The sequence below is a fragment of the Mobula birostris genome, chromosome 11 (assembly GCF_030028105.1).
Source record: "Mobula birostris isolate sMobBir1 chromosome 11, sMobBir1.hap1, whole genome shotgun sequence".
Classification (NCBI taxonomy): domain Eukaryota; kingdom Metazoa; phylum Chordata; class Chondrichthyes; order Myliobatiformes; family Myliobatidae; genus Mobula; species Mobula birostris.
Window position 1 is genome coordinate 35,105,703 of NC_092380.1, and position 72,089 is coordinate 35,177,791.

The 72,089-nt window shown below is 45.2% G+C and overlaps 1 protein-coding gene across 1 annotated transcript; it reads left to right on the forward strand.

The window, feature by feature from the left end:
• The first annotated feature begins 6,853 nt into the window (after positions 1–6,853).
• tmem150b (transmembrane protein 150B) lies at positions 6,854–49,224 on the forward strand. The gene is made up of 7 exons (XM_072273084.1): positions 6,854–6,876; positions 18,038–18,112; positions 37,127–37,186; positions 41,464–41,531; positions 43,645–43,772; positions 46,335–46,512; positions 49,040–49,224. Exons 2-7 carry the CDS (start codon positions 18,048–18,050, stop codon positions 49,222–49,224), a joined length of 684 nt encoding a protein of 227 aa, XP_072129185.1. The 5' UTR covers positions 6,854–6,876; positions 18,038–18,047.
• The last annotated feature ends 22,865 nt before the right edge of the window (positions 49,225–72,089 follow it).

Genomic DNA, 72,089 nt, shown 5'->3' on the forward strand with positions numbered 1-72,089 from the left:
GTCGTGTGAGTGCAGTGCACTCCTCCCTCAGCTTGGCCCAGACTGACCATGGCACACTCCGCCTGCAAAGGCAACAGACTGCAGACAGAGGCCAGGCACGGCTGTGGCTGTGGGAACAGCGAGTTCCCATTTTGGGACAAAACCAGTAAATGTTGGATTTATATAGCTGGCAAGGTAATGATTTGTGATTTGGGTCCTTTAAATAGAAGCAAGGGGAGAAGGTGCCATTCATTGTCAGAGTGCTCACAGCTAATGGGGAGACACAAGAGCGTATCAGTTAGGAGGGGAGGGAGGGAACGTCGATTCAGACCATGAGAGACCAGCATCGGGCATTTTCACGCCTTACAAGGTTAGGGTATCGGTTAGAGTATCGCTTTACGGCACCAGCAATACAGGTTCAACTCCCGCCACTGTCTACAAGGAGTTGGATTTTCTCTGGATGCTCCAGTTTCTTCCTGTATTCCAGACACATTCGGGTTAGTAAGTTGTGGGCATGTTATGTTGGCACCAGAAACTTGGCGAAGCATGTGGTCTCCCCACAGCGCATCTTTGAACTGTGTTGATTGTTGATATATATGGTGCATTTCACAGTATATTTTAACACACATGTGACAAATGAAGCCGATTTTTATCTTTATCTGTAGTAATACAGGAAAGTAGGCAACCTATTTCAACACAGTAAGTGACACAGAGTGTAACGTTGTGACGATTCAGTGTTTGGTGACGGGGAAAAAAAACCTGCAGATACTGCAAATCTGAAAGAAAAACAGAAAATACTGGAAACGCTCAGCATGTCAGGCAGCATTTGTGGAGAGAGGAAATGTGTTGATAGATTCATGCAGCCCAGCTGGTCCATGCCAACCTTGATCCTCCTCTAAGCTAGATCCCATTTGCTTGATAAACTTCAGGGTGGAAAGGTGGAGATATGTCTCTACCAAGGGAGGTGTCAAGCCTGCAGGTCACCCTTCAGGAAGGTGTAAAATCTGCTTGGTGCCCCACTGCCTGCCCTGCCACCCACCCCTCCGATCAAGGACATGTGAAGGCATGGGAGCAGCTGGTGTATATCACAAGTCCTGGTCATGTGACCACTGACACCAGGCAGACAACCCTTGAAGAGTATTGATAATGGCTGGGGTCACCCCTCTTGTAAAGACACTGTCCAGAAGCAGGCAATGGCAAACCACTTCTGCAGAAAAATTTGCCAGGAACCATCATGGTCTAAGACCATGTTCACCCACGTCATATGACATGGCCCTTAATGAATGAATTATGATCCATGTACACATCCAGGCGTCTTTTAAGTGTTATTACTGTACCTGCCTCAACCACTTGATTGATGTCTGCAAAAGAAGTTGCTCACAGCTCCCTTCTAAATCTTTCCCCTCTAACCTTAAACCTAAATCCTCTAATTGTTCATTCTCTTTCCCTGGGAAAAAGGTCTGTGTGTATTCATCTTATCTCTGCCCCTTGTGATTTTATACACCTCCATGAGGTCACCTCTCAGTCTCCTACGCTCCAAAGAATAACGTCCTAGCCTGTCTAACACCGCTCTATAGTTCTGGCCCCTCGAGTCCTAGCCACATTCTTGTAAATCTTCTTCACACGCTTTGCAGCTTAATGACATTGTAGCCAATATTGTGTACAGCACTCAGTATCTGGCCTCACCGGGGTCTGAGGGTTTGTCAGAATGCTGTATCGTTAGGATAATTAGTGACATTGGAATGAAGGATAAAGAGTGTAACAGAGTGAATTTCCAGATTCATCCTTGACGAAGATCCATGGGATCTGGTACATCTTCCTGACCAAGTAGTCAGGATCTGGTCCACCAACAGTACAGAGATCAAGCAGTGGAGTATCAGCAAAGTTGGCTGGCTGGTTTTTTATGTGTTGTGTTGTATGACTTAGGCGATCATGGTCTTTCCATATCCATGGTTGCTTTTGGCAAATTTTTTACAGAAGTGGTTTGCCATTGCCTTCTTCTGGGCAGTGTCTTAACAAGATGGGGGACCCCAGCCATTATCAGTACTCCTTAGAGTTTGGCTGCCTGACGCCAGTGGTCACATCACCAGGACTTGTGATATGCACCAGCTGCCCATACAACCATCCACCAGCCGCTCCAATGACTTCATGTGGCCCTAATTGGGTGGCTAAGCAGGTGCTACCCCTTGCCCAAGGGTGACCTGCAGGCTAGCAGAGGGAAGGAACACCTTACACCTCCTTTGGTAGAGACATATCTCCAACTTGCCACCCAATCAGCGTTGGTGACTTCTAATAAGTTTTATTAACACTTCATGCTGGCTGGAATTTTAGAGTCATACAATGGCCATTCAGCCCATTGAACAAACACTGACCAACCAGCACCCATGAACACAAATCCTTTCATTTTACCACCCCTGGGGGCAGCTTAGTGTCCTGTTTTCCTCCTAACATGAATGTTTTCAGGATGCCAGAGGAAACCAGAGCTCTTGGGGAGGTGGGGTCCCATGCCGTTACAGGGAGAACGTGCAAACTCCACACAGACAGTGCTAGAGATCAGGTTTCAACCTGTGAGGCAGTGATTCTATTAGCTGCTCCTATTTTGTCCCTCTCACCTCAGGCCTACAGGTTATTTACAGTTCCATAGGAACTAACAGGATGAGAAGCCAGAAAAGGCCTTTTGGCTCCTTGTGCCTCTTGTACCTTTCAATAAGGTTAAGGGTGATCTTTTACCCCAGTGCCACTGACTTCTTCAAACCCATACCTTGGGAGGAGGATATTTCCACCAAGAACAGAATTTGGTGGTGGGGTGGAGATACATCTCTACCAAACGAGGTGTAAAGCACTCCTTCCCTCAACTAGCCTGTAGGGCACCTGCTTAACACCTGTTCTTGGATTTTCATAAGGCCTTTGACAAGGTGCCACACATGAGGCTGCTTAACAAGCTCCAGGCCCATGGTATTACAGGAAAGATTCTAGCATGGATAAAGCAGTGCCTGACTGGCAGGAGGCAAAGAGTGGGAATAAAGGGAGCCTTTTCTGGTTGGCTGCTGGTAACTAGTGGTGTTCCACAGAGGCCTATGTTGGGACTGATTCTTTTTACATTATGTGTCAATGATTTGGATGATGGAATTGATGGCTTTGTTGCAAAGTTTGTAGATGATACAAAGGTAGGTGGAGGGGCAGGTAGTTTTGAGGAAGCAGAGAAGCTGCAGAAGGATTTAAATTAGGAGAATGGGCAAAGAAATGGCAAATGGAATACAGTGTCCGGAAGTGTATGGTCAAGCAATTTGATGGAAGAAATAAAAGTGTTGACTATTTTGTAACTGGAGAGAAAATACACACATCTGAGACGCAAAGGGACTTATCCTTGTGCAGGATTCCCTAACTGTTAATTTACAAGTTGAGCCTGTGGTAAGGAAGGCATATGTGATGTTAGCGTTCATTACAAGAGGACTAGAATATAAAAGCAAGGATGTAATGTTGAGACTTTATAAAGCACTGGTGAGACCTCACTTAGAGTATTGTGAGGGGTTTCGAGCCCCTTATCTTAGAAGGGATATGTCGAAACTGGAGATTCAAAGGAGGTCCATGAAAATGATTCCAGGATAAACAGCTTGTCATTTGAAGAGCGTTTTATGGCTTTGGGCCTGTATTCACTGGAATTCAGAAGAATGAGGGGTGAACTAATTGAAACCAATTGAATGGTGAAAGGCTTTGATAGAGTGGATGTGGAGAGGGTGTTTCCTATGGTGGGAATGTCTAAGACCAGAGGAACCAGCCTTTGAATAGAGGGGCATCCTTTCAGAACAGGGGCGAAGAGAAATTTCTTTAGCTAGAGTGTAGTGAATCTGTGGGATTCATTATCCTAGGCAGCTGTGGAGGGCAAATCTTTATGTATATTTAGATTCTTTAATTTTTAAGTTCTTAGATTCTTAAATCCTTATGTCATTTTAGATTCTTGATTAGTCAGGGCATGAGGGAATTTGGGGGAAAGGCAGGAGGTTGGAACTGAGAGGAAAAATGGATCAGCCACGATGTCATGGTGGAGTAGGCTTGATGGGCCAAATGGCCTAATTCTGCTCCATTATCTTATGGCCTTATGCATGTGTCTGTATAAACGTCTCTTAAAGATGTTTATTGCATCTGGTTTCACCACCATCTGTGGAAAACCATTCCAGATTTCAATCAGTCTCTGAGTAAAAAAAAAATGAACCCCTCAGCCACCCTCTAAAACCCTTTCTCTAGCCATAAACCTCATCCCTAGTCTTGATATGCCTACTATGGAAAAAAGAATCTGATTATCGGTGACCAGTAATATTCGACATGGATCCATTCCTGTGCTCCTGCTCTTTGTGATCTTTATAAATGACGAGAATGAGGAAGGGGACGGGTGGGTTAGGAAATCTTCAGCTTGCACGAAGGTTGGTGATGTTGTGGATAGTGTAAAAAGGTTGTCATAGGTTATAACGGGACAGTGACAAGATGCAAAGCTGGGCTGAAAAGTGGCAGATGAGGTTCAGGCTGGAAAAGTGTGAAATGATTCCCTTTGGAAGGTTAAACTTGAAAGCAAAGTGCAGGATTAATGGTGGGAATCTTAGCCGGGTGGAGGAACAGAGAGATCTTGAGTTCCATGTCCATAGATCTCTCAAAGTTTCCACGCAAGTTGCTAGAGTAGATAATAAGATGCATAGTGTGTTGGTATTCATTTGTCGGGAGATTGTGTTGATGGTAATGTTGTTGCTTTACAAACGCTCGGTCAGATCACAGTGGTCGTTAAGTTTTGGCCACCTCATTATAGGAAGGATGTGGAAATTTTCGAGAGGGTGCAGGGGGAAAGTTACCAGGATGTTGTTTGCATTAGAGAGCATGTCTGATGAGAGTAGGCCGAGTGAACTAGGGCTTTTCTCTTTGGAGTGAAGGAGGATGAGAGGTGACTTGATAGAGGTTGTCAAGATGATAGCAGGTATAGATTATGTAGGCAGCCAATAACTTTTTCCCAGGGCAAAAATATGAGGGGTCATAATTTTAAGGAGGAAACTATAGGGGTGGAAGTGTCAGCAATGGGACGGAAAGTGTAAGGGATTTGTCAGAGGTATGGTTCATACACAGAGGGTGGTGGTTACGGATTGTTCTGCCAGTGGTGCTGTGAGAGGCAGGTACATTACCGAAATGCTTAGGTTGGTAAATGGATGATAGGAAAATGGAGGCTGTGTGGGAGGGAAGGGTGAAATTAACCTTGGAGTAGGTTGAAAAGCCAGCATAACTTTATGAGCTGAAGGTCCTGTACTGTGCTGTAATGTTCAATGTTCTATGTTCTATCTATCCTTTAAATTATTCTGATAATTTCATATAGCTTCTTCAGGTCATACCTCAGCTTCCTACACTGCAGGGAAAACAAGGCCAGTTTACCAAAGTCCTCCAACCCAGTGAATCTCCTCTGCACTCACTCCAGTACAACCGTTTCCTTCCTATCATGTTGTTACACTACACACACACCACACACTATACGAAGGGAGTGATTCCTAAAAATCACAAAGAGCAGGGGAGCTGGAACAGATCCCTGTGAACACCACTGGTCACCGATTGTCAGAATCGTTTTCCCATATAGGGGATTAAGACCAAGTGGGCACCATTTTAAGGTGATTGGAGAAAAGTATGGGGGGATTGTCATAAGCTGGTGTTTACGTAGGGTGGTGGGAGCGTGGAGCCCACTGCCAGGGTGGTGGTAGAGGCAGACACCTTGGGAAGAGTTAACACTCTTAAATCGACAAATGATGAAAGAAAAAGATGGAGAATTTTGAGTGGTGGAGAGGAGCTGTGACTCTACCAGAGGTGTATGCTGCTCTTTCCTTCTGCTAACCAGCAGATCACCCTTGGGCAAGGTGTAGCTCCTGCTTAGCTCCCCAACCCCTTCCCCCCCAAACTCCCCATCAGGGTCACGTGAACCCATGGGAGCAGGTGGTGGGTGGTGAGCAGCTAGTGCATATCACAAGTCCTGGTTATGTGACCACTGACGCCAGGCTGACAATCTCTGAAGAGTATTGGTAATGGCAGTGGTCACCTGTCTCATAAAGATGCTGCCCAGAAGAAGGCAATGGCAAACCATTTCTGTAGAAAAATTTGCCAAGAACAATCATGGCCATGGAAAGACCATGATCGCCCACATCATAAGGCACAGCACATAATGAATAAACAAATGGGAGAAAGAAGGATTAAGGCTTTATGGTTGGAGGAAGAAATTTTAAAGAGCTCCTAACCAACCAAAAATAGTCTATAATCTACTTAGGACGATCTTTTTATTTAATGATAATTAATTAATACATCTTAATTCCCAGTGAGATAGGTTTAATCTTTCTCTTTGGCTGGGCTTATATATAGAGTAGGTTTATATATGAGTAAATATGGTAATTTACCTGTCCAATGTCCAAGGCTTTCCAACGGAAACTCACTCTGCACACGTGTAGAGTTAAAGTATACTCAAGGGGCTGACCTCATTCATACCATTAAATCCTCTGGAAGGAGGTGGGTGAGCTTGACTTTACAAAATATATACCATGTAAATTAAACAGGAAATGTGATTTAAAAGAAATGACAACGAGTCCTATTCAGGGAAAAAGTTAGCTGGTTACAGAGGTGGTGGAGAAAGAGAAGTAGATGGGAGACTGTCTTGATAAAATAGCCACAGGTTCTATGATAGTGCTACTTCTGGGACGAAAAAAAAGGATTGGATTAAAAACTCTGAATCCTAGTTCTGATCTCCATGTTCGGCTCACATGATTAAATATGACAATTTTTTGTGTGCATCTTTAATTCCCTCTTTAATTCTAATTGATAAGTGATTTGTGGAATTTGACCTGGTAAGAAATCAAGACATTCTAGGAAGAGAACAGAATATCGGTGAGTAAAACCAAAATCTTTATAAATTGCAGACATATATTTCAAGGAAATGGCATATTAGAAAGGGTTTTTAAATGATTATGTCGAGCTGTCTGGTTCTTTGGGATTTATTATTCTGATGAAATGACTTTTGTTTTCTGAGTTTACTCTTTGTGAACTGAATACATCATAAATTAGCATTGAAAAATGTTAATTTATAAAGACTTTGGTTCTACTCACTGATGTGTGTGTGTGTGTGTGTGTGAGAGAGAGAGAGAATGTGTGTGTGTGTGTGTGTGTCTTCAGACAGTCTCTTCGTAGTTGCAGGAGACTTCAATCATGTTATTTATTATATTTTTTTGTTCTTTTAAAAATTTAGTTACAATCATTGTGTTCTCCTTTACACTCGGGTACTGAAGAAATGACAAGAGACAACAACCTTAATTTTGTTTTAAGAATAAAAACCTTGTGCTCTGCTCTGCAAGTTTGCTTTTTGTCACATCTAGGTACTGCTTGATGTTTCTTCTTGGTTCTGTATATTTCTGTACCCATGAGTACTTTGGGCAAGTTTAAAAGCACTAATCTGGTGGTGAAATAGTGTCTGATGTTAGAGTCGGGCTGGGGTTTGAAATGTATTCTGGTGGACATCTCAGATATTTCCCAGGATCATGCAGCAAAAAAAAATTTACATCTGAACAGGTTTAATTGATACAAAGTTTAGTTCATAATGAAACGCATTGCAAACTTTATTTCATAATAACTGAAGGAACACAGGAGAATCTGTTGTAAAAAACTGCTGTGTCTCTATGGAGTGAGACGCCAATATTAATAAGCTTTGCCAAGGGATAAATAGACAAATATTTAGTCCATTATTAATGGCTTTAATCCTGAACATAAACTTTAAAGCATCACGGAATGGCTAGAATTAACTCTGAAGCTGGGCCAGAGTGGGATTTAGTGAGGAAAGGCTGGGCGAGAGAACCGATACACTTATAGTTTAGTTAGGTGAGTATTATTGCCTGAAAGCCATAATTCACATTGTGAAGGTCGAACATTTATCGACCTCCCCTCACCTTAAAAAGCCTATGGTGATCTAGCCATCTAGAAGATGGAGTAGAAAAGGCCCTTTGGGCCCACCATGGTGTGCAGACCTATTGTATCAGGAAATGTAGAGGAGGTTTGACACAAAAGCAGGGCAACAGAGACGATTTAGTGGTGAGTGATAACTCTGATAACCAGCTGCAAAATAATAAACCAGGAGGTGCCACAGAACAGATACTAATCTCACAGGTACCAAGGTAACTGAAGGCTAGGAAAAACTGGTTCACTGAGTGAACAGGGATTGTGGATGAGAGTTGGGTTTAAATAGGCTGCAGGTGACAAGTTGGAAACGATTGGCAGGTGACTCCTGTTAGCTGCGTAGAAACTGGGAGGGTGCCTGACAGGACTCCACCCTGCCCCAACCAAGGCCGGCACCCGAAGGACCGGGATGATCTGTTGGGGTCCAGTGAAACTTCTCAATGAGCAATGGATCCAAGATAAAACAAGATCTCTCCTCCAGACCGTACCCTTCCCTGTTGACCAGGCTCTGCGCTTTCTATCCACGATGAAGTTAATCTATCAATGAGCAAACTGTGTACACTGGGCCACCTTCCATCACCCTAGGTTCCGGAGTTGAATGTTGAGTGGCCCATCAACAACGGGCTTGAGACAAGACATGCGGTCCTAAGGGATGGTGGCAGCTGGAAGCGATGGGTGACAGGACTGATGAAATGAGTGATCTGGAAGGGACTGAAGAATTGTGGGGAGAGCTTGTGGGAGTGGCTGCACAGGGGCAGATCTCAGGTGGGCAGTCAGACACGGTCCCCAGGCTGGCTGCCAGTGGCAGCGGGTGCAGTTGGCAGCTAGGATGACCCTCTGTGCTCTCTTCCAAGCATCCTGGCATTGGCAAAGCGGGGCCCTGGTGGATGGGACCGACACCTTTGGCTCCTCTGTGGGAAACAATGGGTCAGTAGCTATGAAGCAAAGGGTAACATACCTTTAGGAGAGGAGGTGTAGGACAGTTCGGCCTGCAGCAGATATTTCTTCCATGTGGAAGAGTTAAAGGCAGCACAAAGTTTTAAGGGGGAATGAGGAGGAGGGAGCAGGAGGCTCACCGGAATTAAGAGACAAATTGTACTACACATGTTGGAGAACCAGGTCCACTGTCTCAGCAGCTGATGGACATCTGGGGAGGGCAATGAAGTGGGCCACCTTGGAGAACCGGTCACGACCCCATTGGAAGGTGGAAAACCCGTGATGAAATCCATGGCAATGTGGGGCCAAGGGTGTCAGGGGACCAGTAAGGGCTGCAGGAGCTCAGAGGGCTGCCGGTCGGAGGAATTGGACTGGACGCATTGAGGGCAGGCTGTGACAAACTGAGGTTCATCCGCAATCATGGAGAACCACCAGAGCTGGCGTTGCAGAAAATCCAGAGTCTGACTGGCTGAGAGGGGTAAGGAGTGAGCTCACCGGAGTGCCTCAGCGTGCATGGCTGCTGGCACGTACGTACCATCGTCAAGTGTGTCAGCCAGAGCAGGCTCGTGCTGTAAAGCTAGCGGACCTGGTTCTCAAGATCCCAGACGATCAGGGCAAGGATCTGCGTGGATGGAAGGATGGGCTGAGGGTCAATCTCTGTTTCAGCTGGGTTGAACCTTTGTGACAGGGTGTACACCTTAGCGTTCTTGAGCCAGGTTGGTAGGAGATGCTGAAGTTGAATTGCTCAAAGAAGAGGTCCCTGATGTGGTTTGAGTTGGTGGGTCTGTTTCATGGATATGAGGTTCTGCTGGTCAGTCCAGATCAGGAAGGGCTCAATGACTCTGCATCAGTGAGTGTCTCCATTCCTCCAAGACCCATTTACTGGCGAGTAGTTCACAAGTTCACAAGACAAAGGAGCAGAAATAGGCCATTCGGCCCATCGAGTCTGCTCCGCAGCTCCCCCATGAGCTAAACTATTCTCCCATCTAGTTCCAATTTCCGGCTTTTTCCCCATATCCCTTGATACCCTGACTAATTAGATACCTGTCAATCTCCTCCTTAAACACCCTCAATGATCGGGCCTCCACAGCTGTATGTGGCAACGAATTCCACAAATCCACGACCCTCTGGCTAAAACAATTTCTCCTCATCTCTGTTTTAACTGGGTACCCTCTAATTCTAAGACTATGGCCTCTTGTCCTGGACTCACCCACCAAGGGAAACAGCCTTTCCACATCTACTCTGTCCAACCCTTTCAACATTCGAAACATTTCTGTGAGGTCCCCTCTCATTCTTCTATACTCTAATGAATACAATCCAAGAGCCGACAGACGCTCCTCATATGTTAGCCCCTGCATTCCAGGAATCATCCTCATAAACCTCTGAACTCTCTCCAACATCAGTATATCCTTTCTAAGATAGGGGGCCCAAAACTGCACACAGTATTCCAAATGAGGTCTCACTAATGCCCCATAGAGTCTCATCATCACCTCCTTACTCTTATACACTATTCCTCTTGAAATGAATGTCAACATAGCATTCACTTTCCTTACCGCCAATCCAACTTGATGGTTAACCTTTAGGGTATCCTGCACGAGGACCCCCAAGTCCCTTTGCACTTCCAATTTTTGAATTTTCTCCCCATCTAAATAATAATCTGCCTGATTATTTCTTCTTCTGAAATGTACAACCGTACATTTGTCAACGTTGTATCTCATCTGCCATTTCTTTGCCCACTCTCCTAAACTGACTAAGTCTCTCTGCAACCTTTCCGTTTCTTCAACATTTCCTGCTCCTCCACCTATCTTGGTGTCATCCGCAAACTTGGCCACAAAACCACTTAATCCATAATCCAAATCATCGATATACATTGTAAAAAGAAGCGGCCCCAACACCGACCCCTGCGGAACACCACTAGTAACCGGCAACCAATTAGAATAGCATCCCTTTATTCCCACCCTTTGCTTCCTGCCTATCAGCCAATGCTCCACCCATTTCAATATCTTTCCTATAATTCCATGGGCTCTCATCTTATTAAGCAGTCTCATGTGCGGCACCTTATCGAAGGCCTTTTGAAAATCCGAATTCACAACATCCACAGCCTCTCCCTTGTCAATCTTATTCGAGATTACCTCAAAAAATTCCAATAGGTTGGTAAGGCAGGATCTTCCCTTCATGAAACCATGCTGGCTTCGGCCTATCTTGTCATGCACCTCGAGGTATTTCATAACCTCGTCCTCGAGGATTGACTCCAATATCTTTCCAACCACCGATGTCAGATTAATAGGTCTGTAATTTTCTTTTTGCTTCCTCCTTCCTTTCTTAAATAGCGGAACTACATTTGCGACCTTCCAGTCCTCCAGAACCATGCCAGAGTCTATTGATTCCTGGAAGATCATTTCCAATGCTTCCACAATCTCCAAAGCCACTTCCTTCAGAACCCTTGGGTGCACCTCATCCGGGCTGGGAGAGTTATCTATTCTTAGTCCGCTTGCCTTCCCAAGCACTTTCTCTCTAGTTATCTTGACTGTACCTAATTCTATTCCCTGATACCTCTGGCTATCAGGTATATTGCTCATGTCTTCCACTGTGAAGACTGATGCAAAACATCCATTCAGTTCCTCCGCCATCTCTTTGTTATCCATTATAATTTCTCCAGCATCATTTTCAATCGGTCCCATATCTACCCTTGTCACTCTTTTACTCTTCATATATTTAAAAAAAACTCTTAGTATCCCTTTTTATGTTAATCGCCAACTTCCTTTCATAATTCATCTTTTCTTTCCCAATGACTTTCTTAGTTTCTTTCTGTAAGTTTTTAAAGGTCTTCCAGTCCTCATTTTTCCCCATTAATTTTTGCTTCCTTGTACGCTGTTTCTTTTGCTTTTATTTTTGCCTTAACCTCTCTCGTTAGCCACATTTGTGCCATTTTTCCATTCATGATTTTCTTTTCTCTTGGAATATATTTTTCCTGCATTTTCCTTATTTCTTGTAGGAATTTCACCCAATTCTGCTCTGCCGTCCCTCCTTTTAGTTTACTTTTCCAATTGACTTGGGCCAGTTCCTCTCTCATACCGCTGTAATTTCCCCTGTTCCACTGAAATATCGATACACCTGATACCAGCTACTCCTTTTCAAATTTGTGTTATGAACTCTCTCTGGCGGCTGTGGATCAGATTGTATGTGCTCCATAGATCCAGTTTGGTGAAAATCTGGGCCCTGCTGAGTGTTTCATATGAGCTATCCATCAGGGGAGAGGGTAAAGATGCAAAGATTCAAAGTACATCTATTATCAAAGAATGTATAAATTATACAACTTTGAGATTTGCCTTGCTCACAAGTAGTCACAAAGCAAGAAACCCAAAAGAACCCAATTAAAGAATAGAAAAAGTAAAAGCCCAACACCTGATACACAATAGAAAGAGAAACAATATCATGCAAGCAATTGATGTGAACAACATTCCAAGCCAAATTGAGTCCTCAGATCTGAATGCAGCCTAGAGTAGGCCCAAAGCCTGGCTTAGCAGTTCGTCGTATTAGCAGGCACAGAGTACAGCAGCCGGGGCAGTCTTCATAGCCTCAGCACTTGGGAGAGAAGAGTGAGCATAGGGGAGAATGAGTGAAATCGGCTCTCACCTTCAATCTGGGCCAACGTTAAATTGTCTAGACAGCGGAACGTAACCTCGCACTAGGACCCAGCTATTGAGAAGGACTCACAGCCTAGACTACAATGCCCAGCAACTCGCTGTGGCCCCAAATTTCACCACCCAACCCGAAACCACTCTCAAACTCTTCAAGTCAGTTTGGCACCCAGAGCGATCCAAACTCTCACCCAGGCCAGTGGTACGGGCATTGAATTTCCTCTGCCCTGGCCTGACTTCTCCTCTCGGTGCCCAGAGTGATCCAGCCTTGCTCTGGATCAGCTGTAAGGGCATCAGAACTCCATCTGCAACACACCATATCGGCTCATCCCCTGAACTTGCCTCACCATCGTTTGCCCCTTCACTATTTGAGGTAATAGCTTTACAAAATTTACCTCAGAAAAGGTATTTTTAGTGAATTTTTTAGTTGGATTTCTTAACTTTTTAACTACTATCGAACTGTTGTATGCATTTGGTAGCGCCATCTAAACCACGTTCGGCAGCGTCACCTTAACCATGTTCAGCAGCGGAAGTGGTTCTTAATGGTGATTTTGTTGAGTCCATGATAGTCAATGCAGGGATGACAAAGAAGAACCCTGCGTCAGCTGGAGACTGGGATGGTCAAGTGGGATAGCCATGCTGTAATGCTTTGGTGCTGTAGTCATTCATAGCCTGGCTGTCAGGAGAGAAGAGGAAGGACAGATGACCTTGGGCAGGAGTGGTGCCTGGGATGATGTTGATCGTATAGTCGTATGGTCTGTGATGTGTCAGGGTGCTGGCCTCCCTTTTACTGAAAGCGATGGATATGTCATGGTATTCCTGTGGGAGTTTGGTGAGGCTGAGGGTTTCCTCCATCTCCACGCATTTACGGGGTGGGGCCAACTGAGGTGCAGGCAGGTGTGTCCCCAACTCAACAGTGAACCAGAAGAGCAGGTGAAGTGGGGGGTCGTGAGTGGAGAGCCAGGTAATCCAAGATGGGAGGGATGTCGGCTGAGTCAATAAGGAGGAATTGGATAGCCTCACTGTGCTCTCCAGTGCTCATGTGGACAGGCCGTGTGCACACTCTGTCCATCCCAGACCCCAAGGGACGTCCATCAATGGTCGTGTTGCAGAAGGAGTGTGAGGTAGGCTCGGTAGAGAATCCAAGCTACACACAGAGTCCAGTTGAAAAAGTTACCTGCTGTGCTGGAATCCACCAGAGCCTCCTGTACGCATAGAGCCATTGGGGTGTGTAGGAGGATGGAGGGAGTGAGTTGGGCTGGAACAAGAGGCCGGGGGAATTTACCAGATAGAAGGCTCCTCGCTGCTACCTGGTGGTGCGGTTTTCCCAAACACAGTGAGCATTTGATCTGTGGGTGATCAGTTGATCCACAGTGAGCGCACATGTCGTTTGTCCACTGGCCTGACACTCTGAGAAAGTTAAAGGAGCTCTCCCTGACTGCCTGTGTTCTGCAGGCATTGACAATGAGGGTTCTGCAGCCTGAAAAGGTTCTGGGAATGAAAATGGTGGTCTGGCTGGTGACATGGAGGGTCAGTCATTCCATAAGATGCTTGTTGATGCAGAGAGCCCCGAGCGATGATGCTTTCAAGGTCAGTGAGCATCTCCTGGGTAGGCCGCTCATCTTTCAAACGCTCTGAGAGGCTGTGATAGTAATGGCCCCACTCCGGCACGAGGATCCTGAATTCCACAGCGTAATCCAGCACTCGGCGTGAGCCTTGACAAAGTATCCGATCTGCGGACATCCTGCCTCTTCCTGGAAGGTTGAATTTCTCATATTTATTTCAAATGGTGGTTTTATTGTCCCAGTTATTGGCAGCCCAGGTGAGAGCCTGTCCTGTCAAGAGAGAGCGATGACAAAAGCAATTTTGGCTCGGTGTGTGGAATTCAGAGATGGTTGAGGCTCAGGTTGCAACATGCAGTGACACAGGAAGTTGCAGCATTGGACTGGGGGTCCGTCGTAGCATTTAGGCACCTCAGAAGGAGGAGGCTGACCAGTGCAGGGTTGCTGTAATGAGACGGAGAGTTGGTTGAGAGCAGCGGCAGATAGCTGCTTCTGGTTGGTGTGCTGGTGTCGGCCGATGGCTTTCTTTAGGTGAGCAAACCCTGCTGGGCCACTTGAGGGTCACTCATCCTGTCAGGAAATGCAGAGGAGGCTTGACCCAAAAGCAGAGAAGAGGAGATGATTTAGTGGGGAGCAATCACTTTGATAATCACATGCAAAATAACAAACCACGGGGGGCCACAAAATAAGAGAGAACAGATACTTACTCTTCTCAAAAAACAACAAGGTAACTGAAAGCTTGGAACAACTGATCTAGTCTGGCTGGTTCGATGGGTGAATGAGGATTGTGAGGATGAAGTATTTAACCCTGCAGAAAATGAAATGGAAGCAAGTGGGAGATGACTCCTGTTATCTGGGTGGAGACTGGGAGATGCCTGCTCTGCGGGTCTGACATATATAAACTCCCCCATCCTACATAGTTCATAATCCTCCATTTTTCTTTCATCCATGTAACTACCTGGGAGTCTCTAGGAGGTCCCTCATGCCTCAGACTCTATCTCCACCCCTGCCGTGCATAGCAGGCACTCACCAATATCTGTATTAAAACCTACCTCTGACACCTCCTCCGCTCACCTTCAAAGGATATCTATCCCCTGGTATTAGCCGTTGTTGCCCTGGGAAAAGTCTCTGACTGTTCACTCTATATATGTCCCATCATCTTGTACACTTTAATCAAGTTGCCTCTTATCCTCCTTCTCTCCAGAGCGAAAAGTTCTAGCTCACACAACCTATCTTCATAAGACCTGCTCTCTAATCCAGGCAACATCTGGGTGAATGTCCTTTCCAGCCTCTCTAAGGCTTCCACATCCTTCCTATAATGAGGTGACCAGAACTAAGCATGATATTCCAAGTGTGGTCTGACCACGGTTTTATAGAGCTTCAATATTACCCTGCAGCTCTTGAACTCAATCCACCGACTGAAAGGACAACATATGCGACCTTCTATATATTGGTGAGACCTGACGCAGACTGGGAGAACGTTTCGCTGAACACCTACGCTCTGTCCGCCAAAGAAAGCAGGATCTCCCAGTGGCCACACATTTTAATTCCACGTCCCATTCCCATTCTGATATGTCTGTCCATGGCCTCCCCTACTGTCAAGATGAAGCCACACTTAGGTTGGAGGAACAACACTTTATATTCCGTCTGGGTAGCCTCCAACCTGATGGTATGAACATTGACTTTTCTAACTTCCGTTAATGCCCCACCTCCCCTTTGTAGCCCATCCCTTATTTATCTATCTATCTATCTATTTATTTATCTATCTATTTGTTTGTTTGTTTGTTTGTTTGTTTATTTATTTATCTCCCCCCCCCCCTTTTTCTCTTTCTTTTTTCTCCCTCTGTCCCTCTCACTATAACTCCTTGCCCATCCTCTGGGCTTTCCCCTCCCCCATTCTTTCTCCCTAGGCCACCCGTCCCATGATCCTCTCCCTTCTCCAGCCTCATATCCCTTTTGCCTATCACCTGTCCAGCTGTTGGCTCTATCCCTCCCCCTCCTGTCTTCTCCTATCATTTTGGATCTCCCCCTCCGCCTCCCACTTTCAAATCTCTTACTAGCTCTTCCTTCAGTTAGTCCTGACGAAGGGTCTCGGCCTGAAACGTCGATCCTATAGATGCTGCCTGGCCTGCTGTCTTCACCAGCATTTTTTATGTGTGTTGCAACACACAATTCGCCTTCTTAACAACCCTATCAACTTTCATCTAGCCATCAAGTGGGGAGAATTCCACAGATTCAATACCTGCTGCACAGTTTTAAAATGCCACTTCATTTATTTATAACTATTTCCTCTAATAGAGTATTATTTTGATCAGAGACTGAACATCAAGATTAAAGAACTATCTTGTCTTAGATGCATTCCAATAAAGACTGAAAGACTCTTCAATCCACCCTAGATTACATCTATTATTAGGTAGACATTTGATAGGATTATCTTTCAGAAAGGTCAGGACTTTGTTCCCTGGGACATATGAGAATGTGGGGAGATTTGATAGACATATACAAAATTATGAGGGTATAGAGAGGGTAGATGCTTTTTTCCATTGAAGTTGGGTAAGACTAGAACTAGAGGTTATAGGTTAAGTGCGAAAAGTGAAATATTTAAGGGAACCTGAGGGGAGACGTTTTCATATAAATATAATTGCAAAGAAAGCACGATAGCATGTCTACTACCTCAAGAGTCTGTGGAGATTCAGCATGTCATCAAAAACCTTGGCAAACATGTACAGATGTGTGGTGGAAAGTGTGCTGACTGTCTGCATTATGGCCTGGTATGGGAAAACCAATGCCTTTGAGCAGAAAATCCTACAAAAGGTGGTGGATTCAGCCCAGTATATCATGGGTAAAATCCTCACAACCATTGAGCACTTCTACGTAAAATGTTGCTGCATCATCAAAAATCCTCACCATCCAGGCCATGCTCTTTTCTCGCTGCTGCCATCAGGTAGAAGGTACAGGAGCCTCAGGAGTCACACTACCAGGTTCAAGAACAGTTACTACCCCTCAACCATTACACTCTTGAACAAAAGGGGATAACTACACTCATCCTATTTCTGGTGTTCCCACAATCGATGGTCTCACTTTAAGGACTCTTTATCTGGTTATTTCATGCTCTCATTATTTATTGCTATTTATTTATATTTGCAACTATGCATTTTTTTTGTTCATTGATCCTGTTTACAGTTACTGTTCCATAGATTTGCTAAGTATGCCCACAGAAAAAGAATCTCAGTGTTGTGTGTGGTGACACGTTTGCACTCTGATAGTAAATTTTACTTTGAACATTGAACTTCACTCAAAGATTTGTGAGAGTGTTGTATGAGTTGTCAGTGGAAGTGATAGTTGCAGGTTTGATTACAACATTTCAGAGAAATAAGTACATGGATGGGAGGGATGAGAAGGGCTAAAATCAAGGTGCTGGTCAATGGGACTAGGCAGTATAACAATTCAGCATGGACTAGATGGGCTGAAGGGCCTGTTTCTGTGCTGTTGTGCTCTATGACTTCTACCAGGTACCTCATCACAACAATGGCCCTTTGATCACAATCCATGCAGACAGAAGTCCATGTTATTCACAGTAACATGCAGAGCCAGGCAACACAAAGAGGCCATTCAGCCTACTGAGACCACCTTGCCCATCAACTGCCCACTTACACATGCCCCACTATCCCATTTTATTCTCCCAGATCCAGCCCTTACCAACAGTCAACCCATCAACATGCCTGCCTTTGGGATGTAGGAGGAAACCAGAGCCCCTGGGGAAACGCACACAGTCACGAGGAGAATGTGTAAATTCTGTGTTGGCAACAGCAGAGGTTGGGATTGAACCTAGACTGATGGAGCCGTGAGACATGGACTCTGCCCGCTGCGCCACTGTGCTGCCTGTGGTAAATGCTTGTGGGAAAGTTAACTGTAGATTGGTGTTGTGCTTTGGAATAACCAGTGTCTTATGATCTGTTCCAGCTGGTGCAGAATGTGGATCTGGGCTCTGCTCCCAATCTTGCTGGCCATCTTTGCGGCAGGTGGCCTCTGGGCTGTGTAAGTATCCACATGCTGATGATTGTGTATGTATATATGTCGTACTGTCCTGTTGGTGTGGATCGAATTAAACTATAGATCACCACTGTCCATCGGTGTGGATTGAATTAAACTATAGATCACCACTGTGCTGTCAGTGTGGATCAAATTAAACTATAGATCACCATTGTGCTGTCAGTGTGGATCAAATTAAACTATAGATCACCATTGTGCTGTCGGTGTGGATCGAATTAAACTATAGATCACCACTGTGCTGTCAGTGTGGATCAAATTAAACTGTAGCTCACCACTGCCCCATCGGTGTGGATCAAATTAAACTGTAGATTCACTTTCAAACACTCTCTCTACACTCAGTGGCCACTTTATTAGGTACACCTGTTGACCTGGTTGTTAATGCAAATGTCTAATCAGCCAATCATGTGGCAGCAACTCAATGCATAAAAGCATGCAGACATGGTCAGGAGGTTCAGTTTCTGTTCAGACCAGAATGGTAAAGAAATGTAACCTAAGTGACTTTGACTGTGGAATGACTGTAGGTGCCAAAGGGGGTGGTTTGAGTATCTCAGAAACTGCTGACCTCCTGGGATTTTCACACACAACAGTCTCCAGGTGCTCCGAGCTGCAGATCCTCAAAAAAACATGTCAAGGAACTGGACCTGTAGCTCGAGGACTGTGGCTTGTATGGGAGACTGAGGAGGTGATAGACAGAAGCTACAGGGAGGTAGTCACCCTTGGGTTGCAGGAAGTAGGTAAATGGGTGACTGTCAGGAGAAGAAAGGGACTGGGCCTCCAGTGCACTGGATCCCTGTGGCTATTCTCCTCAATAATGTGTACCACTTTGGATACTGTTGATGGGGATGACTGACAGGGGGGAGCCACAGTGACCAGGTCTCTGGCATAGACTCTGGCACTGTGGCTGAGAGAAGAGAAGAGAGATGATGAGGACAGGAGATTCTATAGTTAGGGGAACAGTGACAAGATTCTTTGGGTGTGATAGAGACACCATGATGGTATGTTGACTCCCAGGATCCAGTGTCAGGGATGTCTCAGATTAGATCTGTGGCATTCTAAAGGGGGAGTGTGAGCAGCCAGAAGTCTTGGTACATATTGGCACTAACGACATAGGTAGGAAAGGTGAGAAGGTCCTGAAGAGGGATTTTATGGAGCTTGGCAGAAAGCTGAGAAACAGGACCTCCAGGGTAGTAATCTCTGGATTGCTGCTTCTGCCACATGCCTCTGAGGGTAAGAATAGAATGATTTGGCAGCTGAATGTGTGGTAGAGGAACTGGTGCTGGGGGCAGGGGTTCAGATTACTGGGCCATTGGGATCTCTTCTGCGGAAAGTATGACCTGTACAAAAGGGATGGGTTACACTTGAGTCTGGGGGGGACCAATACCCTTGTGGGTAGGTATGCTGGAGTTGTTCGGCAGGGTTTAAACTAATTTGGCAGGGTGATGGGAACCAGAGTAATAGGGCTGAGGATGGGGGAGTTGGTTTACAGAGGCAGTGTGTAGTGAGACTGCTAACAAGGACAGGCTGATGATAGGGCTAAATTGTAGTCTACAGGATGAGTTGCAATGTAAAAAGGGGGCAACAAAATCAAAAAGCATGATGAATAAAGGACTGAAGATGTTATATATGAATGTTCACAGTACATGAGATAAGGTAGATGAACTAGTAGCACAGTTACAGATTGGCATGTATGATGTTGTGGGCATCACTGAATCATGGCTGAAAGAAGATTATATCTGGGAGCTTAATGTTCAAGGATACACATTGTATCGAAAGGACGGGCAGGTAGGCAGAGGGAATGGGGTAGCGCAATTGGTAAAAAATGAAATCAAATCCTTAGAAAGAGGTGACCTAGGATCAGAAGATGCGGGATCATTGTGGGAAGCGTTAAAACACTGCAAGGGTAAAGAGACAAGGGTAAAGGGAGTTAGGGAGGTGATGGGCAGGTAAGGAGACAAGGTGAGAGAGGGAAATGGAAATGGCCAGTGGTGAAGCAGGTGAGGGGAGGCAATTACCAGAAGTTTGAGAGATCAATGTTCATGCCATCAGATTGGAGGCTACCTAGACAGACTATAAAGTGTTGTTTCTCCAACCTGAGTGTGGCCTCATCGCGGCAGTAGAGGAGGCCATGGACTGACCTGTCGGAATGGGAATGGGGAGTAGAATTGAAATGGATGGCCACTGGGAGATCCCGTTTTTTCTGGTGGAAGGAGAGTAGGTGCTCAGCGAAGCAGTTTCCCAATCTACATCGGGTCTTACCGATATACAAGAGGCCAGACCAGGAGCACCGGATACAATAGATAACCCCAACAGACTCACAGATGAAGTTTTGCCTCACCTGGAAGGACTGTTTGGGGCCCTGAATGGTAGTCTCTCCCATCAGATTCCATCATCTTCCACCCTTTCACCTTTCTCCTCCCAGCTTCTGACATCATTCCTGCCTATCACCTCTTTACTTGGATCACCTACCATCTTTCTACCTTCCTTCTCTCCACCTTTTTATACAGGCTTTCTCCCGCTTTAAGATCCTGATGAAGGGTCTTGGTCTGAAATATCAACTATTTATTCCCCTCCATAGAAGCTGACCTGCTAAACTCCTCAGCAGTTTGTGTGTGTTGCTGCAAAACATGGTAAACGTGGCAATCGACTCCAGGCCCTGCGCACTCCCTGGCCGTCTACGTGCTCGGGATGCAGAGCTGGGCACTGCTATGAATTCCAGCATCTACAGTTTTTTTTGCATATTTGACTTTGACTTTGACATTTGAACGAAATTGCCTGTCGTTCTTTTAAATGCCAGGGTTCTAAGGCTCAGTTCATTCTCGGGTTTAATTTTTAAGAAACAGTTAATGTAGCTCAAGTTTTAATTGCCAGACATTTTCCTGAACTTTACATTAATACAGAATCAGAATTAGGTTTAATATTACTGACATATGTTGTGAAATTTGTTGTTTTGTAGCAGCAATATATCTATATATACAAATGTCTTAGGGCACATATATATAGAGCGATGGTGCCTAAGGCTTTTGCACGGTTCCGTAAGTGCCACTGAGATTTGCTCCCTGATGAGCTCACTGCTTTTTGTGCTCGCTGTTAGTGAGTATTCTGGAGCTGTGTCAACATAGCATGTATCAGAATCAGAATCAGGTTTAATATAGTCTAGGTCATAGTCATACTTTTATTGATCCCGGGGGAATTTGGTTTTCATTACAGTTGCACCATAAATAATAAATAGTAATAAAACCATAAATAGTTAAACAGTAATATGTAAATTATGCCAGGAAATAAGTCCAGGACCAGCCTATTGGCTCAGGGTGTCTGACCCTACAAGGGAGGAGTTGTAAAGTTTGATGGCCACAGGCAAGAATGACTTCCGATGACGCTCTGTGTTGCATCTCGGTGGAATGAGGCTCTGGCTGAATGTACTCCTGTGCCCAACCAGTCCATTATGTAGTGGATGGGAGACATTGTCCAAGGTTTTCAGAGCCTGCAGAGGGACTTGGACCAGCTGGAAAAATGGGCTTAAAAATGGCAGATGGAGTTTAATGCAGACAAGTGTGGGGTATTGCACGTTGGAAGGACAAACCAAGGTAGAACATACAGGGTTAAAGGTAAGGCACTGAGGAGTGCAGTGGAACAGAGGGATCTGGGAATACAGATACAAAATTCCCTAAAAGTGTCGTCACAGGTAGATAGGGTCGTAAAGAGAGCTTTTGGTACATTGGCCTTTATTAATCAAAGTATTGAGTATAAGAGCTGGAATGTTATGATGAGGTTGTATAAGGCATTGGTGAGGCCGAATCTGGAGTATTGTGTTCAGTTTTGGTCACCAAATTACAGGAAGGATATTAATAAGGTTGAAAGAGTGCAGAGAAGGTTTACAAGGATGTTGCCGGGACTTGAGAAACTCAGTTACAGAGAAAGGTTGAATAGGTTAGGACTTTATTCCCTGGAGCGTAGAAGAATGAGGAGAGATTTGATAGAGGTATATAAAATTATGATGGGTATAGATAGAGTGAATGCAAGCAGGCTTTTTCCACTGAGGCAAGGGGAGAAAAAAACCAGAGGACATGGGTTAAGGGTGAGGGAGGAAAAGTTTAAAGGGAACATTAGGGGGGGCTTCTTCACACAGAGAGTGGTGGGAGTATGGAATGAGCTGCCAGACGAGGTGGTAAATGCGGGTTCTTTTTTAACATTTAAGAATAAATTGGACAGATACATGGATGGGAGGTGTAGGGAGGGATATGGTCCGTGTGCAGGTCAGTGGGACTAGGCAGAAAATGGTTCGGCACAGCCAAGAAGGGCCAAAGGGCCTGTTTCTGTGCTGTAGTTTCTATGGTTTCTATGGTTTCTATGGTTTCTATGGCATGCAACTTGGACAGCATCCTCTTTTCAGACACCACCGTGAGAGAGTTCAGTTCCATCCCGACAACGTCACTGGCCTTACGAATGAGTTTGTTGATTCTGTTGGTGTCTGCTACCCTCAGCCTGCTGCCCCAGCACACAACAGTAAACATGATAGCACTGGCCACCACAGACTCGTAGAACATCCTCAGCATCGTCCGGCAGATGTTAAAGGACCTCAGTCTCCTCAGGAAATAGAGACGGCTCTGACCCTTCTTGTAGACAGCCTCAGTGTTCTTTGACCAGTCCAGTATATTGTCAATTCGTATCCCTAGGTATGTGTAATCCTCTACCATGTCCACACTGACCCCCTGGATGGAAACAGGGGTCACCGGTACCTTAGCTCTCCTCAGGTCTACCACCAGCTCCTTAGTCTTTTTCACATTAAACTGCAGATAATTCTGCTCACACCATGTGACAAAGTTTCCTACCGTAGCCCTGTACTCAGCCTCATCTCCCTTGCTGATGCATCCAACTATGGCAGAGTCATCCAAAAACTTCTGAAGATGACAAGACTCTGTGCAGTAGTTGAAGTCCCAGGTGTAAATGGTGAAGAGAAAGGGAGACAAGACAGTCCCCTGTGGGCCCCAGTGCTGCTGATCACTCTGTCGGACACACAGGGTTGCAAGCACACGTACTGTAGTCTGCCAGTCAGGTAATCAAGAAGCCATGACACCAGGAAAGCATCCACCTGCATCGCTGTCAGCTTCTCCCCCAGCAGAGCAGGGCGGATGGTGTTGAACGCACTGGAGAAGTCAAAAAACATGATCCTCACAGTGCTCGCTGGCTTGTCCAGCTGGGCATAGACACGGTTCAGCAGGTAGACGATGGCATCCTCAACTCCTAGTTGGGGCTGGTAGGCGAACTGGAGGGGATCTAAGTGTGGCCTGACCATAAGCCGGAGCAGCTCCAGAACAAGTCTCTCCAGGGTCTTCATGATGTGGGAGGTCAATGCCACCGGTCTGTAGTCATTGAGGCTGCTGGGGTGTAGTCACTGGCACTTGTTGTGAAATTTGTTAACTTTGTTGCATCAATACAAAGCAATACATTATAATAGAGAAAAAGTTGTGTTTTACAGTGTGTGTGTGTGTATATATAATAGCTAAATTAAATAAGTACTGCAAAAACAGAAATAAATAAGTAGTGAGGAAATGTTTCATGGATTCAATGTCCATTGGACACCAGTGATGTTAATCCTGATTCTGATTTTGATTATGATATTGCAGTTGACCTAAATGTTCACTTTTTCCCTACATCTATTTTTTTAATATTTTGTTTTCCCTGCATCTGCAAGGTTTTGTTTTAGTGCCTCCATTTTAATTCTCATTGCATTATCAAAGAAAAGTTTGGAAACACTGGTTCAAAGCACTGAGACCAACCTCTGATGTCTATTTCCTGGTCCTAGTTAAAGGGAATATCCATTCTGCATCCAGAAGTCTGATCCTTATTTCCGGATCCCTCCCTATCCTTGTAACCTCTTCTGTCCTACAACATCTGAGATGACTGCATCTCCTAAACTCTGGTGTCTTGCTTTCCCCCCTGACTCTTACAGTCATAGCAGCCCCCCCCACTCCCAACATCTGTCTGAGCCATAATGAAGGTCTGAAGCTCCTTCCCTAAACCCTTTGACCTATCTCACCTCCTTAAAGATCTTTGGCTGAGATTTTATTCCAGCTCACTCACATTTCCTGATGTGGCATGGTTAATAATTGTTCTTTAACGATAATACGTGTAAGGTGATGATGATATGAGCCGTGAGCACTTTATGGGATGTGCGCACTACAAGCACTTTATGGGATGTGCGCACCTGAAATATTAAATGGTACCTGCAGCGTTTTGTGTGTGTGCTCATCTGGATTTTCTGCATCTGCAAAATCTCTTCTGTTTATGATTTGCAGATCCTGAAGCATTGACTGTGGTCTTCAAAGTTCAAAGTAAATTTAATATAAAAATACACATCTTCAATCCTGAGAGTCATTTTCTTGTAGGCGTATTCAACAAATCCATAATGAATAATAACCATGCAGAATGAGTGAAAGACCGCACCAACTGGGTGTTCAGCCGGCATGCAAAGGACAACAAACTGTGCAAATACAAAAAGAAATAAATAATAATAAATACATAAATAAGTGATAAATATTGAGAACATAAGATGAAGAGTACTTGAAAGTGAGTCCACAGGTTGTTGGAACATTTCAACGATGGGGCAAGTGAAGTGTACTGTCCACTACACATCTCAGCAGGTCTGGAAGTATCTGTGTAGGGAAATGAACAGTAGACATATGGGCCGAGACCCTCATCTAGATTGGAAGAGGTGTAGAGAGACAGCCAGTGTGACCAGGATTAGATGCTTTCTATGGTGCATTGGTAAGAGTAATGGGGACATGCTGAATGTCATTGAATGGTGAATGCAACAATGGCTGGGGTCTCCAACAGCAATTTGGAAGGCACAGGATAGATACCTCACAAAGATGAAAGTATTCTAAAGGGAGGCAACCGTGGTGACAAGGGATGTCAAAGACAGCATAAGGGCAATAGGGAGGGCACATAATAGAGCAAAGATTAGTGTGAAGTTAGTGAATTTGGAAGCTTTTAAAAACTAACAGAAGGCAACTAAAAAAACCACAATGAGAGAAAAGATGAAATATGAAGGTAAGTTAGCCAAAAATATCAAAGTGGATACCAATTTTTTTCAGATGTAAAGAGTGAAGGAAAGCCGTGAGTGGATATTGGACCACTGGAAAATGATGCTGCAGAGGTAGTAATGGGGGATAAAGAAACGGCGGATAAACTTAATAAGTATTTTGTGTCAGTCTTCACTGTGGATGCCGAAAATTTGAGAGTGTCAGGGGGCAGAAGTGAGTGTAGTTGCTATTACTAAGAAGAAGGTACTTAGGAAGCTGAAAGGTCTAAAGATAGGTAAGTCAGCTGGACTAGATGGTCTATAACCCAGGGTTGTGAACAAGGTAGTTGGAGATTGTGGAGGCATTAGACCATAAGGCAAAGTAGCGGTATTAGGGGCCATCTGGCCCATTGAGTCTGCTCTGCCATTCAATCATGGCTGAACCTATTTTTTTCTCCTCCTCAACCCCAGTTCCTGGCCTGCTCTCCGCAACCTTTGATGCCATGTCCAATCAAGAACCTATCAATTTCTGCCTTAAATACATCAACGACCTGACCTCCACAGCTGCATGTTGCAATGCATATCGCAAATTCACCACACTTTGGCTAAAGAAAATTCTCCGCATCTCTGTTTTGAAAGGGCACCCCTCTATCCTGAGGCTTTGCCCTCTTGTCCTAGACTCTCCCACCATGGGAAACATCCTTTCCATAGAACCATAGAACTATAGAACCATAGAACATTACAGCACAGAAACAGGCCTTTTGACCCTTCTTGGCTGTGCTGAACCATTTTTCTGCCTAGTCCCACTGACCTGTACCTGGACCATATCTCTCCATACACCTCTCATTTATGTACCTGTCCAAGTTTTTCTTAAATGTTAAAAGTGAGCCTGCATTTACCACTCATCTGGCAGCTCATTCCACGCTCCCACCCCTCTCTGTGTGAAGAAGCCCCCGCCAATGTTCCCTTTAAACTTTTCCCCCTTCACCCTTAACCCATATCCTCTTTTTTTTTCCCCCTAGCCTCAGTGGAAAAAGCCTGCTTGCATTCACTCTATCTATACCCATCATAATTTTATATACGTCTATCAAATCTCCCCTCATTCTTTTACGCTCCAGGGAATATAGTCCTAACCTATTCAACCTTTCTCTGTAACTTAGTTTCTCAAGTCCCAGCAACATCCTTGTAAACCTTCTCTGCACTCTTTCAACCTTATTAATATCCTTCCTGTAATTTGGTGACATAAACTGTACACAATACTCCAAATTCGGCCTCACCAATGCAACCTCAACATAACGTTCCAACTCTTATACTCAATACTTTGATTTATAAAGGCCAATATACCAAAAGCTCTCTTTACGATCCTATCTACCTGTGACGCCACTTTTAGGGAATTTTGTATCTGTATTCCCAGATCCCTCTGTTTTACTGCACTCCTCAGTGCCCTACCATTTACCTTGTATGTTCTACCTTGGTTTGTCCTTCCAAAGTGCAATACCGCACACTTGTCTGTATTAAACTCCATCTGCCATTTTGCAGCCCATTTTTCCATCTGGTCCAAATCCCTCTGCAAGCCTTGAAAATCTTCTTCACAGTCCACTACACCTCCAATCGTATCATCAGCAAATTTGCTGATCCAATTTACCACATTATCATCCAGATCATTGATATAGATGACAAATAACAATGGACCCAGCACTGATCCCTGTGGCACACCACTAGTCACAGGCCTCCACTCAGAGAAGCAATCCTCCACTACCACTCTCTGGCTTCTTCCATTGAGCCAATGTCTAATCCAATTTACTACCTCTCCATGTATACCTAGCGACTGAATCTTCCTAACTAACCTCCCATGTGGGACCTTGTCAAAGGCCTTACTGAAGCCCATGTAGACAACATCCACTGCCTTCCCTTCATCCACTTTCCTGGTAACCTCCTCAAAAAACTCTAATAGATTGGTTAAACATGACCTACCACACACAAAGCCATGTTGACTCTCCCTAATAAGTCCCTGTCTATCCAAATTCTTGTAGGTCCTATCTCTCAGCACTCCTTCCAATAATTTACCTACCACCGACGTCAAATTTACCAGCCTATAATTTCACGGATTAATTTTAGATCCTTTTTTAAACAACGAAACAACATGAGCTATCGTCCAATCCTCCGGCACCTCACCCGTAGATACCTACATTTTAAGTATATCTGCCAGGGCCCCTGCAATTTCAACACTAGTCTCCTTCAAGGTCCGAGGGAATACCCTGTCAGGTCCCGGGGATTTATCTACTCTGATTTGCCTCAAGATAGCAGGCACCTCCTCCTCTTCAATTTGTATAGGTTCCATGACCTCACTACTTGTTTGCCTTATTTCCATTGGCTCCATGCCAGTTTCCTCAGTACATACAGATGCAAAAAACCCATTTAGAATCTCCCGCATTTCTTTTGGTTCCATACATAGCCGACCACTCTAATCTTCAAGAGGACCAATTTTATCCCTTACTATCCTTTTGCTCTTAGTGTACCTGTAGAAGCTCTTTGGATTATCCTTCACCTTGACTGCCAAAGCAACCTCATGTTTTCTTTTAGCCCTCCTGATTTCTTTAAGTATTTTTTGCACTTTTTATACTCCTCAAGCACCTTATTCGCTCCCTGTTTTCTATACATGTCATACAACTCCCTCTTCTTCTTTATCAGAGTTCCAATATCCCTTGAGAACCAAGGTTCCTTATTCTTATTCACTTTGCCTTTAATCCTGACAGGAACATACAAACTCTGCACTCTCAAAATTTCTCCTTTGAAGGCCTCCCACTTACCAATCACATCCTTGCCAGAGAACAACCTGTCCCAATCCACGCTTTTTAGATCCTTTCTCATTTCTTCATATTTGGCCTTTTTCCAGTTTAGAACCTCAACCCGAGGACCAGATCTATCTTTATCTATGATCAAGTTGAAACTAATGGTATTATGATCACTGGAACCAAAGTGTTCCCCTTCCATCACCTGTCCAAACTTCTTTCCTAATAGGAGATCTAATATTGCATCCTCTCTAGTTGGTACCTCTATATACTGATAAATAAAACTTTCCTGAACACATTTTACAAACTCTAACCTGTCTAGACCTTTAACAGCATGGGAATCCCAATCAATATGTGAAAAATTAAAATCCTCTACTATCACAACTTTATGTTTCCTGCAGTTGTCTGCTATCTCTCTGCAGATTTGCTCCTCCAATTCTCGCTGACTATTGGGTGGTCTATAATACAACGCCATTAATGTGGTCATACCTTTCCTGTTTCTCAGCTCCACCCAAATGGTCTTGGTAGACAAGCCCTCTAATCTGTCCTGCCTGAGCTCTGCTGTAACATTTTCCCTGACTAGCAATACCAACTCCCTCTCACCCTTCATTCCTCTGCCTCTATCACGTCTGAAACTTCGGAACCCTGGAACATTAAGCTGCCTGTCCTGCCCCTCCTGTAGCCAAGTTTCACTAATGGCTATAATGTCGTAACTCCATGTGTCAATCCATGCCCTCAGCTCGTCAGCCTTCCCTGCAATACTCTTTGCATTGAAAAAGACACACCTCAGAAGATTATTATCACCACACACAACCCTTCTATTTGTGACTTTGCATGAACTTTTGACATCATTTATTTTCACCCTCGCTCCACTATCTGCTCTGGCACTCTGGTTCCCATCCCCCTGCAAAACTAGTTTAAACCCTCCCCAAAAGCACTAACAAACCTCACTGCAAGGATATTGGTCCCCTTATAGTTCAGGTGTAACCCGTCTCTCTTGTACAGGTCCCACCTGCCCCAGAAGAGGTCCCAATGATCCTGAAATCTGAAACCCTGCCCCCTACACCAGTTCCCCAGCCATGTGTTCATCTGCCAGAGCATCCTATTCTTACCCTCACTGGCACGTGGCACAAGTAGCAATCCTGAGATTACCACCCTCGAGGTCCTGCTTTTTAACTTCCTACCAAGCTCTCAATACTCACTCTTCAGGACCTCCTCACTCTTTCTTCCTACGTCATCGGTACTGATGTGTACCATGACATCTGGCTGATCACCCTCCCGCTTCAGAATGCTGTGCACGCGATCAGAGACATCCCTGACCCTGGAACCTAGGAGGCAACAAACCATCCGGGAGTCTCTGTCATGACCACAGAACCTCCTTTCTGTACCTCTAACTATCAAGTCCCCTATCACTACCGCTCTCCTCTCCTTCCACCATCCCTTCTGCACTGAAGAACCAACTCAGTGCCAGAGATCTGGCTGCTGCAGTTTGTCCCAGGTAAGTCATCCCCCCAACAGTATCCAGATCGATATACTTCTTGTAGAGGGGAATAGCCACTGTTGTAGCATGGATGAAATTACCGGAGAGACAGAGTCACTGGTAGATACAAAGCAGCTTCTTTATTCAACACAACAAGGTACAATAGGCATCATAAGGATGGAGATGCTTTTGGTAGAAAGGTCTGTTAGCCCAACGTGCGCTTGATATTTATATGCTAAACACAAAGGCAATCACTACTTAAAAAGTTATAGACAATGCTTCCTTTTGAAGCTACCTACAAACATCACACCTCCTAACTTCATCCTTTCCTTCCGACGCCAACATGTTTTCACACCTTTTTAGGAAGCGCATTGTTTGGACTCAATCCACAGTACTTTGTCAAATAGAAGTCTGGCGGCCAAAGTCATTTAAGTGTAAATGAATCATCTATCCAAAGACTCACTCTAACAGCCACAGGGGAACCCTGCTCTGCCTGCCCTTTCCCCTTCCCTCGCCTGACGGTGACCCAATTACCTGTGCGCAGCTCCTTTGGTGTAACTACCTCCCTGAAGCTACTATCTATAAACACCTCATTCTCCCGAATGATCCGGAATTTTCCCACATCTATTCTGTCTAGGTCTTTCAACATTTGAAAGGTTTCAAAGAGATCTCCTCTCATCCTTCTGAATTACAGCGAGTACAGATCCAGAGCCATCAAACATTCCTTGTATGATAACTTCTTCATTCCTGGAATCATCCGTGTGAATCTCCTCTGAACCCTCTCCAGTGCCACCACATTTTTTCTAAGACGAGGGGCCCAAAACTGTTCACAATACTCAAGGTGAGGCCTCACCAGTGCCTTATAAAGCCTCAGCATCACATCCTTGCTCTTGTATTCTAGACCTCTCAAAATGAATGTTAACATGACATTTGCCTTCCTCACCACCGACTCAACCTGCAAGTTAACCTTCAGGATGTTCTGCACAAGGACTCCCAAATCCCTTTGCATCTTAGATTTTTGGATTTCCTCCCCATTTACAAAATAGTCTACACAATTATTTCTACTACCAAAGTGCATGAACATGCTTTTTCCATTGTATTTCATTTGCCACTTTCTTGCCCATTCCCCTAATCTGTCTAAGTCCTTCTGCATCCTACCCGTTTCCTCAACACGACCTGTCCTTCCACCAATCTTCATATCATCTGCAAACTTGGCAACAAAGCCACCTATTCCATCATCTAAATCATTGATATACAGCATAAAAAGAAATGGTTCCAACAGTAACCCATGCGAAAATCCACTAGTCACTGGCAGCCAACCAGAAAAGGATCCTTTTATTCCCACTCACTGCCTCCTACCAATCAGCCAATGCTCTAACCATGTTAGTAACTTTCCTGTAACACCTTGGGCTCTTAACTTGGTAAGCAGCCTCATGTGTGGCATCTTGTCAAAGGCCTTCTGAAAGTCCAAATATACAACATCCACTACATCCCCTTTATCTACCCTACTTGTAATCTCCTCAAAGAATTCCAACAGGTTTGTCAGGCAGGATTTTCCCTGAAGGAAGCCATGCTGACTTTGTACTATCTTGTCCTATGTCACCAAGTACTCCATCACCTCATCCTTAACAATTGACTCTAACATCTTCCCAACCAGAGGTCAGGCTAACTGGTCTATAATTTCCTTTCTGCTACCTTTCTCCTTTCTTAATGAGTGGAGTGACATTTGCAATTTTCCAGTCCTCTGGCACCATACCAGAGTCCAATGATTTTTGAAAGATCATTTCTAATGCCACCACAATCTATAATGCTTCCTCTTTCAGAACCCTAGGGTGCAGTTCATCTGGTCCAAGTGACTTATGTACCTTTAGGTCTTTCAGCTTTTTGAGCACCTTCTGTCTTGTAATAGTAACTGCATCCACTTCTCTTTCTTCACACACTACAACATCAGGCATACTGCTAATGTCTTCCACAGTGAAGACTGATGCAAAACACTCATCTAATTCATCAGCCATTTCCTTGTCCCCTGTTATTATTTCTCCTGCCTCATTTTCTAACTGTCTTGTGTCCACTCTCATTTCTTTTTTATTTTTAGCATACTTGAAAAAAACTTTTACTATCCACTTTGATATTATTTGCTAGCTTGCTTTCATATTTCATCTTTTCCCTTCTAATGGTTTTTTTAGTTGCTCTCTGTAGGGTTTTTAAAAGCTTCCCAATCCTCTATCTTCCCACTCATGTTTGCTTTGTTGTATGCCCTTTCTTTTGCTTTTACAATAGCTTTGACTTCCCTTGTCAGCCATGGTTGTACTATTTTACCATTTGAATATTTCTTCATTTTTGGTATACACATGCCCTGCACCTTCCTCATTTTTCCCGGAAACGTATACTATTGCTGCTCTGCTGGCATCCCTGCCAGCAGTTCCTTCCAATTTAGTTTGGCCAACTTCTCTCTCTCATATCACTGTAATTTCCCTTTCACTCCACTAAAATACTGCTACAACAGACTTTACTTTCTCCCTATCAAATTTCAAGTTGAACTCAATCATATTGTGATCACTAGTTCCGAAAGGTTCTTTTACTTTAAGCTCCCTAATTGCCTCCGGTTCATTACATAATACCAATCCAGTATAGCTGATTCCCTAGTAGGCTCAACGCCAAAAAGCCATCTCCTAGGCATTCAACAAACTCACTCTCTTGAGAAGTTATCATGGTTTCCATAAGGGGATATCTTGTCTGACAAAGCTGTTAGAATTCTTTGAGGAAAAAACAGGCAGGATAGACAAAGGAGGGTAAATGGATGTTGTTTACTTGGATTTTCAGAAGGTCTTTGACAAGGTGTCACACATGAGACTACTTAACCAGATAAGAGTCATGGTATTACAGGAAAGATACTAGCATGGATAGAAGATTGGCTGATTGGCAGGAGGCAAAGAGTGGGAATGAAGGGAGCCTTTTCTGGTTGGCTGATGGTGTTCCACGGGGTTGGTGTTGGGACTGATTTTTTAATGTTATACGTCAGCAATTTGGATGACAGGATTGATGGCTTTGTAGCTAAGTTTGCAGATGATACGAAGATAGGTGGAGGGGCAGGTAGTGTTGAGGAAACAGGGAGTCCGCAGAAGGACTTGGACAGATTAGGAGAATGTACAAAGAGATGGCAGATGGTATACAGTGTTGGGAAATGTATGGTTATGCACTTTGGGAGAAGAAATAAAAGGGTTGATTATTTTGTAAATTTGGAGAAAATTCAAAAATTTGATATGCAGAGGAGCTTGGGAGTCCTTCTGCAGGATTTCCTAAAGGTTAACCTTCAGGTAGAGTCTGTGGTGAGGAAGTCAAATGTAAGGACATTTTGAGAGGACTAGAATATTAAAACAAGGATGTAATGTAAACACGAGGAAATCTGCAGATGCTGGAATTTCAAGCAACACACATAAAAATTGCTGGTGAATGTAGCAGGCCAGGCAGCATCTATAGGAAGGGTCTCGGCCTGAAACGTCGACTGTACCTCTTCCTATAGATGCTACCTGGCCTGCTTCGTTCACCAGCAATTTTTAATGATGTAATGTTATGGTTTTATAAGGCACTGGTGAGGGCTTCACTTGGAGTATTGTGAGCAGTTTTGGACCCTTTATCGAAGAGGAGATGTGCTGGCATTGGAAAGTGTCCAGAGGAGGTTCATGAGAATGAAAGGATTAACATATGAGGAACATTTGATAACTCTGGGCCTATACTTGCTAGAGTTTAGAAGAATGAGGGAGAATCTCACTGAAACCTGTTGAATGTTGAAAGCTCTAGTCAGTAATGTGGGGAGGATGTTTTCTATAGCGAGTGAGTCTTGGACCAGAGGACACAGCTTCAGAATAGAGGGGCATCCATTCAGTGCAGAGATGGAAAGGAATTTTATCTCCGTGATGAATCTGTGGAACTCTTTGGCAGGGATAGGTGCGGAGGCAAAACCACTGAGTTTATCTAAAGCAGAAGTTGATTGAATAACTGGGTGTCACGATATCGTAGCGGTTAGCACGAGGCTATTACAGCTCAGGGTGCCAGAATTCAGAGTTCAACCTGATGCAGTCATCCTTCCTGTGAGTGCGTGGGTTTCCTCTGGGAGCACCAGTTTACAATGATTGGGTGGCACTGTAGCGTACAGGTGACCTGGGTTCAATTCCCACCCCTGTCTGGAAGGAGTTTGTACGTCCTTCACGTGAGTGTGTGGGTTTCCTCTGGGTGCTCCGGTTTCCTCCAAAGACATACCCATAGTAGGTTAATTCAGTCTTTGTAAATTGTCCTGTGATTAGGCTGGGGTTAGATCGCTGGGTTGCCGGGTGGTACGTGATCGAAATAATAAATAAATAAATAATCGTGAAGGAATTGCAAACCAGAAATTAGAAAAACATTCTTAACAAAGAGATATGTGTTTGGTATGAATGCGAGGTACAGATGTGGAAAGGCAAATATGCTGATGGGTGGTAAATAAGGGAACCGGATCTGGAGTCAAATATAGACCAGGAGGCAGATTTCCTTCCCTGCAGAGATTAATGAACCAGATGGAGTTTACAATAACTCAGAAAAATTTAACAGTCACTGTTCCTGAGGCGAGCTTTTAAATGTTGCATTTACATGAATTTTATCCAGGCCAAGCTCTGTTCTCACTGCTACCATCATGAAGGAGGTACAGGAGCCTCAGGTGCCACACCACCAGGTTCAGGAGCAGTTATTACCCCTTAACCATTGTACTCCTGAGTCAGTGTGGACAACTTCATTCACCTCAACTCTAATCACAACCTATGGACTTGCTTGCAAGGACTCTACAACCCATGTTTTCAGTATTATTTATTCATCCATTCTTTGTATCTGCACAGTTTGTCTTCTTTTGCACATTGGCTGCTTGTCAGTCTTTGTGTGTGGTTTTTCATGAATTCTATTGCTCCTCTTTGTTTTACTGTGAATGGCCGTAAGAAAATTAATCCCGGGGTGGTATATGGTGACATATATGTGGTTTGATAATAAACTTACCTTGAACATTGATTTAAACCCCTTGGCTCCCTGACTTGAGTCTTTGTCCAAGAACAGTTCTGTAATGTGTATGAATTTATATCCAAGACCAAAATTGAGAAATTTAAGTGAATTAACCACTACAATCCTACATCTTCATCTTGGAGCATATTATTCTCAATAACTTCACTTTCCCTGCAGCATATTCATTGAAAATTAGCTTAAAGTCTTAGACAATTCTTGTGAGGACTTTCTTTATTTTATTTGTATTTATTTGTAGATACAGCACAGTGACAGGCTCTTCTTGCCCAAGACCCCGTAGCACCCGGTTACACCCATGTGCCCAATTGACTTGCTAAGCTGTTCGTCTTTGGAATGTGGGAGGAAGCTGGATCACCCAGTGGAAACTCATGAGGAGAAAGTGCAAACTCCACATGTGGCTGGAATTGAACCCGGGTCTCTGGCTCTGTAATAGTGTTACGCTACCAAACGGTACATTCTTGTCACTGTGCATTGTGAATTCAGAAAAGTGACATCCCTCCAACTATGTGTCCCTGGCTCTATTTCTATCTCCTTGTGCTCTCCTCTGCTCTTGTCTTCTTCTCCAACAGATCACCTTGTGTGGTTGAGGTTCCGACACCAACACCACCATCATCGTTATGTGCCGCGTTGCATGACGTGGGTGATGGTGACAGTAATTGTTCTTGGCAAGTTTTTCTACAGAAGCGTTTGCCATTACCTCCTTCTGGGCAGTGTCTTTACAAGACCGATGACTCCAGCCGCTATCAATACTCTTCAGAGATGGCCTACCTGGTGTCAACGGTCACATAACCAGGACTTGTGATATGCGTCAGCGGTTCATACGACCATCCACCACCTGCTCCCATGGTTTCATGTGACCCTAATCGGGGGGTTAAGCAGGTGCTACACCTTGTCCAAGGGTAACTTGCAGGCTAGCAGAGGGAAGAGCAATCTCTCGTTTGGTAGAGATGAATTTCCAACCTGCCACCCAACCAACAACACCAACAAAGTCACCCTAGTAAGCAGAGAGCTAGGGGGCCTCATGATACTATCTCCCCTCCGACTACATCACTGAAGCAAATCATCTGTTTATTGTGGCATCTTTATTATGAGATCTTGTTATGTGTAAATAGCTTGCATTCAAGGTTATTTAATGCAAGGAGAACAAAATAATTTCTGTTCATGTTTATGCACTTAATAAAACACAAGTATTACAATTGAAATGAATATCATAGACGGTATAAAGCTTTGCAGTTATCCGTGGTTGTGATATGTTACTACTCTTTCAAAACAAAATTAATTTGTTTATCACTTTGGTGGATCCACTTCTTAGATTTACCCTCGTTTGGTCAAACATCATCATCATCATGGCTCCGTCTGTCTTAAGTAGGCAATGGATGCGCCCGCTCAGGGCGCAGACCTGGGCGATGAATATGGAGATCCTGGGCTGCCCAGGCATCAAGATCCTCCTCTCGGCCTCGCGAATGTGGTCCAAAGGAATGCCGAACAGTATATTTGGCATCAGCTTGGCTGCAGGAGCTGCCGGGAAGTGACGTGATACGTCATCCAACCGCCTCAGGGGCTCCACTCCGGATTTGTGTAGGGTTTACTCCTCAGCCTTCTCTTCTCCCGAAGATACCCACAAGGCAGTGGGATCCGTAACCCCCGGATAGGGGCCCATACCGGGTACTGTCAGCCGGAGCCAGCTAAGCCCATGGAGACTTAATTATTATCAAGTTTGGACCTTGGTTAGCTCTTGATAATCACTATCAAAGTCGAGGTCAAAATCAAAGCCGCATTTACTGTCGTAGCACGGGTATACGATTTATATGCACAGGAAATGCGATGGAAAACAATTGCTGTAGCATCAAGTTCAATGTTCAACGCTTGATTGGCAATTGTGTTGGAACAATTTAAACTTTAACAGAATCAAAATCAGATGTATTGTTGCTGATTTAGTTCAGTTTTAATATACATGCAGCAGTGCAGTGCAAAGATAAAATTGCTCTAGATTACAAAAACAGTGCAATAAAAAGAAATAGTGAGGTTGTGTTTATGGGTTCATGGTCTGTTCGGAAAGGTATAAAGCTGGTCCTGAGTCATCGAGACCGATTGAAGTTGCTCCTGAATTGTTGAGTCTGGCTCTTTGAAAAGAGAAAAAAGGAGTTTTATTTGTCACATTACAGTACATCAAAACAGACAATGAAGTACACCATTTGCATCAACGACCCAGGTCTGAGGATGTGCTGGGGGAAGCCTGCAAGTGTTGCCTTGCTTCTGACCTCAACTTCCTAACTCATACCCCTCTGGAACTCCTGTATCTCCTCGCTGATTGTAGCTACAAGTAGAAGGCATGTCACTGAGAGTGGGAGGCATGTCACAGAGAGGGGTGTCCTTAGAGGTGGAGAGTCTGGGTCTTTCAAAAGAGAAAAGAGGAGTTTTATTTGTCACATTACAGTACATCAATGACCCTGACTGTGGTTACAAGGCAAGTGGAAGGCACGTCACGGAGAGTGGATGTCAGTCGAGGTGGACGCCACCTTCTTGAGGCCTCCCTTCTTGAAGCTCTCTATGACGGTGGGGAGGCTGTTTAGCCTCTTTTAGTTTTTCTATCGCTTCATATCTTTATTTCAATATTAGTTATTCCCTTTCACACAAAGTCATTGCTGGTAAATTTCCTGCAGGTTTTCCATGGCAGTGGTGAACGAGTCTGTGAACATCACCGTGGAGTTCCCCTACATCAGGTGAGCACCAGGAAATCAAGTGAAACGTTCTCAATTGTTTCACTACAGTTCCTCGACCCCAGGTGAGGTGAGCTTTTCCTACCCCTGCCCCAAGGTGACCTGCCCCTATTCCCCGGTATCCAGGTGAACTTCTTTCACCCCTGTCCTTGAGTGATCTCTCCAATGCTGTTTCCCCAGGTGAGCACCATTCTCCTCTGTCTCCAGGTGAGCACCTTTCTCATCTGTGCCCAGGTGAGGACCATTCTCCTCCGTGCCCAGGTAAACATCTTTCTTCTCTCCCTCCAGGTGAGCACCATTCTCCTCTCTCTCCAGGTGAGCACCTTTCTCATCTGTGCCCAGGTGAGGACCATTCTCCTTTCTCCAGGTGAGCACCTTTCTCATCTGTGTCCAAGTAAACACCTTTTTCCTCTGTCTCGAGCTGAGCACCTTTCTCCTCTGTGCCCAGGTAAGTTCTAATTCCCTGTTCCCAGGTGAGCTTCTCTATTACCCCTGTCACCAGAGGAGCTCCTTTCACCTCATGTCCCCATCTACAGAGGAACTCTCCTATTCTTGATCCCCAGGTGACCTACTTTCACCTCCATCTGCAAGTGAGTTGAGCTTATTTATTTAGAGATACTGGGCAGAACAGGCCCTTTTGGCCTAACAAGTCACATCGCCCAGCAACACGTCTATTTAACCCCTAGGCTAATCGCAAGACAATTTACAATGACCAATTAACCTACTAATCGGTATGCCTTTGAACTGTGGGTGGAAACCAGAGCATCCGAAGGAAATGTACACGTTCACAGGGACAACGTATAGCCTCCTTACAGACAGCAGCAGGGTTTGAACACGAGTCACTGGCACTGTAAAGCAATCTGCTAACCCCTTCACTACCTTGTCCTTCAGCTCTTTCAATCCCTGTTGCTCAGTAACCTCCTCCTATCCCCTGTATCCAAAGATTCCTCTCACCCTTGTCCCTGAATGATCTCCTTCCGTGCCCCATCCCGACTGAGCTCAGTTCCCCTCTCCCTGGTCCCAAAAAATCTCCTGTATCCAGCTTCTCCAATTCTTTCATTCCCAGATGAGTTCCTCCAAACCCGCATATACAGGTGATCCTGGACCCAGGTGATCTGCTCCCATCCCCCGTACCCAGGTGACCTGCTCTGATCCCCAATATCCAGGAGATCTGCTCCAATCCCCATAACCCGGGTGATTTGCTCCAATCCCCCATACCCAGGTGATCTGCTCCCACCCCCCCCGTACCCAGGTGATCTAATCCAATCACTTGTACCCAGGTGATCTGCTCAAATCCCCCATAACCAGGTGATCCGCTCCAATCCACTGTACCCAGGTGATCTGATCCAAACTCCTGTACTCAGGTGATCTGCTCCAATCTCCAATACCCAGGTGATCTGCTACAACCTCCCATACCCAGGTGATCTGCTCCAATCCCCCATAACCAGGTGATGTGCTCTAATCCCCCATACCCAGGTGATATGCTCCAACCCCCATACCCAGGTGATCTGCTCCAATCCCCCATACCCAGGTGATCTGCTCCAATCCCCCGTACCCAGGTGATCTGCTCCAATACCCCGTACCCGGGTGATGTGCTCCAATCCTCCGTACCCAGGTGATCAGCTCCAATCCCCTGTAGCCAGGTGATCTGGTCCAATCCCCCATACCCACGTGATCTGCTCCAATCCTCCATACCAGGTGATCTGCTCCAATCCCCCGTACCCAGGTGATCTGCTTCAATCCTCCATACCCAGGTGATCTGCTCCAATCCCCCGTACCCAGGTGATCTGGTCCAATCCCCCTTACCCAGTTGATCTGCTCCAATCGCCCGTACCCAGGTGATCTGCTCCAATCTCCTGTACCCAGGTGACCTGCTCCAATCCCCCATACCCAGGTGATCTGCTCCAATCCCCTGTACCCAGGTGAGCTGCTCCAATCTACTGTACCCAGGTGATCAGCTCCAACCCCCTGTACCCAGGTGATCGGCTCCAATCCACATAACCCAGGTGATCTGCTCCAATCCCCTGTACCCAGGTGATCTGCTCCAATCTCCTGTACCCAGGTGATATGCTCCAATCCCCCATACCCAGGTGATTTGCTCTAATCCGCCATTCCCAGGGGATCTGCTCCAATCCCCCGTACCCAGGTAATCTGCTCCCATCCCCTGTACCCAAGTGATCTGCTCTAATCCTCTGTACCCAGGCGACCTGCTCCAATCGCCATAACCCAGATGATCTGCTCCAATCCCCCGTACCCAGGTGATCTGCTCCAATCCTCCGTACCCAGGTGATCAGCTCCAATCCCCTGTAGCCAGGTGATCTGGTCCAATCCCCCATACCCACGTGATCTGCTCCAATCCTCCATACCAGGTGATCTGCTCCAATCCCCCGTACCCAGGTGATCTGCTTCAATCCTCCATACCCAGGTGATCTGCTCCAATCCCCCGTACCCAGGTGATCTGGTCCAATCCCCCTTACCCAGTTGATCTGCTCCAATCCCCCGTACCCAGGTGATTTGCTCTAATCCGCCATTCCCAGGGGATCTGCTCCAATCCCCCGTACCCAGGTAATCTGCTCCCATCCCCTGTACCCAAGTGATCTGCTCTAATCCTCTGTACCCAGGCGACCTGCTCCAATCGCCATAACCCAGATGATCTGCTCCAATCCCCCGTACCCAGGTGATCTGCTCCAATCCTCCGTACCCAGGTGATCAGCTCCAATCCCCTGTAGCCAGGTGATCTGGTCCAATCCCCCATACCCACGTGATCTGCTCCAATCCTCCATACCAGGTGATCTGCTCCAATCCCCCGTACCCAGGTGATCTGCTTCAATCCTCCATACCCAGGTGATCTGCTCCAATCCCCCGTACCCAGGTGATCTGCTCCAATCCCCCATACCCAAGTGATCAGCTCCAACCCCCTGTACCCAGGTTGATCTGTTCCAATTCCCCTGTACTCAGGTGATCTGCTCCAATCCCCCATACCTAGGTGATCTGCTCCAATCTCCTGTACCAGGTGAGCTGATCCGATTCCCCATACCCAGGTGATCTGCTCCAATCCCCCGTACCCAGGTGAGCTGCTCCGATCCCCCGTAACCAGGTGAACTGCTCCAAACACCTATACAGAATTGAGGTATTCCAATTCCCTATACCGATGTGATCTGCTCCAATCCCTTGTACACAGGTGAGCTGCCTCGATCTCCCATACTCCGGCGATCTGCTCTAATACTCCTGTCCCCAGGTTGAGCTCCATATCTGACCCCAATTAGTTACTGACACCTTCATCTCCAGGTAAGCTCTTCTAATCGTCTGTTCCACATGAGCTCCTCTATTCTCCATCCCCAGGTGAGCTCACCTCATCCCCATCCCCAAAAAGAATTGCAATCATCCATCCGGAAGTGAGATCCTTTAAATTCATGTCTACAGGTGGGCACCTCTATTCTCCTGACCCCAGGGGAGCAACACTCTCTCCCCCATCCCGAGGTGAACTCCTCTAATCACCAGGTTGAAAGGTGTGAACTGGTAGGTGTCTGGGGACAGAAAAGAAGAATGGTCAAACTGAGTTGCCCTACAGAGGGCTGTCCTGGATTCGATGGGCAGCATGGCCTTCTCCTGACCCTTTGTCCCTCTAAGAGATTGTTATGTGAAACTACTCTCCACTGTAAAGTTAAGCTGCTGACTCCGAATGTGAAGCCACCTTGTGGGATGGGTCAAGAAGTAAGTATCCAAGAAGAAAGAGGGTTAGTCATTGAGGACAAAGACATGGCATCTGTAGGGGGAGTTAAAGTATGATGGGCTGAAGGGCCGGGGACGTAATCCTTTGTAGAGTACACTCAGTGGTCACTTTATTAGGTATACCTGCACATTAATGCAAATATCTAATCAACCACTGATTCGGCAGCAACTCAATACACAAAAGCATGCAGACATGGTCAAAAGGTTCAGATCAAACATCAGAATGTTTGCAGAGAATGGTGTGAGAAACAAAAAAAATCCAGTGGGCATCAGTCCGGTGGGCGAAAGAGCCGTATTAATCAGACTGAACAGAGGAGAATGGCTAGATTAGTCCATGCTGACAGGAGGGTGACAGTAATTCAGATAACCAGGCATTACTACAGTGGTGTGCAGAAGAGCATCTCTGAATGCACAACACATCAAACCTTGAAGTGGATGGGCTACAGCAGCAGAAGGCCATGAACAATCACTCAGTGGCCACATTATTAGGTAGGAGTGTAAATCACAGCCAGTTGAGATTCACCAGTGGAGTTATGTTCCCTCCTCAGTGTCTGTGGTGCAGAGCCTCCTCAGAGTTGTCTCTTTGGCCAAGTCATGAACATCGGGGCATTCCTAGGTGAGTAAATCCCTTCTTGGTTTTCAGTTCTCGTCCTCATCAGGCTCGGCGTGAAGGGACTAAGAGAAATTACACTTGCATCTAGCAATGAGATTGAAGTGATGTCACACATACATCAGAACATGCAGTGAAGTGCATCGTTTGCGTCAACAATCAACGTCGAAGGTGTGCTGTGGGGACAGCTCGCAAGTGTTGTTATGCTTCTGCCACAACATAGCATGCCCATAGCTCGCTAACCGTAACCCTGACCTTTCAAATGTGGCAGTAAACTGGAGCACCTGCAGGAAATCCATGTAATCATGGGGAAAATGTAAAGACAGGGGTGGGAATTGAACCCGTCTCGCTTGCACTTTTGCACTTTTCAGACCATAAGACAAAGGAGCAGAAGTCAGCCATTCGGCCCATGGAGTCTGCTCCGCCATTTTATCATGAGCTGATCCATTCTCCCATTTAGTCCCACTCCCCCACCTTCTCACCATAACCTTTGATGCTCTGGCTACTCAGATACCTATCAATCTCTGCCTTAAATACACCCAATGACTTGGCCTCCACTGCTGCCTGTGGCAACAAATTCCACAGATTCACCACCCTCTGGCTAAAAGAATTTCTTCACATCTCTGTTCTGAATGGGCGCCCTTCAATCCTTAAGTCATGCCCTCTCGTAGTAGACTCCCCCACGATGGGAAACAATGTTGCCACATCCACTCTGTCCATGCCTTTCAACATTCGAAATGTTTCTATGAGTCCCCCCTCATTCTTCTAAACTCCAAGGAATACAGTCCAAGAGCGGATAAACATTCCTCATATGTTAACCCTCTCATTCCCGGAATCATTCTAGTGAATCTTCTCTGTACCCTCTCCAATGTCAGCACATCCTTTCTTAAATAAGGAGACCAAAACTGCCCACAGTACTCCAAGTGAGATCTTACCAGCGCCTTATAGAGCCTCAACATCACATCCCTGCTCCTATACTCTATTCCTCTAGAAATGAATGCCAACATTGCATTCGCCTTCTTCACCACTGACTCAACCTGGAGGTTAACTTTAAGGGTATCCTGCATGAGGACTCCCAAGTCCCGTTGCATCTCAGAACTTTGAATTCTCTCCCCATTTAAATAATAGTCTGCCCGTTTATTTCTTCTGCCAAAGTGCATAACCATACACTTTCCAACATTGTACTTCATTTGCCACTTCTTTGCCCATTCTTCCAACCTATCCAAGTCTCTCTGCAGACTCTCCGTTTCCTCAGCACTACTGGCCCCTCCACCTATCTTTAGCCTTTCACTCTGCTGCTAATCTGTTAATGATTAATAATCACAAGCATTTCGTGTAAATAATGAAAATGTACCTTCCCCTGGAATGATCAAGTGGTTACAGCACTGTAAAAGGCCATTTGGCCCATCGTGTCTATGCTGCACCCTACCCAAGGAACTCACTAGCTCCACATACTTGTCCCTTCTGGTCTGTATATTTACCTAGTTCCCCAAGTTCGTTGATTCAAACAGTCTCTGCAAAGCAAGCTCCAACAAGCAGTAACACACAGTCCCACAATTGTGATAGATATTGAGGATTTTATTCTTGTGACGCATAACATCTTGGTACGGCAACTACGCTGCATGTGACCATGAGAAACCGCAGAGTTGTGGACACAGCTCAGCACATCACTGGACCCAGCCTCCCCTCTGTGGACTCTGTCTGCACTTGTCGCTGCCTCAGTAAAGTAACCAGCATAATCTAAAATCTTACCCCCCCCAACCCCAGCCCAACATTCTCTCTTTTCCCCTCTTGTATCGGCAGAAGGTACAAAAGACTGAAGGCGTGCATCAGCAGGATCGAGGAGAGCTTCTAGCCCTTGGTCCTCTTGTATAATAAGATATCCTCATACTTCACCATCTCCTTGTTATGATCTTATGCTGCACAGCACATTTCAGTAGCGTTTACACTTGATTCTGTATTGTTATTGTTTTATCTGATTCTAGATGAATACACTGTAATGATTTGATCTGTATGAACAGTACGTGAGACAAGCTTTTCACTGTATCTTGGTACGCGGGCCAATAATAAACCAGTTTTGATATGATTCTCACAGTGTCCTTTTCTCCTGCCTTTGCAGTGACGTGGGTTTGTGTCATCAGATACCAGCAAGTGGTGGACTATGGCTGCCAGTCCTCGCTGAACATCGTCAGCTTGGTGATGGGCTGTCTGTGCGCCGTGGGCGGCTCTTTAGTGGGGAACTTCCAGGTAATTTTCTGTTCCAGACTGCACTGAAAGCAGGAAGGGACAATCCCGGCAGGGGTGTGCTCTATCTACACACATCTCTCAAAAACACAGTTGGACTGACACCAGTGCCAACCCTTGCAACTGAGGGCAGAGAATTGCTAGGTACGTACCGGGCTGAGGGGTAGGGGTTGTTCACTGCTCCATCGAGCCTGATCTCTTGCTCACGATGTCTGGTGTGTTGCGACTAATAAGCACATTCACAACTTAGGTTTATTCACAGCTTCACCAATTGCTATCAATGCATCATGGGAAGCATCACGGCTTGGTATGGCAACCACTCTGCCTCAGACAGCAAGAAATTACACAATGATGATCACAGAAACCAGCTCCCCCTCAATGGTGTCAGTAATGATAATTAAAGACCCCACCCACCACGGACATTCTCTCTTCCATCAGGCAAGAGATACAAAAGCCTAAAGGCACGTACCACCTGGCTCAATGACAGCCTATATAACCATGTAACAATCACAGCCGGAAACAGGCCATTTGGCCCTTCTAGTCCGTGCTGAACTCTTACCCTCACCTAGTCCCACCGACCTGCACTCAGCCATAACCCTCCATTCCCTTCCTGTCCATATATCTATCCAATTTAACTTTAAACAGCTTCTATCCCTCTGTTATAAGATGATTGAACGGTTCCCCAGTCTGATAAGATGGATATTTTAACTTCATGATCTATGGCATTATGATCTTTCTGTAATGAGTTCTTCAGGCCTATGCGGGGCTTAACACCGTTGGGCTCCCAGGTCTTTAGAGCACCTGAATTGGCTTATTGTGGATTAATGACAGTCATGGAACATAGAACATAGAAGAGTACAGCACAGGAACAGGCCATTTGGCCCACAATGTTGTGCTGAACCAGCTAAAAAGCAAATCAAAAACACCGAAACACTAACCCCTCCTACCTACACCATGTCCCTATCCCTCCATCTTCCTCTCATCCATGTGCCTATCCAATCGTCTCTTAAAAGCCTCCAACGTATCTGCCTTTACCGCCATACCAGGCAGAGTATTCCAGGCATCCATGATTCTCTGAGTAAAGAACTTATCCCTCACATCCCCCTTGAACCTACCCCCTCTCACCTTCAATGCATGCCCTCTGGTACTAGACATTTCAACCCTGGGAAACAGATACTTTCTGTCCACTCTATCTCTGCCTCTCATAATCATGTAAACCTCTATCAGATCTATCATCAGCCTCCCACACTCCAGAGCAAACAACCCAAGTGAATCCAGCCTCTCATGATAGCACACACCCTCTAAACCAGGCAGCATCTAGGTAGACCTGTTCAGCACCCTCTCCAAAGAGTCAACATTCTTCCTGTAGTGAGGCGACCAGAACTGTATGCAATACTCCAGATGTGGTCTCACCAGAGTTTTATAAAGTTGCAGCATAATTACTGGTGTTTTTCTTGAGCAACTTGAGTTACTGGTGTTTTTCTTGAGCAACTTGCTCTTTGTGATGTGATCTCCTGGTGCTTTCTGCTTAAGCCTGTTAAGTTTATTTTGACTGGCACAGGGATATTATTTAAATGATGCTCGATTAGTGTTATGGCAGCACCGCTGTTTTGAGAATGTTAGACAGCGGTGGGAATTGATGGTTAATATTCACTGACTCCACTTCCACAGCTCTTCATTGGAGATAATTCCAAAGGTTCATGTCCCACAAGGAGAAATTCCTCCTCATCTCTATCTTAAGTAGGCAACTCCAGCGTCTGAAACCATGACACCCCAGTTGCAGATGGAAACACGTGCATTCTTTTACCTGGTGGTGTTGGAGACACGAGAGATTGCAATGCTGGGATCTGGAGCAATGCACAAACTTCTGGAGGAATTTAGTGGGTTAGGCAGCACCTGCTGGTGGGGTGGGTGGGGTGTGGAGAATATTTGAGAATTGAGGGTGAGACCCTCCAGCTATACCCTTAAATTTCTCCAGATTCAACCTACCTGTGTGGGAGAGAAGGATTCATGTACAGATTTATCATCATGGATACACACAGCCAGGGTCTAAATGCCATGAAAATTAATATTACTCTAGCTGCAGTACAAAAAGGACGAATATAAATGATAAATTAATATAAATTATCCACAACAATTATAATGACTTTAATGAAAGATGAGAGAAATGTGCTCTGAGGTAGAATCGGGGTTTTTCAGGTCGGTTCAAGATCCTGTTGGCAGTGGGGAAAAGCTATTGTTGAACCTTGAGGTGGGAATATTCTGGCTCCTGTACCTCCAGCCTGATGGCACCATGGCCTAGCTGGAGGGGCATCCTTAATGATGGCTGCTACCTTCCTGATACATTGCTTGTCAATGTCCTGGATGATGAAGAGAGCTGTACCATTGATGGAACTGGCCTAGCCCACCACTCCCTATAGCATCTTGGGTCCTTTTACACTAGTGTTTCCATGGGAGGTTTGAGTGGTAATGTGGTTGTTGGATAGTATAGACCTGACATGTCAAAGAGTCTGTTTCTCTGATAAGTATGATATCCAATAGTAACTTTGTCCATTTTTTCCACAGACTGTCAACCAAATTCATGTCCACCTAGTGGGAGCCTTTCTCGCGTTCTTCATTGGGAACCTTTACTTCTGGCTGCAGGTGGTGTTGACCTATAGACTCAAACCAAGGCACGGGGGCAAGTGGATTGGGCCTGTGCGGATTATCTCCAGCCTCACGTGCACAGTCTGCCTCATCTTGTGTATCCTTTGTTCGTATTGACAGCCTGGTCTTTGCGAGAAGCCAGGAGCAACACTGTCATCATTCTGTGCCGTATCATGGGTGATCATGGTCTTTGACAAATTTCTTAATTGTTCTTGGCAACTTTCTCTACAGAAGTGTTTTGCCATTGCCTTCTTCTGGGCAGTGACATTACAAGATGGGTGACCCCAGCAATTATTAATACTCTTCAGACATTGTCTGCCTGGCTTCAGTGGTTGCGTAAACAGGTCCAGCTGTTCCCATGGCTTCACATGGTCCTGATGGTGGGGGGAGGGTGCTAAACAGGTGCTACAGCTTGCCCAAGGGTAGCGGAGAGAAGGAGCATCTTACACCACCTTTGGCAGAGGCATATCTCCGTCCCACCACTCCACTCCACAGCTCTCAGCCGGACAGAATTCCAAAGGTGCTTGTCAGGAGCCAGGAGCAAAGGCGTCATTCTCAGCCAGCATGGTTCAGAAAGATGATAGGCAGTAAACCATGTGTAAATGTTTCAACTTAAGGCGCTGTCCTGAGAGCAGGGATGTAAACAGAGACACAGGAGACTGCAGATGCTGGAATTGGGAGCAAACACAAGCTGGTGAAAGCATAGAACTTAGACCAGTCCATACAGGAACAGTCCTTTCAGCTCTGGATATTGTGCCAAACTAACTAAATTAATCCATCTAATCCCTTCTCCCTTCTCACGGTCCATATCCCTCTGTTCTCTGCACATCTAAGAACCCGCTAAGTGCCTCTATCACATCTCAAGTTCAAGTTTATTGGCATTTGAAACATGAAAACATCATTCCTCCAAATGAAATCAAATGAAACATTGTTCCTCCGGACCATGGTTCACCCGCAAAACAAATACCGAAATATTATACTACAAAATAAGTTAATAAAATATAATTCAAAATGCATGTGAAGTAGGTAAACAGTAAGTAAACAGTAAACAGCTGTCTGACCTAGTGACTAGACCTCAGCAGTGGAAGGGTATTCATTAGTCTCACAGCCTGAGGGAAGAAACTGTTACTCAGTCTGGCAGTCCTAGTCCTGATGCTCCTGTACCTCCTTCCTGAAGATAGTGGGTCAAAGAGATTGTGGGATGGGTGGGATCCTCAACAATGTTTTGGGCCCTTCATCTACAATGCTCTCAGTAAATTCACACATAGTGGGGCGAGGGAGACCCTGATGATCCTCTTGGCAGTTTTACCTGGGGTCTTGCAGTCCGATGCCTTGCAGCTTCCCTGGCACACAAGACACTGCAGCTAGATAGGACACTCTTGATGGTTTTCCCGTTGAAAGTTGTTAGAATGGGTTCAGAGAGCCTTGCACGCCTCAATCTTATCAGAAAATGTAGACACTGCTGTAATGAGTGAGGAGGTATTGTGAGTCCAGGTTAAATCATCCATTATGTGCACACCAAGGAACTTTGCGCTGTTCACCCCCTCCACAGCAGAGCCATTGATGTGCGATGGAGAGTGGTATCTGCCTCCACCACTACCCTCCACTCTGTCCTGCGTATCTCCTCTGCGTATATCCCTCTCACCTTAAATGTTTGCCCCCTAGTATTAGACATTTTGATCCAGGGAAAAAAGATTCCCACTGTCTAATCAATGTCTTTCATAATTTTATAAACTTTTATCAGGTCTTCCCTCACCCTCTGCCACTCAAGACAAAACAACCCTAGTTGATTCAATCTCTCCTTTTATAATTTTCCCACTAATGTAGACAACATCCTGGTGAACCTCTTCTGCACTCTCTCCAAAGCCAGACAGGAAAGACAGGAAAATGGAGAGTGTGGGTTAACTGAAGGTGGAGAACTCAACTTTCATATCCCATAAAGAAACCTTCTGAATGAAATCCATCTAGTTTATACTGGGTAAAATTCTTCTTCGACTGGCCATCGATTTCGATGTTGACTGACTGGGTAAAATACATACTCCGGTAATGAGGGAAGGCTGATATTCCTGCTCAGGAGATACAAGAGTCCGTAGATACTGGAATTTGAAGCAAGAAGCAATCTGCTGGAGAAGGTCCGAGCATCAGGCAGCAGTTTGAGAGGAGAAGGGGGTGGGTGAGAAGTGAAAACTGATAAGGAAGAGCGTCAGATGGAGTCTGGTGAATTACAGGCAGCGGTGGGAATTGAACCTGGCTTGCTGGTACTGTAACAGCATTATGCTGCCCACTACAAGAGGGATAGGCTTGAGATCACCATATGTCCACCTGCAACTACTGCACTATTTAATGACCCCTGGTTTACACTTCCTCCCCAACGAGCGCTCCCTCCCCTCGATTTTCCAGATCACTTGCTTCTGCTTCCTTCCCCCAGATGTTCTGGCAGATCAAAGATCTCCCCTAAAAAATAAATCAATGCATTTCAAACGAAATCCTCACAGCTGTCAGACAAGCCTTCTCGGCCTCACTCCTAAATGACCACCCTGCACCCTTCCCACCCCTACCCCCACCCCTTCGCACCGAGTGAAGTAGGAACTCAACGACTGTTGTCTCCTTGACAGCCAATTCAGTGGTGCCCTTGCATCTCTGGGAATTACGGACTGAGGCAGCCATTTGCGAGTGGGTGGCAGGGATGGTCCTCCTCTTCCTCTTTGGGCTCTTCGCCGTGGACTTTGGGCATATCGATGGACATTTCTTCCACGTCATGCGGGAGAAGACTGCCATGCAGAATTCGACTACCAGGCTCGAGTTGTAGCAGCAACAGCAGCGTCAGACTGGGATTCCCGTGTTCCATCGGGATCATGCTCAGTGGTTACTGAAGTGCCTCAGGATATTTCACCACGTTCCCTTGCAAGACATTTTACCTCGCTGACTTGGAGTAACCTATCTACCTTGGAGGACATTTTGCCACACTCCCTTGAAGGACATTGCACCACACGCACTTGAAGGACATTTCACCATGCTCCCTTGAAACATGGTGATGTTTACCATGGCAACTTGGTGCAGCTCAGGGCATTTCACCACGCTCCCTGAAAGGGCATTTCACCACGCTCTCTGAAAGACGTTTACCACGGTGCCTTAGCGACTCAGGATATTCTGCCATATCCCCTGAAACATTTTACCACATCAAGGGTGCTACACAAATGCAGGTTACTAGAGAGAGAAAATTAATTCAATCAACAGATTAGTTTATATTACTTAAGTGGATCTAAAAAGTAGGAAAAATAAGAATCTTATCATTTACATTCTTATTTTTATTCCAAGTCCAATTTGAGTTTATCATTATTGTACACACATGTATGCGTAGGTGCAATGAAAACTTAACTTGCACCAGGTAGATAGCATCAGATACGCAGCATTGACAACAAAACACAAGTTTTTTCTCAATTTTTACAAGAATGAACATAATTAGAATAGAATAAAGTCCATTCTAGTGCAGAGTGGTGAAAGTGGTCAAGGTTCTGATATTCTGAACTAGTGATTAGGGTTGCACAGGTTGGTTCAAGACCAAGAGAAGTGGCCGTTCCTGAAGCTGGTGGCCTGCACCTCAAGCTTCTGTGCCCCCTGTACAATGGTGGCTGAGAGAAGATGATATGGCCTGGGTGGGGGAGATCTTTGGTGACAAATGGTGGCTTCCTGAGGGACCACTTCACAGAGATACACTGATGGTGTAACTGATGAGTGCTGACTGACATTAACACTGCAGATCAACCAGTGAATGGTCTAACATACATGAAAGGCTGAATGACTTTCTCTGCCTTCTGTTTTCCAGGAGGGAGTAGATCTACCCAACCAGCAGATTTGGAGTAACAGCAATGGTCAGGGGAATGAGGAATTACTCACTGCCTGTTTTAACCACCTGTCCTTTTGTGTGACTGAATGTCCCTTAACAGGGCAATGTGGATTTAGGGTAACTGGTTGTGGGACAAGAGGGGAATTGTGGAAAGATGTTTCTCTTCAGGTGGTGAACACGAGAGATTCTGCGAATACTGGGAATCCAGAGTAACACATAGAAGATGCTGGTGGAACTCAGCAGCCCTGGAGAGGAATAGAGAGCTGATGTTTCGAGCCGAGACTTTGATGATGATCCTGCATCAAGTTCTCAGCCTGAATTGTAGACTTTCCATAGCGGCTGCCTGAACTGCTGAGTTCCTCCAGCATTTTGTGTGTGTTTTCTCCAGAGGGGGCTGCGGTTCTGGAATTTAATGGCTCTGGGGTGGGAGAAACAGATAACTTGTCAAACCCCTTGTCAAATGTAAACAGTCATGGCATGGGGAGACACCACACTGCCTCCTCCCCCTTGTCAAACATAAACAGTCTTGGCATGGGCTGTGGTTCTGTGGTTCATTGTGGCTGTGGGGGTATGGGACTATAGGGCTGTGGGGCTCTGGGAGTTCTGACAAGTGCTATATGGCTGTGGTTCTGGGGGGCTGTGACCAGTGCTATGGGGCCGTGGTTCTGGGGGTTGTGACCAGTGCTATGGGGCTGTGGTTCTGGGGCGTTGTGACCAGTGCTATGGGGCTGTGGTTCTGGGGTTTGTGACCAGTGCTATGGGGCTGTGGTTCTGGGGGTTTGTGACCAGTGCTATGGGGCTGTGGTTCTGGGGGGTTGTGACCAGTGCTATGGGGCTGTGGTTCTGGGAGTTGTGACCAGTGCTATAGGGCTGTGGTTCTGGGGCGTTGTGACCAGTGCTATAGGGCTGTGGTTTTGGGGGTTTATGACCAGTGCTATGGGGCTGTGGTTCTGGGGGGTTGTGAACAGTGCTAAGGGGCTGTGGTTCTGGGAGTTGTGACCAGTGCTATAGGGCTGTGGTTCTGGGGGGTTGTGACCAGTGCTATGGGGCTGTGGTTCTGGGGGGTTGTGACCAGTGCTATAGGGCTGTGGTTCTGGGGGGTTGTGACCAGTGCTATGGGGCTGTGGTTCTGGGGGGTTGTGACCAGTGCTATGGGGCTGTAGTTCTGGGAGTTGTGACCAGTGTTATAGGGCTGTGGTTCTGGGGGTTTGTGACCAGTGCTATGGGGCTGTGGTTCTGGGGGGTTGTGACTAGTGCTATGGGGCTGTGGTTCTGGGGGGTTGTGACCAGTGCTATGGGGCTGTGGTTCTGGGGGTTTGTGACCGGTGCTATGGGGCTGTGGTTGGTTCTGGGGATTGTGACCAGTGCTATGGGGCTGTGGTTCTGGAGGGTTCTGACCAGTGCTCTGGGGCTGTGGTTCTGGGGGGTTGTGACCAGTGCTATGGGACTGTGGTTCTGGGGGGTTGTGACCAATGCTATGGGGCTGTGGTTGGTTCTGGGGATTGTGATCAGTGCTATGGGGCTGTGGTTCTGGAGGGTTCTGACCAGTGCTCTGGGGCTGTGGTTCTGGGGGTTGTGACCAGTGCTATGGGGTTGTGGTTCTGGGGGGTTGTGACCAGTGCTATGGGGCTGTGGTTCTGGGAGTTGTGACCAATGCTATGGGGCTGTGGTTCTGGGGGGTTGTGACCAGTGCTATGGGGCTGTGGTTCTGGGGGGTTGTGACCAGTGCTATGGGGCTGTTGTTCTGAGGGCTGAGACCAGTGCTATGGGGCTGTGGTTCTGGGGGTTGTGACCAGTGCTATGGGGTTTGGTTCTGGGGGATTCTGACCAGTGCTCTGGGGCTGTGGTTCTGGGGAGTTGTGATCAATGCTATGGGGCTGTGGTTCTGGGGGTTATAACCAGTGCTATGGGGCTGTGGTTTTGGGGGGTTGTGACCAGTGCTATGGGGCTGTGGTTCTGGGGGTTGTGACCAATGATATGGGGCTGTGGTTCTGGGGGTTGTGACCAATGCTATGGGGCTGTGGTTCTGGGGATTGTGACCAGTGCTATGGGGCTGTGGTTCTGGGGGTTATGACCAGTGCTATGGGGCTGTGGTTCTGGGGGGTTGTGACCAGTGCTATGAGGCTGTGGTTCTGGGAGTTGTGACCAGTGCTATGGGGCTGTTGTTCTGAGGGCTGAGACCAGTGCTCTGGGGCTGTGGTTCTGGGGAGTTGTGATCAATGCTATGGGGCTGTGGTTCTGGGAGTTGTGATCAATGCTATGGGGCTGTGATTCTGGGAGTTGTGATCAATGCTATGGGGCTGTGGTTCTGGGAGTTGCGACCAGTGCTATGGGGCTGTGGTTCTGGGGGTTTGTGACCAGTGCTATGGGGTTGCCAACCAGCCAATGGTTTACAACCTTGTGCTTCCTTCCCTCCCCCACCTTCTTATTCATACTTCTACTCTTCCTTTCTCGGCCCAAACCATTGTCTGTTTACTCTTTTCCATAGATGCTGCCTGGCCTGCTGATTTCATCCAGCATTCTGTGTGTGTTGCTTTAGATTTCCAGCATCTGACAGGTTTTCTTTATTCATGCTGGTATCTTTCCCTCTAATACCGTGGGGTCTTATCTTGCTTAGCAGCCTCATGTCTGGCACCCTGTCAAAGGCCTTCTGAAAATCCTAGTACACAATGTCCACCAATTCTCCTTCGTCTAATCTGTTTGTTATTTTTTTTCCAAAGATTTCCAACAGTTTTGTCAGGCAAGATTTTTTCTTAAGGAAAGAATGCTGACTTTGGCCTATTTTGTCATGTGTCTCCAAGTACCCTGAAACCACGTCCTTAACAATTAATTCCAACATGTTCCCAACTACCGAGGTCAGGCTAACTGGCCTATAGTTTCCTTTATTCTGTCACCTCCCTCCTTGAAGAGTGGAGAGACATTTGCAATCTTCCAGTCCTCTGGTACCATGCCACAATCTATTGATTAATGGCAACTGCACTCACTTCTGTCCTTGACACTCTTGAACTTCCAGCATACTACTAGTGTCTTCCACAGTGAAGACTGATGCAAAATATTTATTTAGTTCATCTGCCATTTCCTTGTCCCCTGTTACTCTCACTCCAGTATCATTTTCCAGCAGTCCAATATTTACCCTTGTCCCTCTTTTACTCTTTATACTGAATATCTGAAAAAAACCTTGGTATCATTTTTGATATTATTGGCGAGCTTACCTTCATAATTCATCTATCTTACCCTTGTAATTTTTTTCAGTTGCCTTCTGTTGATTTTTAAAAAAATATTCCAATCTTCTAATTTCCCACTATTTTTTGCTCTATTAGATGCCCTCTCTTTTGCTTTCATGTTGACTTTGACTTCCCTTGTCACCCATGGTTGCAACATCCTGCCTTTAGAATGTTACTTCTTCTTTGGGGTGTATCTATTCTGCACCTTCTGAATTTCTCCCAGAAACTCCAGCTGGTATCCCCTTCCAATTGACTTTGGCCAGCTCCTCTCTCATGCTTCCAAAATTTCCTTTACTCCACCATAATACTGATACAAATTCTCCTCTCAAATTTCAGGGTGAATTCTATCATATTATGATCACTGTTTCCTAAAGGTTCCTTTACCTTAAGCTCCCTAATGATATCTGGTTCATTACACAACACCCAAGCAGAATTGCTGATCCCCTAGTGGGTTCAACCACAAGCTGCTCCAAAAAGCTATCTTCGAGGCATTCCACAAATTCAGTCTCTTGAGAATTTCATTTATACAGCATCTTGAATGAGGTCCCAAGGTATGTGGACTTCAAGGGAACATTTTCAGCGGGAGGTGAAAATGAAGAGATTGAGTGAGGGAGTTAAGTGCGGTTTACCAGAGATGAACCAAGATGGACGGGAGAAGTCAGAAATTCAAATTTTACCAGCCCAGTGGTGTGTAGATTGGTGTATTGCAACTAGTTTCTCACACAGAGTGTGATGTTGTTATTGAATTAAGCATTTCAGTGCTACAGAGATCCACCATTGAGGTCTTGGTTAGGTCACTCTTTGCCTGGAACCTCGCCCTTGACCGTACTGACATGGATGATCCCAGCAGGAGCTAAACTCCAGACGGCAAAGCTCTCGGGATCTCAGGATGTCAGGAGCTCACAAGCCTTTCCACCACGAGAAGGTGTCGATCATTAGAGATGGAGGGGGAGCAGGGAATTACTGGCAGGGAGAGGGCTCCACTGATCCTTGTGGGAACAGTCCAAGGATCTTTTTTTTAACACACACAGGCACACCGTGAAAGCTGCCCCGGTTAGAAACTCTCCTCAAAGCAATGCTGCACAAGCAAATAGATTCCATGAGTCGGGGCAGGCAGTGGACTCAGTGGGACTTCTGATCTCCACAGGAGGAGAATGTTGCTGGGACTGACTGCCTGGGTTACAGGCTGTGTGTTTATCTATAGAACAGTACAACTACGGGACAGACCCTCCAGCCCACCACACCAGTGCTGACTCTGATAAAGAGATGAGCTTTATTTGTCACGTCGATATGTTCAGTTTGCATCATTGACCAACCCTGTCCGAGGATGTGCTGGGGGCAGCCTGCAGGTGCCACCATATTTCTGGCACCAATCGTGACATGTACATCTTTGGAATGTGGGAGGAAACTGGAGCACTGGAGAAAACCTACATGGCCATGGGGAGAACGTATAGACTCCTCATAGACAGGGGCGAGAATTGGACCGGGCACTGACACCGTAAAGCGTTATGTTATTTGCTACACTGCTGTGCTGCCTAATGCCACTCCTACTAATCGCGTCTCCCTGCACCTCATCCATATCCCCCTCATGTTCACACGTCTGGCTAAATGCCTTTCAAACTTTGATGTTGTACCTGCTTCTACACCTCTCCTGGTGGTGTGCTGAAGGGACCAACCACACTCTGAGTAAAACAAAATCTTTCCTCGTAAATCTCCTTCAAAAATTTCCCTCTTTCACGTTAAAGTAATGCCTTTTAGTACTTGAGATTTCTTCTCTGAACTCTGACTTGTAATTTTATAGACCTTTCTCAGGTCTCACCCCAGCCTCCAACGCTTCAGGGAAAATGACCAATGTTTGTCTAAGCTCTCCTTCTAGCTCGTGCTCTCTAATCCAGGAAGCGTCTTCTGCACCCTCTCCAAATCCTCCACACCCTTTCAGTAATGCAGGGTTCCCAACCTCTTTTACGTTGGAACCCGACCACTAGCCAAGGGGTCCATGGACCCTAGATTGGGAACCCTGCTGTAATGCAGCAATGGGAACTGCCCTCAATACTCCAAGTGACCAAAAGACCATGAGCCAAAGGAACAGAATTAGGCCATTCAGCCCATCGAGTTGGCTCCACCATTCCATTGTGACTGATTTAGTATCCCTCTCCACTCCATTCTCCTGCCTTCTCCCTGACACCCTGATTAATTAAGAAACCATCAACCTTTGCTTTAAATACACCCAATGATTGGCCTCCACAGCCGTCTGTGACAAAATGTAGCCTAATTAAAATTTTAAGCAGACGGTATACATTTTGATTCCACCATCTCCTCCTCAACTTCTAAAGACACCTTTGACGTGCAATCATAAGATCAACGTGGCTTTTAGAAATAGGAGCAGCCAGCTGGAGAGGCAAAATGGTGACACTCAGATAAATACCGAGCACCTGCCTGCAAACTGGGTGTAAATCTGTGTGGAAGATTTATGCAAATCTTCCTCCCACAACCCACAAAAGCTCCAATAACTTGGCACTTCAGGTCTTTGTCCAATTTTACAGAATTTTAGACCTTTTTTTAATAACTAACTGAATACCCTTAGACCATTAGACATAGGAGCAGAATTAGGCTATTCAGCCCAGCTTTATTTGATATCTGATACACTGTAACATGATACATTACCATTGCGTTTAAGGAGAGAGGGTAATATACCAGCACCCCAGACTCCTGCTCCAGACACATGCATCTACACCCTGGCCACTGGTGTTCTGGACCCTGGACCCTGGTCCTCTGAACTCCATATTCTAGACGTAAGACCATAAGATATAGGAGTAGAATTAGGCCATTTGGCCCATCAATTCTACTCCGCCATTTCATCATGTCTGATCAATTTCCCTCTAAGCCCCAATCTCATGCCTTATCCCTGTATCCCTTCATGCCCTGACTATTCAAGAACCTATCAACCTCTGCCTTAAATATACCCAAAGACTTGGCCTCCAAAGCCACCCGTGGCAATGATTCCACAGATTCACCACTCTCTGGCTAAAGAAATTCCTCCTTATCTCCGTTCTACATGGATGTCCCTCTATTTTGAGGCTGTGCCTTCTCCTCCTAGACTCTCCCACCATAGAAAACATCCTCTCCACATCCACTCTATCAAGGCCTTTCAACTTTTGATAGATTTCAAAGAAATCCCCCCTCGTTCTTGTGAATTCCAGTGAGTAAAGGCCCAGAGCCATTGGACGCCATGTGGTAACCCTTTCATTCCCAGAATCATCTTGTGAACCTCCTTTGAATCCTCTCCAATGTCAGCACATCCTTTCTTAAACAACAGGAATTCTGCAGATGCTGGAAATTCAAGCAACACACATCAAAGTTGCTGGTGAACGCAGCAGGCCAGGCAGCATCTCTAGGAAGAGGTACAGTCGACGTTTCAGGCCAAGACCCTTCGTCAGGACCCTTTCTTAGATCAATGGCCCAAAACTGCTCACAATACTCCAAGTGAGGCCTTATCACTCCCTTATAAAGCCTCAGCATTACATCGTTGCTTTTATATTCTAGTCCCCTCATAATGAATATTAAAATAGTATTTGCCTTCTTCACCACTGTCTCAACTTATAAGTTAACCTTTCAGGAATCCTGCATGAAGATTCCCAAGTCCCTTTGTATCTCAGATTTTTGAAATTTCTTTCCATTTAGAAAAAAAATCATGCTTTTATTTTCTCTACCGAAGTGCATGGCCATACACTTTCTGACACTATGTTCCATCTGCCACTTCTTTGCCCATCCCTCTAATCTGCCTAAATCTTTTTGTAGCCCCCATGTTTCCTCAAAACTACCTGACCCTCCACCTATCTTCATATTGTCTTCTTTGCCCATCAGATAGGATATCCAAATGCCAGACATCGGGAAGTTCTGAACAGATGCAAATTGTTGGAGTTCCATTCTCATTGCTAAAGCAAGGAGGGTGATGGTGGTGTGGAGTTCAACTCAGAACCTCCTTATTCCATGAGGCACGGGAGATTGCAGGTGCTGGAATCTGGAGTTATGAACAATCTGCCAGAGAAACTCTGCAGTCAAGCAGCATCTGATTCAGATTGCAGAACAGTATCAGGTTTAATATCATTGGTGTACGTCAGGAGATTTGTTGTTCTGCAGCAACAGAGCATTGCAGTGCATAATAATGAAATAAGAAATATACACTGTATATAAAATTAAATTAAGTATGTAGAGTAAAATGATAGCAAAAAAACATATAGTGGTGGTGTTAATGGAGTCATCATCCATTCCAAATCTGATGGCAGAGGGGAAGAAGCAATTCCTAAAACATTGAGTGTGTGTCTTCAGGCTCCCATATCTCCTCCCCAATGGTAGTAATGACAAGAGGGCATGTGATGGGGTCCTTAGTGATGGATGCTGTCTTTTTGAGGTATTGCCTTTTGAAGATCCTCAATGCTAAAAGATGCTGATTCTAATATTCAGATTTGTTTATCACACGTACATTGAAACATTCAGTGAAATGTGTCATTTGCGTTAACAACCAACACACCCAAAGATGTGCTGGGGGAGCCACAAGTGTCAGCGCACATTCCAGAACCAACATAGCCTGCCCACGGTGCTCAGCAGAGGAAAACAGAACACTACAAGCAACAAAACAACAACAGCAAAACAAGCCCTGTTCCTCCCTTGGTCCCACCCACCATCCACATACACACACTGTCCCCTGACCCCAGGACAAGCTGTCTTCTTTGGCCTCCTGCTGACGTGTGGATTCGGAGATACTGGGCCCTAACTTCCCCAGCGGATTCTCAGAGACTTGCAGACTCAGGCTCAGGATATAGGGCCTCAGTTTTCACAGCACTGGTGGGAGGAAAGGAGGAAAGATGCGGCTCGATCCGCTGAGTTCCTCCGGCACGCTGACGCGAAGGCAAGCAAGCGGGCAGTCGAGGGCTCGGCCCGTGCTGAATGTCTGTCCCTCTTCCAGGGTTACGTCCATTCCTGTGTATCCCCCAAGAAGGAGCAGCTGGTGTCCACAAGCACAATGAGGAAAATGGGGAATGTCCAGGACTGGTCTCTAGTCTGTTTCGGAGGATGTTGACAGTGTTATAATTTGAAAGTGTAGATGGTCCAAATCATAAAGTTGTGTAAAACTAACAATGTGATTCTTGAATTCACTGAATAAACCACCTTAAGAAAAGGAAAAGATAAGACAAGGATACTAAGTAATTACTTCTGTATAAGTCTGTAAGTCCATTTCATTGTGAAATATACAAACAGTGCACTGTCATTTATCGATGGAATTTAAAGTTTGGGGGATTACTTTGTCGAGCACCTTTATTCTGGGATTTCCCAGAGGCCACTCATTTCAATTCTCCTTGCCACTCCCATTCTGACTTGTCGGTTATGGTCTTCTCCACCGCCACGATGAGACAACATTCAGGTTGGAGGAGTAACACAACATATTCCGTCTGGGTAGCCTCCAACCTGATGGCATGAATAATGATTTCTCTGACTTCTGGTAATTTCTACCCCCAATCCCTTCTCTCCTTATGCACTCATCATTCTAGCTTTCTTCTCTCCCCTTCTCTTCACCTGCCCATCACCTCCATCTAGTTCTCCTCCTTCTTGCCTTTCTCCCTTGGCCCACTGTCCTCCCCTGTCAGTTTCCTTCTTCGTCAGCCCTTTACCTCTTCCTCCTATCACCTTCCAACTTTTTACTTCACCCTTCCCCTACCCAGCCATCTTCCCCCTCACCTGGTGTCACCTATCACCTGGGGACAGCAACTTCAGTGGGGCATGAGCAGGGAGGAGCAATTCCTACCAGAACAACCAGGTTTGGTGATCTTGGGTGGGAGAAATGAGCAACATGGGATCAGGGAGCTTTGAGGTTGGTGGCTGTGGATGGGAGTTCTCCAGATTTGACGAGGTTGGTGATGGTGCAGGAGACAATGGCCTGATGGTCCCGAGGGGGGTCCTCTTCAAGGAGTAAGTAATAGGAGGTGTCTGAAAGTTGCCACCTGGCCTCAGCAAATTAGAGATCAATCTGCCACACTACAGCAGCACCTCCTTTGTCTGTGGGTTTGATGGTAAGGCTGGAATTGCATTCAGAGGGGTAAGGTTCAAGGAGGCAGAGGAGTGTTGAAGTCGAGCCAGTCAAAATCTCATTGGCAATTCGAGATGGAAAGATCCAGAGCGGGGTGACCAAGAAGAGCAGGAGAAGGGGTCATCAGTGCGGGATGGGGAATCCTTGCCAAAGAGCGGGCATGGAGTCGGAGACGACGAAAGTTGAGCTTGACACTGTGACGAGCTTGGAGCTCACTGAGGTGCAGGTAGGCCCACTGTTTCTACCTGCTCCTGCTCCACAGTACTCGTGTCTGCCTACCTCAACTCAATTTTGTCCCCCTTATCTCAGTCTCCTTCCACCTACGTCCTCATCAACAACCTTCAGTTTCCTGGGCCTGATCACCTCAATTTCACCATTGAAGTCTGGACCCTGTACACTCCATCACCTGCGTCAACAAGGCCTTGAAGGTCAATCAAATCAAAGTACATTTATTATCAAAAACTGCATAAGTTATACACCTTGAGATCAGTCTGCTGACGGGCAGCTACAAAGCAAGAAACCCGAAGACCCCAATTTTAAAAAAGAAAGACCATAACCACTGGGCAGAGAAATAGAGAAAAATCACACATCATGCAAATAACAGAACCAAATGACAGCATTCTGAACCAAACTGAGTCCTTAGATCCGCTGCCCGGAGCAGTCAGAGTAGTAGGCCTAAGTCTTGATTTCAAGTTCATCATATTAGTGGACAAAGACGCTGCGAAACTCACAGAGATGGCAGCCACTGGCGAGAAGAATGAACATCGCGGAACAGTGAGTGAAATCGGCCTGACTCTAGCCTCCACACTCGGCTTTCCAGTCTGTCTGGGCCGGTGTTTAAGTTGTGCCTTGCTCTAGGACCCAGGGCCCGGCACAGCGACACATCCGGGCTGCACGGCTCAAAGCTGTTCTCAGTCTCACCAAATCAACATTTGGAACAATCCAACCTCGCACCCGAGTTAGGAGGTTAGGAGGATGAGCATTGAACTCTTCCACATCGACTCCTCTCCAAATTACTCGCTCCAACAGCGACACCAATACCAACTCTGTCTGCGACCCCCGTCTTGAACAGGTTGCGATCGGGCTTTACAATGCACCGGTATGGCTCATCCTTTGAATCAGCTTAACCTCCATTTGCTTCTTCATTGTTTGCTGTGACAGTAGACCACAATTTACTTCAGAAATGATGCTATTAGTAACATTTTCAGTCGTATTTCTTGCCTTCTGATCTACCAGTAAATTGTCACACACCTTCGGTAGTGTCCTTCTTTATTAATCTTTTTATTGATTTAAAAGGAACATAAATACAAACAAGAGGAGAATTATCTCAAATATATATATCAATAACAATACAAACCGAGATTAAGATAGACATTATCAAAATCATACATATTATTAATCTAGTTTAAAATATATAATAAATAAAAGAAAACAGCAATTCTCCTCTTACCTGTTCATGAAGAGGAAAGAAAAAACTTTGAATTTTAAATGAAGAAAAAACCCACTACACTATATAAAAAAAAAGAAACAAAAAAAGTAGTGTCATCTTAAACTGAAACTCTCCACTTCAACTCTACCCCAGCCACCTTCAACTCTCCCCCAGCCACCTTCAACTCTACCCCAGCCACCTTCAACTCTCCCCCAGCCACCTTCAGCTCTCCCCCAGCCACCCATCTTCACTGCCCCTCCTCACCTGGCTTAACCTATCACCTACCAGTTTACACTCCTTCCCCTCCTCCCACCTTCTAATTCTGGCTTCTTCCTCCCCTCTGACAGGGGTTCAGTGATAGCCTAAGTACAGAGGGGAGACACAGACATGGAATGAACAGCTCACTGAGTTTTGATAAGAAGCGTACAGAACGACTGCTAGACAATCTGGGCCGCCAACTAAAACTCTGAAACTAACTGAAAACTAACGTGCCACTGCGGCTGAAAAGCAGTGAGCTGGAACTAAAGTAATACTGCTCCTTTAACAGCCTCTATCTAAATCACCAACCTTCTATCCTGGAATGCCGACAAAGCCAAGCAGGGTGCGTGGTTGTCACTGTGCTTCAATCAAGACTTAGTAAGATCGAAACAGAAAGACGAGAGTTAAATACAATTACAAAATAACCCTGATTGTGTGTTCTCACGCATGTGATTGCTGTCTACTTTCAGCTGCCCACCTGTGAGAGCTCCCCAGATTCCGTCGTTGTGACATCTTCCTTTCCAGTTGTGATAAGACTATAAGATACAGGAGCAGAATTAGGACATTTGGTTCATCGAGTCTGCTCCACCATTTCATCATGTCTCATCCATTTTTCTTCACACCCCTGATCTCCTGCCTTCTTCCTGTATCCCTTCATGCTCTATCCAGTCATGAAGATGAAGAGTCTTCTGCCAAAATTTCTCTCTATAGATGCTTCCTGATGTGCTGAGGTCTTCCAGCATTTTGTGTGTGTTACTCTGGATTTCCAGCATCTCTTGTGTTAACTGTTGAATTGTCTACAGTCAATCACCAGCCAAATGATAGACGGTGCTGCTAACGGTTTAGAAAATAGTCTACACTTTTATTCCTTTTACCAGCGTGCGTCTCACCCCTCCCCTACCAATCACTCACCCAACATCAACCCCAGCCCTGCCTCTCCTGTTCTCAGCACCCAGCAATCTCTGGGGAGACAAGAATTCAGAAGAAGAGAAATTCCTCCTCGCCTTCATCTTAAACTGGTGACCGTTGCTGCTGTACATATTGCTCCATTAAATTAAGCCTCTTCTGCCCACACACTCTATTCTCTGCACATCCAAGTTTCTATCCTTGTAAATCTCCTCTGCACTCTCTCTATAGTATCCACATCCTTCCTGTAGTGAGATGACCAGAACTGAACACAGTACTGCAATTGGGGTCTGACAAAGGTCTTATATAGCTTCAATTCAATTCAACTTTATTGTCATTGTGCTGAGTACAGATACAAAGCCAATGAAATGCAGTTAGCATCTAACCAGAAATGCAAAGAATAATGTTATTTACAAAATAACTGCATATAAAAAGTAAGTGCTACAGCACACAAATATAAAAGTACTGAGACAGTACAATACGGATGCAATACTGCTTAGCACTGTGATGAGAGGTTCAGCAGGGTCACAGCCTCAGGGAAGAAGCTCTTCCTGTGCCTACTGGTGTGGGAGCGGAGGCTCCTGTAGTGCCTACCGCTTAGGAGGAGTGTAAAATGTCCATGGTTAGGGTGAGATGCATCCTGGATAATGCTTTTCACCCTGCCCAGGTAGCGTTTATGGTAGATGTTCTCAATGGTGGGCAATTGGGTGACGATAATTCACTGGGCAGTTTTCACCACACGCTGGAGTGCTTTGTGGTCCAATACGGGACAATTGCCATACCACACTGAGATGTAGTTGGTGAGTATGCTCTCAATGGTACAGCGGTAAAAGTCCGTCAGTATCCTGGGACAGAGGTAAGCTTCCTTGATGTTCCACAGGAAATAAAGGCACTGTTGCGCATTTTTGATCAGGATGGAGGAATTCAGGGACCAGGTGAGATCCTCGGGAGTGTGGACACCAAGGAATTTGAAGCTTGATATATGCTCCATTACAACTCCGTTGATGTAGATGGGGATGTGAGTGTGGCTCCTAGCATGCCTGAAGTCCACAATGATCTCCTTGGTCTTCTGGGTGTTAAGGGCCAGGTTAACACCCAGAACATTACCTCATGGCTCTTGAACTCATTCCCACGGTTGATGAATGCCAACACACCATATGCCTTGTTAACAACACTGTCAACCTGCACAGTAGCTTTGAGTGTCCTATGGACAGGGACCCCAAGATCTCTCAGACCCTCCACACTGCCTAGAGTCTTACCATTTATAGAAACATAGAAACATAGAAAACCTACAGCACAATACAGGTCCTTTGGCCCACAAAGCTGTGCCGAACATGTCCTGACCTTAGAAATTACCTAGGGTTACCCATAGCCCTCTATTTTTATGAGCTCCATGTACCTGTCCAGGAGTCTCTTAAAAGACCCTATTGTATCCACCTCCACCACCGTCGCCGATAGCCCATTCCATGCACTCACCACTCTCTGCGTAAAAAACTTACCTCTGACATCTCCTGTGTACCTACTTCCAAGCGGCTTAAAACTGTGCCCTCTGGTGCTAGCCATTTCAGCCCCGGGAAAAGACCTCCGGTTATCCACATGATAGGTTATATTATGGTATATTCTGTCCTCAAAGTGGACCTACCAAAATGAACCACTTCATACTTATCTGAGTTGAAGTCCATCTGCCACTTCTCATCCCAGTTCTGCATTCTATCGCTGTCCCACTGTAGCCTCTGACAACCCTTTCAGTCTATCCACAACACCACCAACTTTTGTGTCATCAGCAAACTTACTAACTCGCCCTTTTACTTCTTCATCCAGGTCCGTCTGTCGATCCATATCCGATGCGGACGTTGGTGACCATGGTTTTCCATATGGATCTATCCCTTGTTCTTTGGGTAACTTCCATTTCCTTGATGTGTAGCCACCTGGCTAGGCTTTTGATGTACATAAGCCGAGGTCTTCCTCTAGGTTTGCTCCCCTCGATCTTTCCAGAGAATATGAGTTTTTCTAGTTCATCTTTCCACATGATGTGTCCTAGGAATCTGAGTTGCCTTTCTCTTATTGTTGGTATGAGTGATCTAACTGCTTGGGCTCTTCTGAGAACTTCTTCATTTGATGTGTGTATGGTCCATGATATTTTTAACATTCTCCTGTAGAACCATAATTCAGCTGCTTCTAGTCTCTTTTCCATTGCTGGGAAAATGGTCCAGCATTCACTTCCATAAGTTAGGGTAGAATAAATGTAGCACTGCAGTATTCTGTTTTTAGTGTACGTGCTCATCTTTCTGTCTGTTAATATGGTCTTCATTTTTTGGAAAGCTTCTTTCGCCATTGCTATTCTGTATTTGATATCTCCTGCCATTACTTGTTATTAGGCTGCTAAGATATCTGAATTTGTTGACTTGTTTGATGTTTGTATTTCTGATCTTGATCACATATTGTGGGATGTTTGTCTTTCTGGAGATGGCCATGTTTTCTGTCTTCTTGGTGTTGATTGAGAGGCCTCTGTGATTACTTTCTGCTGCCACTATAGTGAATAGTTCTTGAAGTTTTGTTTCTGAGTCAGCTATTAGTACAATGTCATCAGCATATCTGATGTTATTTATATTATGGCCTCCAATTGTGAATCCTTTGCTGTCTTTGATACTTCTCAAGATATTTTCACTGTACAGGTTGAATAAGTCTGGCAAAAAGACATAACCTTGCCTGACTCCTCTCATGATATTCACATATTCACACACTTCTCCTTCTATTCTGATGGATGCTGTCTGGTCCCAGTATAAGTTTCTTAAGAAGCGTATATCTTTCCCATCTATGTCAAGATTTTGAAGCATTTCCAGAAGATCTTGCTGTCTGACAGTGTCAAAAGCTTTTGTATAGTCAATGAAACATAGGTAGATGTCTTTTTGTACCTGGATGGCTCATTCACAGATGATCCATGGCATGAAAATTGCATTTCTGTTTCCAGTGTTTTCCACAAAGCCGCATTGTTCTTTGCTGATTTCTGGTTTTATACAAAGTCTTGCTCTCATCATGATTACTCGAGAATAATTTTTGCCACGTAGCTCATCAGGCTTATTGTATGATGTAACTCACACTCTGTTGCTTCCTCTTTCTTTGGAAGTGTGATGAACACTGATTTATTTAAAAATCAGGTATCGCCCCATGATCATAGATTTCATTTGCTATTTCTGTTATTTTCTCTATTCCAAAATCTTCTAAGGCCAGTATCATTTCAACAGCGATGTTGTCTGGACCAGTTGCTCTGTTATGTTTTGTTTTATTTACCGCTGCTCAAATTTCTGATCTTAGAATGCTAGGTCCTTCAAGATTCTTCTTTATGTTCGGTTTTTCTCCTCTTTGGTCTTCAAGAAGTTCTTTTATATATTCTGTCCATCTGTTTAGGATTTCCTCTTTGCTTGTAATTAAGCAGCCCTCTTTTGCCTTGATGCATCCACTTGTTGAGCAAGGTCATCATCATGGCTTGTCACACCAGACAGCCAGTCACTCTAGTGTTGTTTGGTTGATGTTGAGCTGGTCAGTGTCAGCTAAGTCAGGTGAGAGTGGGTAGTTGCGCAGAACGTGTTCAATGTTCTGCACCCTTTCGCCACACTCACAGGATTCGCTGGTCTTCAAACTCCACTTCACTATATTGTCTCCCCTCCTACAAACTCCCGCTCTTGCTCTGTTGAGAGTGCACCACTTCCATCTGTCAGGCAGTGCCCCATTTCTGTGGGCTCTTATATTGTATTGTTTGGTGGGGTTCTGGCTTCTGTTTGTTGCCAGAGGTCAATCCTATATGCTTGGGGGGATGTTCTGTGTGGTTGTTCCTCTACTGTAGCAAAGTTTTTCCTTGGTTTTAGGTGGTTGGAAACTGGCACATGGTGAGCAAGGTACTTTCCCTGTTAGTTCTTTAATCTTACTGTGCATCAACTTTGTTCCAGGGTTATGGGTTTGTAGCATTTCTATCTCTGAGCATTTCTCATTTAGTCATCTGTCTTTAGCTTCTCTGCGTTTTTTTAATTGTCTTATCAAGTTGTCAGGTCATTTATAAAAAAAAATCACAAAGAGGAGGAGTCCCAGAACAAATCCCTGTGGAACACCACTGGCCACCGGCCTCCATGCAGAATATGGACCATCTACAACCACCCTTTGCCTTCTGTGGGCAAGCCAATTCTGGATCCACAAATCAAGCTCTCCTTGGATCCCATACCTCCTTATTTTCTGAAGGAGCCTTGCATGGGGAACCTTATGAAATGCTTTACTGAAATCCGTATACACTACATCTACTGCTTTACCTTCATCAATGTGTTTTGTTACATCCTCAAAGAATTCAATCAGGCTCATAAGGCACAACCTGTCCTTGACAAAGCCATGCTGACTATTCCTAATCATATTATGCCTCTCCAAATGTTCATAAATCCTGCCTCTCAGGATCTTCTCCACTAACTTGCCCACTACTGAAGTCTGACTCACTGGTCTAAAATTTCCTGGGTTATCTCTACTCTCTTTCTTGAACAAGGGAACAACACTTGCAACCCTCCAATCCTCTGGTACTTCTCCCGTCCCCATTGATGATGCAAAGATCATCACAAGAGGCTCAGCAACCTCCTCTCCCGCTTCCCACAGTAGCCTGGGTGTATATCTCCTCCGGTCCCGGTGACTTATTTAACTTAATGCTTTTCAAAATCTCCAGCACATCCTCTTAATGTCTATATGCTCAAGTGTTTCAGTCATCAGTAAGTCATCCCCACAATTGCCAAGGTCTTATTCCCTGGTGAATACTGAAGGAAAGTATTCATTAAGTACCTCCGCTACCTTCTCCAACTCCATGCACATGTTTCCACTATCACACCTGATTAGTCCTATTCTCACACAGTTCATCCTCTTGCTCTTCACATACTTGTAGAATGCCTTGGGGTTTTCCTTACTCCTGCTCGCCAAGGCCTTCTCATGACTCCCTCTGGCTCTCCTAATTCCATTCTTAAGCTCCTTCCTGGTAACCTTGTAATTTTCTACAGCTCTAACAGTACCTAGTTTCTTGAACCTTTTGTAAGCTTTTCTTTTCTTCTTAACTAGATTTTCCACATCTGTTGTACACCATTGTTCTTTAACCCTACCATCCTTTCCCTGCCTCAATGGAACATACCTATGCAGAACTCCATGCAAATGTTCCATGAACATTTGCCACATTTCTGCCTTGCATTTCCCTGAGAATATCTACTCCCAATTTATGTTCCCAAGTTCCTGCCCAATCATCATCATATTTCCCCTACCCCAATTAAATGTTTTCCCAAATTGTCTGCTGCTATCCCTCTCCAGCACTATGGTGAAGGAGAGAGAGTTGTGGTCACTACCTCCAAAATGTTCTCCCGCTGAGAGACCTGACAATACCAGATCAAGTACAGTCTCTCCTCTAGTTGGTTTATTTACACATTGCATCAGGAAACCTTCCTGAACACATTTAACAACTTCCACCCCCCCCCTCCACTTCTAAACCCCTTGCTCTAAGGAGATACCAGTCAATATAAGGAAAGTTAAAATCTCCCATCATATCAACCCTATTTTTATTGCACCCTTCTAGAAGAAGCCTCCCTATCTGCTCCTTGATGACCCTGTTACTATTAGTTAAAGTCTGTCCCGAGCCTTGTGGCCCATCAGGCCGGTGCTTATGCCGGTTTCTGTGGCGAGAAGCGACTGAGAGTATGAGACTCCCCCCCAGATAGGACACCAGTCTATCATGAGGTTAACCCCCAGCATTTGCTGGTACACATTTTCAGCTGGGTGGTCTGGAGCAGTGTGTGGCTAAGTGCCTTGCTTAAAGACACAACACGTTGCCTTGGCCGAGACTCGAACCCACTACCTTCAGATCATGAGCCCAGTGCCCTAACCACTTGGCCACACGCCACATTACTATTAGGGGGGTTACTATTAGGGGTTCTATAAAAAACACCCAGTAGAGTTATTGCCCCTTTCTTGTTTCTGACTTCCACCCACACTGACTCAGTAGATCATCCCTCTATGACAGGGGTAGGCAACCTATGGCCTGCGGGCCAGATCCAGCCCGCGAAGGTATTTTGAGCGGCCCACGAGCAAATATTGGGATACTGTGCTTATCCGACCCGCGAGTGATTTTTCCTTATAGTCATAGTCATACTTTATTGATCCCGGGGGAAATTGGTTTTCGTTACAGTTGCACCATAAATAATAAATAGTAATAAAACCATAAATAGTTAAATAGTTTTATTACTATTCTGAGTGTTTCATGCGACCACACTGATGGACATGCATGGCATCTTGTTACACTGGCCCCAGGTTCCGTTTTGTTCCAGACCAAACGCTGGTATATACGAATGACGGGAAGGCAGACTACCTTATTAATATGTATGAGATACTCTCCATGCACGCGCAGGATTTCAGATGGGATCGTTCAAATTTGTAAACAGAAACAGCGTCACTGTGTTTTAACAAGAAATCCGTACTAAATATCCAGATATTTACATGTGCTACGATACTTGTTGAATAACATGTTTTGAAATAAAATCGAAGAAAAAAATTCCACTGGCAATGAATGCAAAACACAGGAAGGTAGACACTCAGTGTCAAAATTTCCAAGACACTTGGACACTAGATTTCTTCTTCATCGAGCAAGCTAAGAAACCAGTTTGTCTCATTTGCCTAGATTTTCCTGATTTTCGCTTGCATGCAAATGAATTTGAGCTGTTTGCTACTCCATTTGATGTGGAAGTGGACACTGCATCAGAATATTTTTAAATGGAATTGATTGAGATGCAGTGTGACGACATATTGAGATCGAAATTTCATTCTGAAGATGTGTCAATGCTTGACTTCTATAGAAAATATATTCATCCAAGTGGGAAGTATCCTAACTTAGTGGACCATGCAAAAAAGATGGCACCATTGTTTGGCAGCACGAATCTGTGTGAGCAATTATTTTCAAAAATGAAGCACATCAAGAACCATTTGAGAACAAGATTGACTGATGCCCATCTGGATAATATCTTGCTCTTTGCATCAACAAGTCTGACACCCAATATTGAGAAGCTTTCAAGCAACAAACAGCATCAAGTTTCACATTGATTTAGCGACTGTTTGCATTAAAATTTTCTTTTTTATTATACTTAATTTGCCACCATTCAATGCATCATGTTCATACGTTTTATGTTCAAAGATTCTTTGTGTCCTTTTAATACATTCAAAAGATGCCTTGATTGAAATAAATTGCAACTACACTGAGTTCTTTGATTGGCATCCTTGGTTAAGCACAAATTATTTTCTAGCATGCATTATTCATTAATTTGAGGCAAAACATAACTAGATGTATTTAAGTGGATAATTCCCATATTTCAAGTTTTTTATGGCATTTATCTGGCCCACTATCTGCTCATTAATACGCGATCCGGCCCACGGAGGCAAAAAGGTTGCTGACCCCTGGTCTATGACTTCCTCCTTTTCTACAGCCGTGACACTATCCCTAATTAGCAATGCCACACCCCCACCTCTTTTGCCTCCCTCTCTGTTCTGTTTGAAACATCTAAATCCTGGCACACTCAGCAGCCATTCCTGCTCCTGAGACATCCAATTCTCCGTAATGGCCACAACATCACAGTTCCATGTATTGATCCATGCTCTAAGGTTTTAATTTAAGAATTTCGTGCCAACTTGCCATGAACTTAGTGCTGGCGCATCACAATTTAATAAAAGTGGACATTCACTGCCAACATGTGTCTGGCCTTGTAACTGCAGTGTCATCTGTCATCCAGTGAAGGGAGCTCCATACATACACTCAGTGGCCATTATATTCGGTGCCTCCTGTACCTGCTAAAGTGGCCACTGTCTGTATGTTCATGGCAGCATCTCTAGCTGCTGTAGCCCTTCCACTTCAACACCTAACATATTTTACATTCAAAAATACTCTTCTGCACACTACTGCTTTGATGCATGTTTACTTGAGTTACTGTCGTCTTCCTGTCAGCTTGAACCAGTATGTCCATTCTCATCTGACCTCTCTCATTAACAACACGTTTTCACCCAGGGAACTCACTTGCTGGATTTTTTTTTTAAATTTTGCACCGTTCTCTGTAAACTCCAGAGACTGTTGTGTGTGAAAATCCCAGGAGATCAGCGGTTTCTGAGATACTCAAACCACCCCCTCTAGCACCAACAACCTTTTCATGGTCACATTGACTTGGATCACATTTCTGCCCCATTCTGATGTTTGGTCTGAACAACAACTGAACCTCTTGACCATGCCTGCATGCTTTTATGCACTGAGCTGCTGCCATGTGTTTGGCTGTTTAGATATTTGTGTAAACGAACAGGCGTACCTAACAAAGTGGCCACTGACTGTATGTTTCAATGTTAAAGTCTAGCCAAATCCCATGATACCATGATTAAATTCTAGTTGGGAGATTTAGTTACTCCGAACACATATGCAAACCTGTGAACGGAAGCAAGGAAAACAAACTGGGAAGAAGGAGAAATGATGTTCAAAGTTTTGGAGCTGTTTGAATCTGGAATGCAGTATCTGCCTCTACTCACTGCCGGATGGGGAGCTAAGCAGGTGCTACACCTTGCCCAAGGACGACGTGCCAGCTAGCGGAGGGAAGGAGTGCCTTACACCTCCTTTGGTAGCGATATACTGTATCTCAATCCTGCCACATGTACTACCACAATTAAGTCGCTGCTCCTAATGAGGAAAGCCTTTACAGCTTTCAGAACCAGACACATTCCAGAGCTTTGATAACAGGAAACTTAAAATTCATTCATTGCCATCTCAGTGACTAGAAAAATAGGTCAAATGTTTCTTTATTAATTTAAGCAAAAAGGTGCTTTTAGCCGTAAATATCTAATTGGCCAATCATGTGGCAGCAACTCAGTGCATGAAAGCATGCAGACATGGTCAACAGGTTCAGCTGTTGTTCAGACCAAACATCAGAATGGGGAACAAATGTCATCTAAGTGACATTGACCATAAGATAAGGTTAGACCATTTGGCCTATCGAGTCTGTTCCACCATTTCATTACGGCTGACCCAATTTTCCTCTCAGCCATAATTTCCTGCCTTCCACCCCCCCCCCCATACACCTTCATAACCTGACAAATCACAAGTCTAACAACCTCTGTCTTAAATATAAAGACTTGGCCTCCACAGTTGTCTGTGGCAATGAATTCCATATATTCGCCACTCTCTGGCTAAAAAAATTCCTCCTCATCTCCATTCTAAATGGATGCCCCTCCATCCTGAGGCTGTGCCATCTGGTCTTAGACTCACCCACCATATGAAACAACCTCTCCACATCCACTCTGTCGAGGCCTTTCACTATCTGAGAGGTTTCAATTAGGTCACCCCTCATTCTTCTGAATTCTAGTGAATACAGGCCCAGAGCCATCAAACGCTCTTCATATGACAAGCCATTCAATCCTGGAATCATTTTCGTGGATCTCCTTTGAACTGTCTCCAGTTTTAACACATCTTTTCTAAGATAAGGGACCAAAGACTGCTCACAATGCTCCAAATGAGGTTTCACCAATGTCTCAACATTACATCTTATCTTTTATATTCTAGTCCTCTTGAAAAAACTGCTAACATTACATTTGCCTCCTTCACCACAGACTCAATCTGCAAAGTAACCTTTAGGGAATCCTGCACAAGGAGCCCCAAATTCTTCTGCACCTCAGATTTTTATATTTTCTCTCCAATTAGAAAAGAGTCAACGCTTTCATTTCTTTCAGCAAAGTGCATGACTGTACACTTCCTGACACTGTATTCCATCTGCCACTTCTTTGCCCATTCTCCAAATCTGTCTAAATCCTTCTGTAGCCTCTCTACTTCCATCCTTTCCATGTCTCATTGGAACGTACTTACTCAGAACCCCACTCAAATATCCCCTGAACATTT

What these genes read in the sequence shown, in the direction of transcription:
- tmem150b (XM_072273084.1), top strand. Translation starts at nt 18,048, where the DNA reads ATGTGGATCTGGGCTCTGCTCCCAATCTTGCTGGCCATCTTTGCGGCA. An exon ending in GCAGGTGGCCTCTGGGCTGT is followed by an intron (nt 18,113 to 37,126) that starts GTAAGTATCCAC and finishes AATTTCCTGCAG; the next exon opens with GTTTTCCATGGCAGTGGTGA. An exon ending in CTTTAGTGGGGAACTTCCAG is followed by an intron (nt 43,773 to 46,334) that starts GTAATTTTCTGT and finishes TTTTTTCCACAG; the next exon opens with ACTGTCAACCAAATTCATGT.